Raw genomic sequence first — 72,089 nt, 5'->3', positions numbered from 1 at the left:
GTGATTATAGCAACCTACCTTGCTGGGAAGTTTCTGGTATAAAAATGAAACTTTCTCTCCCATTATTCTTTGCGCAAATTAACAGTCACTTTACATCAAGAAGGGCAGAAAGCCACTTAAACACTTCTCTTCAAAGGTAGGGAATTTCTTTTTGAAATGAGTATTAGAGAAAGAAGGAAAAATCAGGGATAGCTCACTCAAAGAGGTCCTGAAACACGCGTTGTCCCATTGCTATGTATGCTTCCTTTTCCTCTGGTGTCATCTGGGCCACCAGCTCTGGCCGTTGGCTCACTTCACTGTAGGAGAAGGAACGGCCAGCCACCATGACAATAGGGTCATCTGCTACTTCTTCAAATTCATCATCCTCCTCATCTTCTTCCCGATGGTGCACAGCCACAGCTGCTGGTCGGGGTGGTGTGTCATCATCTGACTCACTGGTCTCACTTTCCGAGTCACTGCCATTAGCAGCAGTCACAGGAGCTGCCGCCCCCACTGAGCCTGCTGTGGCAGAGGGGGTCTTCTTCTCATGAATGAGCAGTGCTCGCATGACCTCCTCATTATCATCCGGCCCTGCACGGCCTTCCTCACGCTCCTGAAATGAATCTATATCTAGGCCACCTGGAAGGGAAAAACCAGTAAGTCAATAACCTCAAATATAAAAGGCATTCCTGATAACTAATAAAACTTATTTTTAACATATTTAGATATAAATTAAGATAATATAAGAAACACTTCACTGGTTCCATTTTTGCACTACTGTCCATAGCCTATTCCAAATGAACCTTACAAACTGGAATTTAAGTAACATAGTGGTTGGGTAGTTACGTTTTAAGAGTCATATAGCCTGGATTTGAATCCTGGTTCTTCACATGGAAAGTATACCAATTTGGGAAATTAACTTAGTCTCTAAACTTCGGTAGCTTTTTCTGTAAAAGGGAGTGATAAAACCACGTATTTTCTAGGGCTCTGGATAAGGACCTATGAAATAATATCTATGAAGGACCAAATATAGTAGGTGGTATAAAAGGAAATCAAAACATGGCTTCTCTTGACTCAGACTAAATATCAAAGGCCCTACAATGACCTCTAGGTATCCACACAGCTAAGTCCCTTTTGTCTTTCATATGTCTTTTCCCAAACGTCACCTTCTTTTAATTCACCATCACTCTTACATTCCCAATGCTTTTTTTTTTTTGCCATTGAACTTATTTTCGAATGTAATAACTGATTCATACTAAAGTACTGAAATATCCAAAGGGGGAAAGGGTTGGTGAAGGAGTAAGAACCAAGAAGGAAGGAAGCACAATGGACTATGGTGATAAGACTATGGGGAATTTGTGGTGGGTACCCTATATTGGTGATGAAGGTTATCCTAATATTACCACAATTTAAAAATAAACAAATGACTTATGCCTATTGCCTTTTTGTCACCCCTTTCCCAGGAAGTAGAGTCTCCACAATAGATATTTATCTTTTATTCTGTGATCTTTGCCATGCACCCAGAATAGTACTAATTACTTGCTAGGCATTGAAAAAACATTCGCTGAATGATTGAATATATGACAGTTTTGTTTTCCTGGAGCAAACCAAGAAACTTTTTATAAAAGGAAACAGAGTATCAGAAATGAAATTTTTCTTACTACATACCTCCTATCATTTTTTAAAAAAAGGATTTATTTATGCATACAAGAGCTGGGGTACAGGCCAGAGATGCAGGGGTAAGAGGACTCACCAGAGACAGAGTGGGGAACAGAACAAGCAGATCTACTGAAATACACTGCTGAGGGGAGAAGCAGGAGAGAGAGGAGAGGTCTGCTGAGCCACGTGGGTAGCTCCCTAGCTGGCCAGGGATCGAACTCGTGCTGCAGAGGCTGCAAATAGCTTCACAGTGCTGTGCTTAACCCCTTGAGCCACCAGGGAGGTCCCCTCCTATCATTTTTTGTACACATCTTGCCTGATACGTAACAGATGAAAAACTTAAGAAAAACATTTGTAATCTATATTCTGAAAGTAATACCAAACACACTACCATTTAAAATCTGTAACAGGGGCCTCCCCGGTGGCGCTGCGGTTGAGCGCTGGGTTGCGAAGCTGCCCACGGCCTCTGCGGTGCCGGTTCGATCCCCGGCTGCTACCCGGCCACCGGAGGAGGGTCCCGCATGGCGCGCAGACCTCTCCTGCCGCCCGCTGCTCCCCTCAGCAGTGTACTTCGCTCCTTCTGCCTGCTCTGCTCCCCGCTCTGGCTCTGGTGAATTCTCTCACCCTCCCGCGCTTCTGGCTGTACCCAGTGCATGTATAAACCAAACAAACAAACAAATAATAAATAAATAAATAAATAAATAAATAAATAAGACATGCCTCTAGAAAATTAAAAATAAATAAATAAAAATAAAAATAAAATCTGTAACAGGATTAAAAGTGTTGACTTCTTGATTCAAAGCCCAACAACTAAAATTCATTAGCTGTATGATATGACCAATGATATTGGTCAAATAAATGATATTGGATTATTGTGGGGCTATGGAGAATATCTATAAAATGCTTAGAATAGCCCTGGCACTTAGTGTTGTCTATAATTATTATCAAGGAAAGGCCTAATACTGACCAATTCTGACCACAGATGAAGCGAAAGAAACTTCTTGTTAACTCATTCAAATGGATTAACTGTAATCCTGGACATTTTTAGAGAACACAGAAATTCTGAGGTAAGATATTGGCAGAGAAGAGAAAGGGAAGCTAGTATTGAGATGTCAAAAGCTTAGGTCAGATAAAACAGGTTTTTGATAATATGCATGTAAAAACGAGAAATAAAATCAAACTTAACTACTTTAAAACACAGCAAAGTCCGAACCTCCTCCCTACAGACCTTATTACGAATGCAGTATTTCATTAGGAAAAAGACAAAGAATGTGTATGTTACATGAGTCTCTAAGGCAATCACTACTTCTAAAAGAATATTCCCAATAGTTCAATACTACCAACACAACATTTTGATTAATGTTTAAAGCAAATATATAATTAGATGGAAAGTAATTTAGTTTTATAAACTAAATGAAATAGATTTATGTCTGGGAACTTGAGAAGTTTGGGGAAAAGAGGAATTGTTCTATTATAGCTAAAGACAAAAATGAAAAATAAGGATAAATGAACCAATCTCTAGATGGCAAAGTAGAAAAGTTCTAGGAATAGTCTTATTTAATAGAGTTATAAATTACAAATACATATACTGTGAAATTATCGAGTTTACTGGTAATGCTAAGCAATTCTGGATGGTTAAAAGGCCAAGCTGATAACAAAAAAAATAAAGAACTGAAGGTTGTATAAGTGGGCAGACCTACTTCTGTAGTGGTAAGTAGGAGAAAATCTGCCAACAGAAAATAATATACTGAAAAACATGGCCCAACCCATCAGGCATAAGGTAGAAGACAGTATTAAAAATCCCTGCAGATGTTTCTAAAGTTATCAGTCTTAATATGCTTTCAGAAACAAAGTAATAAACTGTCAGGTAAAAACCAGAAGGATATTGGAAATAAAACTCAAATCATAAAAAAAAAATTAGAATATAATGTTCTGGGGTCATTAGATCTCAAATAAAGTATATTACAACTGAAGATGGTCTAGAAAAAGACAAAATAAAAATAGAAGCTATAAATGGAGTTGGCTTGAGGAAAAGGACTTTTTAAGGAAAGTAGAACTAAGAGGAATTAGAATTTTCAGTATAGTAATGAGGACATGATTGAAGTCTATAAAATTCTGAAGCATGTTAAAATGACTGAAGTTTAAGGAAAAATAAATGTAGGACAAGTAACTAACTTCACATACTCAGTGGATAGATACTAGTCTATTATGAAACCGAACAAAGACAAATTTAAACAAGACAGCATACTATCCTATTGTATAAGAAAGATATGTTCACAAAACTGAATTGACTAGAACAGAAGACTTTATTTAAAGTCCCTATGAATAAAATTCTATCAATTTAGCAATTGTAAACATAGAATGTTAAGATTATGAGACTAACTGTATATAATATTAGCTAATAATAGTTTTATTTTATTCAACTTTGTTTCTAAATTCAAAGAAAAAATTGTACTATGTACAACTATGCACAGTAAAGAAATGCTAATCCTGAAGGAAAAAGGAGTTAGGAGAAAGGCCAAAAAAGACAAGTGGTTTTCAGTTACTATTTTTGATTCTTTAGCATTAAAGAACCATGATTAGTTGACATGGTTATAATATATAATCTGGGAATAGATATAGGTAGATTCTGATGCTCATGAAATCTAATAGAAGTACTAAAGACTCTCTTTCATGCCTGCTTCCCAATTTCTGCGTAATCTTTGTCCATCCTTAACCTCTCATTTACTACTTATTTGTAAAGTATCACTCAAAGTCTTTGATTCCAGTAATTTAAGACTAAAAATTAAAATCTTACAAAAGTTTTTAGACTTCTGATTATTATGCAACTTTTAACCCTTTAGAGTTCACAGAGATTTCTAAAAATCTTCTAATAAAAAATTCCACCAATCTGTTTGTATGGTGAGAATCCTTGACTATTCACTCACGTGGTAATCTTTTTCATAAACTCTTTGGTATTTATGAAAAGAAATATAAAAAGGTTTACACTATAGTTATGGCTTCCAATTCAGAGAAATAAAAATGCATTTAAGTTATGACAACAGAATAAAGAAGAGGTGAATTTGGATACCTTGTACACAACAACACTTTCCTAAAAAAGTAAGATAGGCCTCCCTGGTGGCACAAGGGGTTAAGCACAGCACTGTGAAGTTATCAATCCCTGGACAGTTTGATCCCAGGCCAGCCAGGGAGCAACCCACATGGCGCAGCATATCTCTCCTGTCTTGGCTGCTGCTTCCCTCAACAGTCTATTTCAGTAGCTCTGCCTGTTCTGCTCCCCCCTCTGTCTCTGGTAAATTTTCTCACCACCGGCACCTCTGGCCTGTACCCCAGTTCTTGCATGCATAAATAAATAATTCCTTAAAAAAAAAGAAAAAAAGATAAAGAGATGGTAAGTCCTTAAACCTGAAAAGACATTTAAAAGCGCCTATTTATTTCAACTAAGTTGAAGGATAGCATAGTGGCTGATTTGAAGAATTATTGCCCAATTTCTCACGTCCACTATAATGCAATGGTTTCATAAAACAGAAAATAGTGGGTTACCAATACAAATATAAATTGCCCAGGCAATTTCCCACTAAGTCAGGCTAGTTTCTACTGAACCCAAAACAGTCATTTTACTGACTTCTACTCTTACCTTCCTTCATCTCTTCAGATCCATATGCCCCTTGGACAGTGCTCTCTCTCAACCAAATGGGTCGCTCTTTGGCAGATTTCCCCTCCAGTGAGGTTCGATGATCTTCTTGGTCATCCATGTTAATGACAACATTCTGAGTATATAAGTCCTCATAGGAGGGACCTTTGGTGGTGGTCCACGCTTCCCGGTGGTGCCCACTCGCCAGGCCAGCAGCTCCGGCAGTAGTTGCTGTGTGATCCTTGCTACATTAAAAAAGCAGAGGACAGGAAGAAGAAACATTAAGTAGAAACATTAAGTCTTGGAGTTAGAAAAGGACAGCTGGAGAGGTGCTTATGGAAGTTTTACAAATAAACACTATTTAGCAAATATGGACACAATGCTTTAGCAATTCTGACAAAACCCTCTTATCTTCAGGGTGGAAGTTGCATGGGTTAGAAGAAGACATTCCTATTTATATCAAATTTCCTCAAATGCTATAGCCTCTGGTATATATAAGTGTCTGAGGTTTTATAGATCAAGATGTGTCAGTTAATCTATTTAGGGAGAGGGGGAAATGATATTGTGACAAAATCTACTTAAAGACATTATTAGTCCAGTGAAAAATTTTCCCAGTAATATATTTCATGAGTATTTTGTTTAAAAACAAAATTAAAAAACTCAAAACATTTTTTAAAGCATTCTCTCAGCTCAATCTAGAATGCAGTAATCCCCAGTGGAGTTTCTCTTTCTACTGTTTTAGTGACTATAGTCAACCACTGTCTGGAAACACCACTGACATTAAGATATTTTGAGGGGATTGAGGGTGTTCACTAACTTTTATTCCAGTATATCATTAAAACTGTTCAATTTTATTATTATTGCTGTTAACCTCTTATTGTGTTTTATCTGTAAACTCTAGGTATGTATGTATAGGAAAAATATAGCATATATAGGGTTTGGTGGTATCCATGGTTTCAGGCAGCCACCGGTGGTCTTAGAACCCATCTCTTATAGATATTGGGGAATTACTATATTTGAAAATGATTCTGTGTGCTTTTCCTTACTTTTGTGCACAGAAAAGCTTAATGAGTCTTCTATAAAGCCAGAACTCAACTCAGAATTAATGTTCCTCTGGTATTCATCAAATAAGGTATATCCCTATGCAAAGATTAGCCTTTTTTCTCCGGTTGTGTCTTTCGATCTCTGCACCAATGCTGATTCTTCTATGCACTCCTCCATTCCCCAACCATTATTTCTATCCCACAGTAACCGTGGTCTATTTTTCATCTATTTTGTTGTGCTTTTTACCAATACAACCAATGATCTTAGCCTGTTTCAGGCCAAACTATTCTTTACCTTTCCTAGTCACTAATGTTTTCTCATCTCTAAGTCAAGTTTTCAATCTTCCTAGTGGTCACTATTCATTTCACTTTGTCCTACATTCTTTCTCATATACCTGATTCACTGTGTCCAAGTTCCTATTTCATCATTCTCTGCCTGCTGCTGCTGCTTTTTCTGCATCAACTTCTATGTCTCTTTCTCACTGTTTAGCTATTTTATTCCATAAACCATCTTCATGCTTTGCGTTGCCTGCTCACTTCATGCCTGCTTCAAGATTTCTTCATACCTTTTGCTGAATTCCTCTCAGTATCTACTGGTTGACTCGCTCTCTTTTTTTTTTTAAGGTTTTTTTTTTTTAATTTATCTACACGAGAACTGGGGTACAGGTCAGTGGCCCGGGAGGGTGAGAGAATTCACCAGAGACAGAGTGGGGAGCAGAACAGACGGACCGAAGACACTGCTGAGGGGTGCAGCGGGAGAGACAGGAAAGGTCTGCCGTGCTATGTGGGTCCCTGGCCGGCCAGAAATAGAAACCACGCTAAAGAGTCTGCGGACAGCTTCACAGCGCGGCACTGAACCCACTGAGCCACCAAGGAGGGCCCCCCTACTAGATGACTCTCTTGGCCCTGTATTTCTCCTTTTTTTCTCTTCCATTTTTCTCGAAATCTTTTCCATGGATCCTGGGCACTCTCCTGTTGAAGTCCTATTTCATTTTGAATTTAATTGATACTATTTCACCTGTATTTTTGTCTTGTACCACTTCTTTCTTTCAGAAACCATTAACTATTTCTTCCTTCTCTGTGTTCCTACTTCATTTTGCTTACTTCATTACTTTTATTTCTTCCAGAGTACACTTATATCTACTTGAGCTTTTGGTCTCATGCATAGTTGAGGTTTCTCCGATGTATATTTCTGCGCATTTATCTGTTCTCCCTTCCTAAAAACACTGTGTTTCTGACCATCCTCTGAAGATGATCTTGGGCTCACTCCTGTTCTGCCTCTGGATATCTATAGGTCCACTGCCACTTTTGCTATCAAGAAATGTATTCTTCCAGTAGTCCCCTCCATACAGATCCAGTCATTTAATCCATGCCTGCAAGCTACTGCCTCTATCTGTTTCCAGGGCTGCTATGTAAATCACTCTGCTCTGTACCAGTTATTTGTTCTTCCACTCTTCAGGCCTACTCGGCATCTCTCTGTAGCCAATCCATCTGTATCTTGCTGTATTTATAAGTACTATACTCTCATCACAAGTATGTGGATTCTCTCTACTTTCTATTTCTTTCTGCATTCATCTAATGTCACTTATGCTATATTTACTGTTTGTCTTAATTTAATTCATATCTGTCTCTAGTCATTCTCTTTCTATCTTCTACCTGTTCCATATTGTCTTTTAAAAGGCTGTTTTGGTGTTTTCACTATACTCTGACTCTGCTTACTTTTTCCTCTGATATAAACTGGCTGTTTAAAAGCTGGTCTGCTCGAGCATTCACTTTTCTTTATCTTCTCTTCTCTCTCAACCAGATCTATATTTATGTTTTTGTGCTTACTTTACACCCTGCATCTCTTCTCTCTTATCCAGTTGTCTCCTTGACTCCTTGTAATGTTTCTATCCTCAATGTACTGATCTTATATTGAATCTGCTCTACATAACTGTTTGTCCCCAAATATGTCTTCCTGAGCTAACCATGTACCTTTTTCTGTCTCCCTCTACCCACTGAATATTTCTCTAATCTGTCTCTTCTCCAGATTCTTAATAGATACACTCATTCTTTCTGAAGCTACTCTGTTTCTCTCTACATATAATTTTCAGCTATGTGCTATCTTTAGCATTGACTCTAAAGACTATCTCCAGAAGGTTAACAAGCACTCAATATTTTGAGTAGAGAAGAACAAAATGAAAAGCGGAAAAATAACAGGATAATTCAAATAAATGTTAGCATGAAAAATACTTATTAAGTCTTTTGTTTTCAGTACCCCATTATAGAAACGAGATTTTTTGTGAGCGATCTGATCACAAGTCAAATAAATTTTAAAATTTGATAAAATTTAGCATGGAGAGTTAAACTACATAGATTTCTACCTTCACAACAGACACAGACATATCTAAATAATCAGCAAATTTAATATTGAAGAAAATTTAGGTGAGAGGCACCAGAGTTCATTTTTACGTATTTAAACTTCTTTTTTTTTTTTTTTTTAAAGATTTATTTATTTATTTATTTATTTATTTAGACAAGCACTGGGTACAGTCAGAAGCGCGGGAGTGTGAGAGAATTCACCAGAGCCAGAGCGGGGAGCAGAACAGGCAAACTGACAAAACACACTGCTGAGGGGAGCACTGGGCTGCAGAAGTCTGCGCGCCATGTGAGACCCTCCTCCAGTGGCCGGGGAGCAGCCAGGGATCGAACCGGCGCTGCAGAGGCTGCAGGCAGCTTCGCAACCCAGCACTCAACCGCTGCGCCACAGGGGAGGCCCCGTATTTAAACTTCTATGGAGAGAATGCATAGATTTTACGTAAAGATGAAAAAAGCGGCAATTCATGACAAGGAATTTCATTCAAAAAAAGATAAGAAGACTTTAAATATCACCAATGGACTGACTTGCCTAAAGGGTGGAGCTGTCCATCAACACCTGAGTTAAGTCTACTGACAGCTCTGCAGAGGCAGCATCTGGTTCCTGATCTAGAGATAGGCTAGAATTTAACTGGTTTATACATTAGTCATCAAACTAAATTGTGCCATTTATTTTTTAAAAAATACAATAAATGGGGCCTGCCCGGTGGTGCAGAGGTTGAGCGCTGGCTTGTGAAGCTGCCCGCAGCCTCTGCAGTGCGGGTTCGATCCCCGGCTGCTCCCCGGCCACAGGAGGAGGGTCCCGCATGGCACGCAGACCTCTCCTGCCGCCCACTGCTCCCCTCAGCAGTGTACTTCGGTTCTTTTGCCTGCTCTGCTCCCCGCTCTGGCTCTGGTGAATTCTCTCACTCTCCCGCACTTGACTGTACCCAGTGCTTGTATAAATAAATAAATCTTTAAAAAATAAATAAATAAATAAATGAATGAATTAACATTGCTTCTGACTCCCATATCACTCTACTAATATTACTTTTCTTGTATTTGGGGCAGGATGGCTAATACAGAACTGTTATGCTCTGAAACAGATCCTATAGCAGAAAGGCCAAATCAACACTATCTCCAGGATGTTATATCCAGGCAGTTGAGCTTGTCAAATGCTCAGAAGCCATCTCAACCATGGTTCTTGTAACATGGCTCCAATGGTCTTTCCTCTGATCAGTGGAAGCAACTGTACTTTGTTCTAGATGGCAGCTCCAGCTACCCCATTCTATCTATCTTGCCTGTCTCCACTTCCCCTTTCTTCCTGAGTCTATACCATTGTATATTCTCTTATCAATTTATTTCCTCTATTTTTTAATTCTTTTTTTACTTCTGGAGTCACCGTCATTTCTGATAAGAAATAGGTGACTTGCCTATTTATAACAGATAAAACCTGGAAACAACCCAAATGCCCAAAAATAGATGACTGGATCAAGAAGATGTGATATATAACACACAATGTAATACTATTCAGCAATCAAAAAAGATAAACCAATGCCATTTTGCAGCAACATGGATGGAGCTAGAAGGAATTATGCTCAGTGAAATAAGTCAGAAGGAAAAAGAAAAATATCGGACAGTTTCACTTATAGGAGGAATATAGGAGAACCAAATAAGACATCAGGGGAAAAAAATAATAACAATACAAAACACAACAAAACAAAAACAAACAGACAATTATAAACCAGAGACATCTGCAGGGAAGGAGGAGGGAGAGGGATCAAAGGGATGGAGGGAGGAACACAGGGGACTGTGGTGATGGTGCATGGGTGAAATGGTGAAGGAAATTCTGTGGGCACTATACCTGGGGGGTGGGGAGCAAACATTATTTAAAAATGAGCAATGATGTAATATATATATATATATAAAAATAAAAAATATATGTAAAATATTTTTAAAGTGAAAATAAGAAATAGGTAACTTGGTACAGTCAGCTGCCATGAGCCTCTAGCATTACTGTACCATTCAGACTTGTGTTCAGCATGGAATAAGAGATACTGAAATAAAGACATTCAAATGAGAGGTAGACTGTGGAAATGGGGAACAATAGAGGCAGGATGACAATGATGGCAGTGAATAAATGCTATTTTAGTAGGGAAGAATCTTAACAAACAGGAAAATAGCTATAGTTAGAAGAGGAAACACAAGAATAATTCATACAGTATAATGTCATGTAGAAGCAATCAGAGTAAGGTGAAACATATTTTAATAAGAAATAACACAGGTGTAAAGAATTATTTTTATATAATCAATTTTTCTCATAGGCTTTTATTATATAAGTGGACAGAAAAAGATATTTAAAAAATAAATTTGTGATAACAGACCAAACGAATGGAAACAAAAAGCCACTCCTTTGCTTACTGATTTCAAATACTGATGGCTGTTTGTTCCAAAGGACTCTGAGGTCATCCCCAGGCCTAAGAGGTAAAACTTAACTAGTCAAAGCACCAATCATGTGACCTCACTTCCTTTGCCAGATACTGTTTAGAAATAAGCACATAAAACAATTCTGGGAAATGAAGGTGACCCTCTGGGTAAGCCTCAGTCTTATAATAGGACATAAGGAAAGGACAGCCCCTTTTTCTGCATTTGGACAATTTCATCTACACAATATACCTAAAGAGATATGGTCATCTTAGGTTAGCTCTGCTCATAAGGCCAAGAGGACAACCAACAGGCTGAATTCAGCAGAGTAGAAACATGGAACAAACCTAGAACCCTGAGGATATAATTGAGCTATGAAATTAATTTTCAACTATATTACCTCAGGACTTTTGGTCATGCCAGACAAATTTTTCTTACTCTTCAAGCTACTTCTAGTTGGGTATTCTGTTATTATGTAAGGCATCCTAACTGATACAGGGGGCAAGGTAAAAAAATTTACAATAACTCACACAGATACTAACTTTTTGTACAACTGGACTATTTTTAACTATCCAAAAGAAACTCAATTTGCTCAAAACTGCCCCAAACTATAACATCAGTACCAGAGGGTGTGAAATAACAGTGCTCCTAAAAACTACAGTTACAACTTTGTATAATGGGTTCAATGACAGCAGTGAATGGGTGGATACGCTACACCCTCAGCTTGACACGGGGAAGGAGAAAGAAAAAGGACAAAGTAGGAACATTCTCCCAGATCCAATTCTCATTTATGTTTTTCAAAAAAGAATACAAACTACTTTTTACGGCATAGCTTTTTATAGCATACTCTTTAGGTATATTAAGGTGCACTGACAAAAAAAAAAAGGAGTCACAGCAAGAAATATTTCCTGGAGAATACCTACTATACTTAACTGTCAAGGAAAATGCATTGAAAACTAAGGAAGAGAAGAAATGCATGGTTAAAATGCTTCAAAAATAATAAAACAAATGCTGTATTATAAAGAACTTCAGACTTCAGAACTTGGTTAGGAACATTCAAATATTCCCAAGAGGCGCAAACTATTGGCTGAATTGCAACAGACCTAAACTGAGTGAGGACTTGAAGTCAAACCTGACTATTTAAGGATTTTTGCCTAAGGCCCATACTGTTCTGCATTCAGCACAAATTTCATCACAGGCACAAGTTAATAAGACAAGTGAGGCAGAGCTCAGAATCTATTTGAACATCACAGTTTAACTCTCTTGATAAATTACTTACCCGCTCCTGCTGTCCAACTTAAAGAAGTTAAAACAACTGTGAGCTTACAGGTGTTTCTAACACTTACCTCTGTTTCAAGGCTGGTATTTCTGTGGGTTCTGGCTCAAGTATTTCATAGGCCAAGTTGACATCTTCTGTTTCCCGAAGCAATTTATATATGGGCTCAATTTGTTCATTAAACCTTGCCAAAAGTGTGCGTGCATCTTTTTTAGGCATTGCTGATTCATCTTCTTCTACCTCTGTATGGCAAAAAGTACAGTGGAAAGTTCCTACAGAGAAAACAAAAGTATTAGGTCGGGGAAGGGAAATCCTCAACAGCAAAGAATTTCTAGTTCTGTTCCTCCTCCAACATGCTGTTATTAAAACTTTCAAATATATGAAAAAGTCAAAAAGTTACAGTGAACATACATGTGCTTAACATCTAAATCCACAATTAACATTTTGCTACATTCGATATATCACATCTATCTATCTCTTCATCTATTCATTTTTTGATGTAATTCAAAGTAATACCACCACTAAATGCTGCAGAACAAACAGTATTTAATCACATTTCTAATATATTTACTTAGGTTAAAATCAAATTCTTTACAATTTACTATGGAAACTTCTACCCTCTGCCAACAGCTTTCTCTTTGTAATTACTTGGGTCTACATTATAAAGAAATCAAATAAATACCTAAAGCCAAAAGTGTCTGGTCATCCCCAAGATCGCCACAAGGCTATTTCATCAAACTTATTAAGCTTTTATATCTAAATAAATAGAATCAATCCATTTCCAAAGTTAAAGTTCAAGAAGTCTTTATTTTTCTTATTTCTATATCCTTCCCATTCAACTTGCAATTAAACTGCAAAAATTCCTTAGACACATCTCAGATTTTCCATCTCTGTCATTTCTTTAATCTAGGTTACCATTAATTGGGCTAAAGCAGTTTCCTAGATCTGATTTTTTTTTTTAAGGGGCTACAAATTCTCAATTTTTATTTATTTATTTGTTTGTTTATTTATTGTGTGTGTGTGTGTGTGTATAGAAGAATTGAGGTATAGGCCAGAGGTGTGGGGGTGAGAAGATTCAACAGAGATACAGTGGGGAGCAGAACAGGCAGATTTACTGAAATACACTGCTAAAGGGAGCAGTGGGCAAGACAGGAGAGGTCTGTTGTGCCATGTGTGGGTTAGTTCCCTGGCCAGGATCAAACTCAGGCCCTTGCAGTGATAGTGCTAATATTAACTCCTAGGACACTAGGGAGGCCCTTCTAGATCTTATCTTTGAGCCTCTAGCTTCTGCCTCTCCGATGCCAAGATTCTCATATCGCCATTTTTATTATTTCATCTGCCTGTTCTAAAGACCATCAGGTAGCTGAATTTCTAAAGTTCAAGACTTCAAATCTAAATTTCTCATGCTACAACCAAGACTCTACATAATCTGGCCCTCAAACATTAACCCATCCATAACCATTCACCCATCAAGTAAATTCAAATACTTCAGACAAAACATACTAGAATTCAATATTCATTGTATTTGTATTGTGCTTTCTGTTTTAAAATGCTCCTGAAAGGTTGATGCAGGGCACAGGAATGAGGAAGCCCACATATAAAAAATCAGACAGAAACATTTCCCTGCCCTGTAAGCCCTTCCCTACCCTGAAACCTTTCCCTGCCCTGGAAACCCAGTTTCCCACCTAACCTTTCCTCACCCTATAAAAGGACATCCCTCCCCCACAACAGGTGTGACTTCTCTGACTTAGGGGTCGGGCGAACCTCACCTGGAAGCACAATAAAGTTCCTGCCTGTGAGAAACTTAGCTTGGTTTTCCTTTTCTTTACCGCGCCAATCCTTTCAGCTCCCACATACACATTTTGAACCTTACATCAATCCTGTAAAATGGTGTCAGAACTGAGGTGCTGAATTTTGTGATCTGTCTAAATCACATAGCAGCTATTGTTTACTGAGTGCTTGCCAAGTACCAAATACTGCCAATCAACTGAAATTGTATTATTATTGCCCACTTAAATATGTAAAATTAACAGGATGTAAGGAGTTGAACAACTTGCTCAAGATAATACAACTACTAATTAAGGGGAGAAGCGGTGAGATTCAAACCCAAATTTTTACACTGAAACTCACGATCTATATCAAGCTTCACTTAGGTCTCCAGTTTGGTTCTTACCCTGAATGTCAAGGACATAGGTATTCTTCCCTTCTAATCCAATTGACCTGACTGATTAAGAGAGATCATACAAATACTGAATGTCCAACACATAGTTAAGTACTCAAACATTTAACTTTTTTTTAAAAAGATTTATTTACTGGGACTCCCCTGGTGGCGCAGCAGTTGGTTGCTGGGCTGCAAGGCTGCCTGCGGCCTCTGCAGCACCAGTTTGTTCCCCGGCCACGGGTGAGGGTCCCACCCAAAAAAAAAAAAAAAAAAAAGATTTATTTATTTATGCATATAAGAACTGGGGTACAGACCAGAGGTGTGGAGGGTGAGAGGATTCACCAGAGACAGAATGGGGAATAGAACAGGCAGACTGACTGAAATACACTGCTGAGAGGAGCAGCGGGCAAGTCAGGAGGGGTCTGCTGCACCATGTGGGTCACCTCCCTGGCCAGGGATCGACCCCTTGCTGCAGAGGCTACTGATAGCTTCATAGGTTGTGTCTTAACACCTTGCGCCATCAGGGAGGCCCCTAAAACGTTTAACTTTTTTAAAGCCCCACATGTACTTGATATCTAACCTTAATTCTAATTACTCTTCTCCAGCTAGGAATAAATAAACCAAGCATCTCTACTTTGACATAATACTACACCCTACTGATACATTTCAAGCAAAATAATTTTTTATTGCCACTCACACATAATCAAGTACATACAAATTCCTTTTCATATAAGATGTTTAAAACAATTACAAAGTTTTCCTGCTGTCCAAATGCTACCTAATCAAATGGCTGCTCTATTAACTTACCTAAGTTGTTTACTCAAATGCCACCTCAGTTAGGCCTTTCCTAACCAATTTTACCTAAATTTTTAAAACTGTACTGTCCTGCCTTTTTCCCCCTTAACATTTGTCACTATCTTACATGTTATGCTTTATTACTTGCATAGTTTTGTAGTTTATTTACCATTAAAATTGTCATGCTAAAGACAAGTTTCTTTTAAAGTCATCTCAAATATTACCTTTTCTGTTTTGAAGACAACATACATTCCAGACTTAAGCTTTAAGCAGAAAAAATATCAACATGTTTATCAGGGTAGCTCACCCATATAAAATAATACTGTTTTTATTTTGGGAAGAGAAAGAGATCACTGTTATCATCTCATATTAGGACGACATTAAAGTAACAGTCCTTTAAATTCCCTTGAATAAATTTAGTTTCACAGAATAGAGTGGTGAGAGCATAGTAAATAACCATACGGAACCTGAATTCTAGCCTCATCTAGGAGCTTTCCAGAGAACTATACTTAAGATTTAACGAGAGTTACTTGAAGTAGGCCTCCCTGGTGGCGCAAGGTGTTAAGACACAACCTATGAAGCTGTCCGTAGCCTCTACAGCATGAGTTTGATGCCTCGGCCAGCCAGGAAGCAACCCACATGGCGCAGCAGACCTCTCCTGGCTCGCCCACTGCTCCCCTCAGCAGTGTACTTTGATCAATCTGCCTGTTCTGTTCCCAGCTCTGTCTCTGGTGAATCCTCTCACCCCCCACACCTCTGGCCTGTACCCCAGCTCTTGTATGCATAAATAAGTAAATCTTTAAAAAAAAAAAATTTACTTGAAGAAAGGCCCATTTTGCGTTTCTGACAAGAGTGTTAGACAAGAGTGTTCTACTTTCAAGAACTGTTAGAGGTCTGAGATTTTACCCTACTTGTAGTTAGCAATTTATCCTGCCACAGTTTCATGGATGTTGAAAGATGCAAGACAAGCCTCCTAGGTCAGAGACAAAGAACTTTATTACTAATGGCAACATCAGTGGCCAGAGTCAGCTTGTCAGTTCCCTGAACCCCAAATCCCATAGGGTAACACAAAGAGGGCCAGGTGACAATTATACCTGCAGTGGGTTTTATTACAGGAGAGAAACCTTGAGGTTATGGAACCCAAACCTTTTATAATGTGAAACAAGACTGATACTTGTTCTGGAAGGTAATGTTATCATTACTATAAACTAAGTAGACATGTTCAAGATGGAAACATTGCTCTAATTACAGCGAACAGTAAGCATACCTGTCCTTTGCTCTGCAGAAATATAATAAGGCTGATCACTACATAAACATCCTTGAAAAAGTCAGTATTTGATTACAAAATACACACAACTCATCATATACTATGTACAAAGCACCTTTTTATTGAGTGAGTGGTGCTGGACACATAGACACAGAATCTGTCATCAAGAAGTACAGATGAATGGTAGTTGAACACACACATGATCTGGGATCAGTGGGAAAATAAAGCACAAACGTGTTCTGGAGTTCAAAGAAGGAACATGACTTCTAGCTGAGGGTACTAGTAGAATTTAGAAGAAAAGCAAATGTGACAAATCAAAGAAAGGTGGAAAGAGAACAGGTCATTGTAGATCATCATAAGGGCAGTAGGCAGTTAAAAATAATGTGAAACTATAATTTTAATATAGAAGGAATTTGTTTTCAAAAAGAATGGTAAAATAAATAATTAGAAAGGTAAATTAGGGTGGCCATAGATGGATCTTGAGTGTCAAGCTATATTTTGATGGTTTTGGAAATAAGTCACTGAAAATTTTTGGGAAATGACATGAGGTTATCAAAACAAATATTTATAAATATTGATCTGCCTCAGTGGCTTGAGATGATCTTCTAATTAGCCAGTTCTTAACTGAATATTTACATAAAAATCACTAGCGGAATTTTAAAACATCCAAGCCCCAACCTAGATATGTTGATTCAACAGGTCTTGAGTGGAGTCCAAGAATGTACATTTTAAAAGTTCCACAAGTAATTCTAATGCATACACCTAGTGGAGAGCTGCTGTTAGGTAATCAGCATGATAATATCCTAACTCTTGTTACTAAACCTCTCTGTACTAAGTAGTGTACACAGAATACACTACTCAAAGAATGTGAGAAGGAACCAGAATTGAAATTCACAGCTGTTACATCTTTTCCATCCTACACATTAAAACTAAAAAGGCAAAATTCAACAACAGTGAATCCAAGTGACAGAAGCAGAACATTCAAGCTTGAAGTGACATCAGGAAGAAAAATGAAGGCTACAAAGATTCTTTAGACTAAGCTTCTAATCCCATAAAATGGGATTAGAAGGGGAAAAAAAGAGTTCAATGATACAGCATTTGCTTATGTATTACTTACAAACCATCCATGAGAGAACTAAGACAGTTGCTTTACAAATATTCCCACATGTTCATCTTACCTATGTCTGTAACATAATATTATCCAAATCTAACATATAAGAAAATAAAGTCTCAGGTTAAACTTACCTAGTCATAACTTAAAAGCAGAAATCACTTAGCCTAGATTCAATTACACACTCTTTTGCCAACCTCTTATCACCCTGCCCAGCTAAATTTAGCAAACTTTCTCCATGTATATACACAGGCGCTAATTTTTTTTTTAATATGGAAAGGAAAAGAGGACTTATAACAAAGAATTTAATAAACATTGACTGCCTAGCACATGCTTAGCAGTTAACTAAGCTGTGTCTAAATGTATCAGGCTTGCTAAAAGGATCAAAACATATCCAGGTGTAGACAGACAGTCAAGTTGAAAATATAGAGAAAAAAAAAATCTTATATATAGATTTCAAAACTATTTTTGGGCTATCTAATCAGCAGCAATATGAATGTCCTGATTCTACACCTCAGGACCCTTCTAACAAAGGTAAGTTATCATTCCAGAATAAGACAAGAAACAGCGATCAAATTGTGAGGAAGAGAGAGGTGAAAGAGAGAAGGTAAAGCAAGAGGGGGAAAGTTCCACACAATTTTAACTTTCTCTCCAAATAAGAAATGTAAGAATAAAAGCTAATTGGGTAGCTAGGGAGAATGGTAACAAAAGAAAAAAGTAACTGTTCTAAGTATTTTTCCTTTTCTACACAGAAGAAAATTTAAGTGGTTTCTATTATGCTGGCCAAAATATTCCCCTTAACTGCTTCCAACATGTTACTCATTTATTCAACATGTTACTCATTTTAATTATGTGAGCATTCAGTCAAGGGAACAATAAACATAAATAAAACCAAAGCAGACAAAATGTTTATCCTCCTTAGTTTTTAAGAAGAAAACAAATTGGAAATTTATCATGATTGAGAAGGGCACAAGACATTATGAGTCAAATTTCCCAAACAACTCAACATTACTTAAGAATGCATCTTTTTTTTTTTTTTAAGATTTATTTATTTATTTATACAAGCACTGGGTACAGTCAGAAGCGCGGGAGGATGAGAGAATTCACCAGAACCAGACCAGGGAGCAGAACAGGCAGAAGGACCTAAGTACACTGCTGAGGGGAGCAGTGGGTGGCAGGAGAGGTCTGCGCGCCATGTGGGACCCTCGCCTGGAGGCCGGGGATTGAACTGGCGCTGCAGCGGCTGCAGGCAGCTTCGCAACCCAGCGCTCAACCACTGCGCCACCGGGGAGGCCCAAGAATGCATCTTTTTCCTCTTCACTCCAATATATACAATGAGTGGGCCATCAGTTAATATCCAGAAATACTGGATTATCTGTCAAAGGCATTAGCTGCAACTGAAAAACATTCAGCCATTTTCCTATCAAAAAAACAAAAACAAAACCCAAAACAAAACCTTTTTGCTGTGATAAACCCAATTGCTTTGATATGACAGATGCTGCAGTGCTGAAGTGGGAGTCATGTTGCACCCCACTCTTCAAGACTGGCCAAGTTACCAGGGAGATCAAATGTCAACTGCTGCAAAATCAGCACAGCACAGTTTCTCACATTCTGCTTTCCTAAATTTAGCCAATCTTCTGAACTACTTTTGTGGAGTTCACGTTCTAGTTGGGAAGAGTCAAGACAAAAAGTAGCATCAGATACTGATTACGATAATAAATAAAAACAACAGAATGGGCATAAGGAAAAAGAAGGTGAAGGGAAAGGAGTGTCACTCTCTTACTCAGGATACTCAGAGCAGGCCTCTCTGTACAGCAACAGTGAGCGGAGACTCAGATATAAGGAACAAGTCATACAGATATTTGGGCAAGAGGCAATAGCATGTAAAAAAGATTAGAAAAGTGAAGACATGCCTGGTGAGTGCAAGGCACAAATAAGATGGGCCAGCACAACGGCTGTGGAGTGCACATGGAAGAAAATGGTAGAAAAAAAATGCCCAAAAGGGGGGCATTTGGGAAGGAGGAGGAAAGAGAGTAGATAAAGAACCATGTAAGTTCTGTTAAGGACTGACTTTTCTGAGTAAGAAAGAAGCCTTTGCAAGATTAGGAAGAAGCTTCTGTAAGATTCTGAACAGAAAAGTGACATAATCTGATGTGTTTTTTAGAAGGGTCACAGCTGTTAGCTGTTGTTACATAAAGTCTATAGGGGCAGCAAGAGTGAATGTAAGGAGAATAGCTAAGAGCATAGTGCAAAATCAAACCAAGAGATAAGAGCTTAGATAACCTGGACAGTCCTATGAAAAACTTTAAATTAAAAATTTTTACTTCTGGGCCTTCCTGGTGGTGCAGGGCTTAAAGACAGCACTAGCAAGCTATCACCAGCACAAGTTTGATCCCCCCCACTAGCCAGCAGACCTCTCCTGCCTCACCCACTGCTCCCCTCAGCAGTGTATTTCAGTCAATCTGCCTGTTCTGTTCCCCACTGTCTCTGGTGAATCCTCTCACCCCCCACACCTCTGGCCTGCACCCCAGCTCTTGTATGTATAAATAATCTTTAATAAAAATTTTTTTACTTCCCGTCATTGAAACAACTTCCCGGAAAAACAGTAAGATAATTAAGTTGCATGTTAAAACCAATAACTAAGGAACAGAACTTCTAGAATTTTTGTGAGATGAATGGGATACTATAAAACTTCAAAATACATCACTGGAATTAATCTTATTATACTGTAAAAATTCATCTACCATGTATACCTTAGGAAGCATATTTGGACATTGTTTCCCCTTCCACTAAATATTTTACAAATTATGCATATTTGAGGAAAGGGAGTGTACTGGGGGACTTGGTAAAATAAGACTGCCTAAAAATTGTAAATATCATTCTCCATTATGCCACAGTGTGATTTTGAAGATGGCATAATTAAGCAGAGCATACTTTCTATATGGATACTACTGTAAACAGGAGTTTCAATTCCTAACCAAGGCTTTCAAATTAAGCAAAAATGATTAACATCATCCTTTAAAAGCAGTGCTAGAACAATCCCAAGTCTCTATACACTTTTAAAATGTCAACTACCCTCCAAATGAAAGGGTTCTTTGAAATTAAAGTTGATAAGAGCCAAACATATAACAGACTGAACCTGTGATTTTACATATGGTAAAAAAGGCCTATGGTGAGTATATGATTTGTCCAAGGGACTATTTATTACCATACCGCAATATTAGAAGTTAGGGATCTGGAGTCCAAATACATTGTTGCTTTACTTATACACACACACACACACACACACACACACACACACACACACTCTCTCTCTCTCTCTGTGTTTTTTGTTTGTCCTTTGGGAGCACACTGATAACGCAAAGGACGCTATGCAGTAAATGCTCCAAAACCCTTACCAGAAGTTGACCAAGAATTAAAACCATCAGCTGTAACAATAAAATATTTAAGAATCATTTTATTATATTTCAAAAGACCTTATGGGGTGGGGAGAGGTTGGAAATGTAAGATAAAAGAACTTAAAGAATAACCACAGAACTTAATAGCTGCTAATACACAGAAAATAAGAATTGGGGGCTGGGTTGAGTGGGAGAACAGAGGAAAAATCAGGTTTCCATTTTAATCTACATATTTTTCTAGTTGAGTCTTCAACAATTTTATATTCATATACTATTCATGTATTTTTAAAAGAAAATATTTTATTTGAATACTCCAAAAGCATGTAACACCCTCTTAACTAATATGTAGTAATCATGTCACTATTGTTGGGCTATTCTTTGAAAGCATTATCAAGGCTTCTGTTATTACCATCATAAAATAGTAACAGGCTTGACAGAAAAACAGTTATATATTTCATGTAATACTCTATAATAAAAAGAAATTTGATAAATCATCCTTTCACAATTCATTGCAAAACATATGACACTGTAAAATATTCATTTGCATGCAAAAGGAAAAACCAAAAGCAGCTTAGTGTATTTTTAAATTCAGAAAAACCCAAAATGTATTAATGATCTATACAATATGCCAAAACTCACATATCAATGAGATTGACATCTCCCTCCTTAAATGGATACATTAGATGTAGTCTAATCATATATTATTCTTATGTTCTAGAACTCATTATAAAGGGGAGCTTGCATAGGAGGAAAAAAGAAGCTGAAGTATGATATTTAGGTGATTACTAAAGCAGTCAATAAATTTTCCAAATTAGGTCTCAAATCAAATTTATCTCATGAGCAAGCAAAAAGTCAGTCACTTTGATATACTATTTTAAATCAAAAGGATAAAAAGCAGCAACTCTCCACAAACAATTTTGCTCCTATGTAACCAAAATCAAAAAATATAAGGCAAAAATACGAAATACAAAATAGATAAGGCACAAAATAATTTTTAAAATAAAGCTCTAAATCCTTAAGACCAAAAGCAGCAAAATATTTTTTTAAAAATCAAGCCAAAGATTTTGGGACAGAGGAAAGGTAGAAAAGTAATGCCACTTGTTTCTTATTATTTTTCCATTACTTGTTTTTATTTATTTATTTATTTATTTTAAAAGATACATCCATTTATGCATACAAGAGCCGGGGCACAGGCCAGAATTGTGAGGGGTGAGAGGATCCACCAGAGACAGATTGGGGCACAGAACAGGCAGACTGAGTGAAACACAATGCTGAGGGGAGCAGAGGGCAAGGCAGGAGAGGTCTGCCTCGCCATGTGGGCTTCTCCCTGGCCGGCCAGGGATGGAACTCGTGCTGCAGAGGCTGAGGACTATTTCATAGTGCTGTGCTTAATTCCTTGCGCCACCAGGGAGGCCCACTTGTTTTTATTTTTAACTTACTCATTTAATACACCTCCCTCAACCCTTCCAAAATATACACACCTCAGAGCTTTCCAAAATAATCTTCAAATAAATCCATCCTGGGCAATATTATAAGTCAATCCCTGAGCAAAGTAATCCTAGAAATATTTCTAAACAGGAAAAGGTAGCCTGCTCTATGAAGGAAAACAAAGAATCTCACAAAGACAGTAACAGTATGAAATATTAAGTTCAAGGGAATTGAAGAATTTCAGTGATACTGAGATCAGAAAACTGATCTGTCTCAACCAAAAAAAAAAATTTAACCTGCAGTCATAAGGCAACAAGGGAATCATGATTTAACCTTAAACTTTACATATAAATGGCCCATATTTAAATCCAATCTACTTAAATATTTTAAGTGATGTAAACTAACCACTGGAAGTGGCCTATTCCCATTGCATACATGCTTTTAAGTTGATCTTAAAATCTGTATTTTCCAAGGAACCTCATAAAACAAGTTAGATTTTGACAAAATCTATCATATTCCTCCCTAACAGTCAACCTAAAATATTCCAGAAATCAATATAGCCCTAGTTATATTTATTATTTTCTAAGATCTTCCACACCATTAAGGACAATACAGGTATGTTTATATGCACCTGCATGCACACCATTTGATAAGCTGAACTAATAATTTCTAAATTCATATTTCTAAGATTGAATATACACATAAAATTCCTTCTTAAAATTTTAACTTATTTCAAAGCTTATTAAAAATGGTGTTCCCAGGTCTTCAGGTGAATTCACTGATAATCACAAACTGTCTCTAATTCAAAAACCTAGCAATTTTAGACCACTCACAATAAAACTAGGGTGTGCACAAATATGCTTTTACCCAACAGTCCCACTGCTGACAATTCTTAAACAAAAACTTAAACAGAATAAAATGAGAACTTACTTTTGTACAAAAGTAAGTACTGCTTCTATATTGGCAATAGCAACAAGAACAGAAACTAGATATTCACCAAAAGCAGTACAAGAAAAATGGAGAGGTTTAGGGATAGGGCCACACTTAAATATATTTTGAACATCAGATAGAAACAGAAAAGTTTGGTACATTAAGAAACTAAGAGATCACTATTTGTGACTGTGGTAATTACAGGTATATGTAAAAGGTTGGTGGTCTTGTAATTTTTTTCTCTTCAAAATCTTTTCTGGAATTATGGCCACATTGTTTTTAAATTAAAAATGGAAAAAATATAAACTAGAAACTTAAACAATGTTAAAAGCCAATGTTAACTCAATAAAAAAAAGTTCCCATTATGTAACTTTTTTTTTTTTTCTCCAAAGATTTATTTATTTATTTATACAAGCACTGGGTACAGTCAGAAGCACGGGAGGGTGAGAGAATTCATCAGAGCCAGAGCAGGGAGCAGAGCAGGCAGAAGGACCGAGGTACACTGCTGAGGCGCGCAGCGGCGGCAGGAGAGGTCTGCGTGCCATGTGGGACCCTCCTCCGGTGACCGGGGAGCAGCCGGGGATCCAACCGGCACTGCACAGGCTGCGGGCAGCTTCGCAACCCAGCGCTCAACCGCTGCACTACTGGGGAGGCCCCCCCATTATGTAATTTCTTAACAAGGGAAAATATAAAGCTAATTCCATATCATCTAACCTTAACATCCAAAAAAAGAATAAAGCCTCTCCTTCCCTTCGGGGAAGTATATTGCTGAACTTAACTTAGAAGTAGCATTAACCAAATAACCCATGAGAGAGATTGCTAGACTAGAAATACTAAGTCTATTTACATGATCAAAAAGCTTGCTAAACTAAAACATGCATTTATGAAACACAGGCTATTCTGCTTTTTTGAGGGATTTTAAGTTATACTATCTTTGTTATGAATATGATTATATAAAACCCCATATTTCAGGAAGTAAGACAGTTAGTTTTGGATGATTAAGTTTCTGAAATTAGGGACCAGAGCACAAATACTAGGCTAATTCACTTTAATAAAATAAAGTATGTATATATACCAAGTGACAAATATTTGGAAAATTCAACCGAAGAACATCCAAGACAAAAACTACAGGAAAGCAGGGGAAAAAATCTACAATCTTTAGAAAAAAGAGAGATGTGGTAGAGAAAAGTTATAAACTGTAAGGAGGAAAATCACTAGCTACGTGTGAATTAACAATGGTGAAACAATTAAGGTTGGATTCAGTTTTCAGAGAGCTGAATTTCCAGGTGTTCTTCAGAAGTTCATCCAGTAGTCACTACCCCTTTGTCCAATGGCAAAAAGCTACCCATTTAGTTAAGAACTTTTTACTAGGCAAGGTGGAAAGTCTAGAAAGTCTTAAATTTTCATTCCTGAATTAACTCCCTAATTGCTAATTCAACCTAAGAACTGCTGAGATGAGAACAGAGATAGCAGTCTGTCAGTTATCGCCATTTTGTCAAAAATATCATCAATTTCCAATAGCAGCTAGGACACAGAACAGCTTTGTAAAGGACAGGGCTTAGAATGAAAATTGTAATCATTCTATCTAAACAGAGCAGAAATATTATAGGAAAAAAACTTCCCTCTTCCTTCTTTGATATACACACCAAATGTTTTATTTCCATCTTCTTAAAAAAAAAAAAGGGGGGGGGCTGTGTATGTGAATACTGAGCAAAACAGGAAGAGAGAGGAAAATGACCACGATTTCTAAAGGTAATGTACATACCAAAGTAGGCTGTAGGGATTTTTAATAGCGAAAAAAACATTACAACAGAAGTGAAAAATATACTGGGGCCTAATGTCAATCATGTCAGCACATTCTCTCCTTAAAAAAAATCCAAATGGAAAGTCAAATTATAACCAAAAGCCATGTGTATTCTCAGAAAGAAGATTCTCAGAGACTAAAGAGTCTCAATCATGATACTATCAGGCTACACTGTAGGGATATACATGCCAATTAAGTTGACTATTAGTTAATCAGACTATTAGTACTGTAAGGGATACCAAGATAAAGTGACCTCTTGCTCTTCTGGACTACTTTCTACTTTCAGGCTTTCTACCTTCACGCTAACCATAACCCTCATATTAAAAACAGAGTTCTTGCTCAAAGAAGTCACAAACAACTTTCTGTTTTGGCTTCCATTCATAAAATGCTGTTATTTGGCCCACCCTATCTCAACTCTCTAATTCAAACAGCCTTGACTACATTGGAAGTTAGACCACCTGTTAGTTAGAATTAGTTTCATTCAGACACTGATGCTAGGAGAAACTCAAAGAACATCATAGGTCAACCTAAATAGTGATATATAAGGTATGGGGTAATTTCCTTTTAGAAAGTTTCATGTAATTACTTAAGAATCAAAGGATGCATAAATGTAGTAGAAGCATGTTATTTTAGATCACCCTCTCTGAGGGACTGGATAACACCTTCCTCTGCAGTCAAGAGCGATGAAGATGACCACTGCAACATCAACATCTGCAGAGAATCACCAAACCAAAACCCGGAGCAACTTTACGTAATCTGTTAGAGCAAATGGCAAAAATGACAATAATTTTCTAGTCTATTTGGAAGACTTTCAGATATACTCTACAACCTCTCCTTGTTACATACTGAAGCAATTCTTATGCTCAGGATGGTTAAGATTTTCTTATAACCAAGATCTCTTAGTTAAGCCCTTTCCAGTTAAATAGGTTAGCACAAACTAAAACATTTAACACAAATGTGAAATCTTTAAATGACTTTGTCCAAAGTGAATGTTTCACAGCAAATAAAGGAAAAAATATGTAAGCTCTAGGTTTTTTGGTCAATAATGTTAATTGGATAAATGCTTTAAAATGTACCCAAAAAATCCACAAAAACTGAAATTAACCATATATACAAATCTGTAATTTTTTTACAACAAAAATTTCATGTATGAAAGTTTAGTTACATTTTCAGATAGTTTAAGACAGATTTATAGACTAAAAAGTAACCTACATTCCTGAATTCAGTCATGATAAAGAGACAACCTAGGGCCTCCCCGGTGGCGCAGCGGTTGAGCGCTGGGTTGCGAAACTGCGCGCGGCCTCTGCGGCGCCGGTTCGATCCCCGGCTGCTCCCCGGCCACCAGAGGAGGGTCCCACATGGCGTGCAGACCTCTCCTGCGGCCCGCTGCTCCCCTCAGCAGTGTACTTCGGTCCTTCTGCCTGCTCTGCTCCCCGCTCTGGCTCTGGTGAATTCTCTCACCCTCCCGCGCTTCTGACTGTGCCCAGTGCATGTATAAACAAAACAAACAAACAAACAAGCAAACAAATAAATAAAGCATGCCTCTATAAAAAAAAAAATATAAAAAAAAAAAAATAAAATAAAGAGACAACCTAACTTAATAGCATTAGTCAATGCTATAGATTTTAACCTCTAGAAAATACAAAATTGAACTGCTTAATTAGCAAAACTAAAGTCCCTTGTTGAAAATAACAAGATAAAATAACCATATAACCTAGTATTTTAAAGTTTCTCATATTAATGCTAGACATACTGCATTTTTAGAAAATGCATGTTTTGTATTTTTTTGTGTTGATAATATCTTTTAAACTAAAGAATTTAATTAAATGAAACATTAGCTTATGATAATTCTCTTCTATTAATGTATGGCTAAAAGATGCAAAATAACTATCCATTTACTTAGAAAGGGTATCCCTCTATTTCACCCAGTTAACTCTTACTCATCTTTTAGGTCTTAGCTGTTACTTAGTTTTTTCCAAACACCTTGCACAAATCCTGATTAAGTACTTTTGATAGCACTTTGTACTTTCATTACCAAAGCATTCTTCAAATACATTACAATTATCTGGCAGTGACTGGTACAAAAAGATGTTTAAATATTTTCAGAACAGCCTCAAAGTGGTTGAGAAATCAACCCTTCAGATCAAGCTGTAGCTGTAAATAAGGGGTGGAGGTTTGGGCAGAGGTAGGAGGGCTACTATGGTAGGACAACAGGCAAAGGATACTTAACGTATTTCCCCAAGAAGAAAGACTGCAAAAGCTTCTAAAAGTGCTATGATGGTAGAAGAACTATGGGAACTGTACCTGAGGGGAAAATCAAGTACCGTACAAAAATGAACACCAATATAAGAAAATAAATTACTTTAATTATAAATTATAAAGTAAAAATACATCAATCCATCACTTTTATAATGATATACACGTGGGCCTCCTTTGTGCTGCAGGGGTTAAAGACTCAGTGCTATCAAGCTATTTGCAGCCACTGTGACAACAGGAGTTCCATCCCCAGCCAGGGAGCTAAACCACATGGCACAGCAGCTCTCTCCTGTCTCACCTGCTGTACCCCTCAGCTATGTATTCAGTAGATCTGCCTATTCTATTCCCTACTCTCTCTCTCTGGTGAATCCTCTCACCCCCACCCCTACACCTCTGGTCTACACCCCAGTTCTTGTATGCATAAATAAAAAACCCCAAAACTTTATAATGACATACATGACTGGCTTAAAAATCAGATGAATCAATTTAAGAAAGAAGGTATTTTATTTTTGAGTTGCTTAAAAGATTCATAAACTGGAAAAATCTCACCTGTCATGGGATCAAAGAGCTGATTAGCTTCCAAGTCTGTAAAAGTATTACTACAACAAGGACATTTGAAGGAAGCCCGATTGGTGGAATCTCTCTCATCAGTTTCAATTCTCCTCCTCATGTGGTCCAGTTTATATTTTACCACATTAACAAGAGTACGATAATTAATAAAGTAGTAGTTATGACGAGTGGTTTTTCCATCTGCAGCAGTCTCTACCCTCATTCTGCATTTGATGAACTTGTCTCCCTTTAAATTATTTAAAACTGATCTAAGTTGCTTCCGATCAAATTTGAGAAGCTCCAGCATATCCTCTTCTTTCACACAGGGGTTCCGGATCAAGATGTCCAAAGCCAAGGCGTGCTCAATGCCATAAAACCCCCGGATCACATACTTGGCTAACCTCTTCAATGCTGCTGGAACCTCAGTGAGGACATCTGGGTCAGCCATCTTTTTGCAGCAAATTTCAACTTTTACTGAATCCAGAAAAAAAAAAAAAAAGTTAGATGGACATAGCAATAATTTTAAATCTAGTGGCTAGCTGGCAGCTACCACTATTCTTGGAATATCACAAAGGTACTCAAAACATTTTTTTTTAAAGACTTGTAATGCCTAAGTCTTTAAACTCTTATGTTCTAGTTAAAGAACAAAATTCTCCTTTAGAATGTAGAGAAGATTACACCTACAAAGCTTGATATATTTCTTAGATGGCTACTTTCAGATCTATAGTGTGCCTGATTCTATGAAGTAACTATTACACAAAAAAGCTAAATGAAGTCTCACTAGTTTTAATGATACAGATCATTGAAAATGCTAGGAACCCCCTAAGAAATCTAACAGTTGACATTAGGTTCATAATGTGTTTATTTCTTTTCATGGGTAAAATTTTTCTACCAAGATAGATTCTAGGGCATTTCACATAGTCATGCTCTCACAATAAAGACACAAAAACCCAATAAACACAATCTCCAGTTGGGGTATATGACAATACTACTAACTGTTACAAATCTGAAAGAAATTAATACTTGGATTCAGACAGAGTACAATTCTAAAGAAAAGAAAAATCCCAGGATATCCTGAAATATCAGATTTCTTGCAGAACAAAGCAGAAGCGAATTGTATCTAGTTCTCAAGCCATGACCTGGAAAGCTCTTGCCCAAACTGGCATGAACTAGCTGTTAAAAAGCCTGGATTTTGGAATTCAGAGTTAGACAGCCTGTGGGTTTTTTGTTTGTTTGTTTGTTTGTTTGTTTGTTTTGTGGGACCCTCGCTGATGGCCGGAGATCTAACTGGCGCTGCAGAGGCTGCGGGCAGCCTCGCAACCCAGCGCTCAACCACTGCGCCACCAGGGGAGGCCCAGACAGCCTGTGTTTTAGTAGCCGTGTAATTTTGAGTAAATCCCTTCAACAACTTCAAGTCATTTCAAGTTACACTTTACTCTGAGAAATAAGGATAGTATCAGCTACCTCAATGAGGTTGTTGTGAGTTAATGAGAATGTATGTAATGTGCTTAGGAAGCACTTGTTAATAAGGAGAGAGCTTCCATCTCAATTTATTATGTCCCAAAATAAAAACAAGCAGGCTATACACATAGACCACGTCAAATGAAATTTCCCAACACTGAGAGGAAATTTTTAACAGGCATAGCACTTTGAACTATTTCAATGGGAGAACCAGAGAATTTATGCTAACACCATGTTCAAAATCTCTACATTTAAAAACTCTCCTTCCTGACCTCTGCCCTTTCTCCTCCACCACTTCTACTCCCTATATAAGCTAGACAAGTTTATACTGAACCTTTAAAAAATATCAATCAGTGGTTATCAACATTATCAGATTGAATACCCCCACAGTAATATATATACTAAAAAAAAAATTCCTAAATAACCAATCGTTATGCATGGGGGGAGGGAGGCATAAAGGAAAGTTATAATAAAAGTTATAATAAAGTATATATTTCTAAAAGTTATAATAAAGTATATATTTGAGATAGTAAAAGCACAGGCATGACTATAGATAAGAGACAACAAAGTAGCACCTAGATGGCAATCTGGTTTAGGGCCTTTCTGTCATCTTAAAACTTAAGGCCGCCAAGTAAGTATCACAGCAGTATCACAGCATATTAGCAGGTGCACTTTGGTCTCCTTTCCAATTTGGTCTATATGTTTATATTTGAAACCAGTTTTAGTTTCCTGTTTTAATCTTCAACAGGCTGCAGAACATAACACTTCAACAGACTGCAGAACATAACAGAACAGAAAATGCATGCAACAGAGCAATAAATGACAACTATCAAAATTACCTACCTTTCCAACTCATTTCCGACTATTATGTTCCCTCCCTGACCTTGCACCCATACACTCTATTTTCCAAACCAAGGGTTCTCAACCCTGGCTATAAACTAGAATCAGCTAAGGAGCATTTTAAAATACCCACCCTGAACCCCCATTCCCAGAAATTCTGTTTCAGCTGGTGGAGGGGGAGGACAGGGCAGGGAGGTACATTAGGCGTCATCTTAATTTAGAAGTTCTTTAGATGACTCCAACATACAGAAAAAGTCCTTGATCACGGCTTGAGACAAACTGGATGCCTAGCTATGATATATCCTGCCAATGCACAAGCTGCATGGGACAGCCTTATCACTCAACCTGTTTCCTTTACCTGAAACACCTTAGGGACCCTAAAGATTTAACGGAGTGACAGGAAGACAGCAATTCTAGTTTTAGATTTTGAATCCCTGTTCCACCATTTCTTAGTGGGTGACCCTGGAAAATTCTCAGCCTCAGCTTCCTCATATATAAAAAGTGATGAATAGTGCTTTCCTCATACAGTTCATGTATGGATGAAATAATTGATACAAAGTGCTCTCCTTTCAGAACTGGCATCATAAGAATTGCTTTAAGTATTGACACTCATAATTAGACTTCCTATTTAGAAGTGTTTGAGGAATGAGGACTAAAGTAAGTGCATATAGAGGCAAGAAGGAAGTAATAGAAGCTATAGAAATCAAACCTAACCTAAGGAAGAGAATAGGATGAATCAAACTTATTACAGAAACAAAATCAAAAGGACCCAATAATCTATTGGAAAATGGAATAGGAAAAATTTTAAATAGCTTTTTGTGTTTTCCCAATTTTTTAAATTCTGGTAAAGTACACAAAATTTACCAATTAACCATTTTTACCTATAGAGTTCAGTGGCATTAAGTATACTCATAATGTTATGCAACTATCAGCACTACTCTCCAGAATTCTTCGCCTTTTAAAACTGAAATGCTATACCTATTAAACAATGACATAGTTTAATGCTATTAACAATAACATATAGTTATTTGTTATGAGCCAATGTAAGTAGGGAAGAATGAGGCATTTACTTTTAGTTTCTTGTCTTTGAGAAAATACCACAGAATATTCCTGTGAAGATGTCCAGTAAGTAGCTGGACAAAATGAAAATGGAGTTCAGAAATGAAGTCATGCTAAGCCACCATGTTGAAAATCTATACATTTAAAAACTCTGCATACATTGAGCAAAAATGAAGAGTGATGTAAAAAATATATAAAGTCAAAAAAACCCAAAAAATTCTGCTTTCTCCTCCACCACTTCTACTCCCTGTATATGCTAACTTTCCAAACTTTGGATTTCTAGCACCACTTAGGCCAGATGTCTCAAATTGGCAGCCTCTGCCACATCGTTTAACACAAATGATGCTACGAAAATTTTCTCAATTGTCAACATTTTAAAATCCTAATGTTTCACGTAAACTTCAATTAACAGCTCTTGAAATTTGGGATTATCTGAGGAAAAAAGTAAGTCCATGTTCCCACATGGTAACAAGTTGGAACTGAGGAACAGTTGTTAAGAAGGGAAGGAAAGAATGGGGCACAGGCTGTATATTGTTAAATGCTGGCTTCTAAAGACTTTTGAGTGTGTGACCTCTTAGAGTCAGCCCTTGTTTCTTTGCTGTAGTCTCACTGTCTAACATTAGTCACCTCCTAGGCTTAACTCCCTACCCCACGCAGCATCCCCACTGCCAAGTTGGTTTTGTTTTTGAACCATATGAGTCTAATCATACAAATATAGAAGAATTACTGGGCACTAGACACAGAGTTGAAGAAACAAAGTGGAAATGAATGCTCTTGCTACACTCTGTCTACCTTTGTCAACCTCATATCCAGCCACACTGGCTCTCAATCCTTAAAGCCATTCATGCTGGACTCCTCGCACTCACTTCTAGTCCTTTGCACATGCTGTTTCCTTTGCCACAAAAAATAAAGCCCAAACTGCCTTCTCCAAATCATCCTTCATATCTCAAATGACACTGCCTCAGAGAAATCTTCCCAGATTCCCGGTAAGAGTTTAGAATGATCCCCTTTCAAATCTACCCATAACTCTTTCTCTTTCCCCTTCTTTTGTTGCAGTGAATATACTAATACTTTCTTCATGTCTACCTCTGAGATCAAGGACTTAATCTTATTCACCATTGTCCTTTCAGCATCCAGCACAGCTAGCTAATCAAGTATTTTTATAAAACTTTCAATACATCGCCTAACCACGTGGTCTTCCAACAGGCCCATCCTGCCTGCTTCCCCCAATTCACTACTTCCATTGCTGCTTCCGGAACAGAAAAAGACAGGCTACAGAATATCTTCTTACATTTCAAAAAGCTTTAAGAAAGAGGAAATGGGATCAAATTCTCGATTTTAAAAGATTCGCCTGAATGCGGGGTGCAAAATAAAAGGGGAAAAGAGTGGATGCTAAGAGTCCAGTTAGAGTATCTCAGTCCGACAGCACTATTCCAGTCGTAGAAGTACTTGGGTTCTATAACTGTAGTTTTTCCCTTTGCCATATTTCAAAGTACTCTCCACGCCTTCATACTTAAAACAGTGTATCACCATGAAACCTCCAAACTAGCTGCCCTTCAAGAGCCTTCTTCAGTCATGTTCACTCCTCCCCACTGCGAGACCCCGAGCCCCTAATTCGCTTAAGACTCTGCCTCCTGAGTCCAGCGGCCACACTCCATGCGGCCAAGCCCGTCCTACCCGAGGTCGCACAAGAGCCGCTCCGGGGTCAATGGTCCCTTGGAGGACCCACTCGAGGGAGTCAGAGTAGGGGACCTAAAGATGGAGGAACAAAGATAGGGGAGACACCCTGAAAATGCGATGCCCAGCCAGGGAACCAAGAAGAAGTAACAGGGAATAAGGTTTACCAAAGCGAATCCTCGAACACTCCCACTACAGCGTCTCTGAGCGCCTCAACTACCGGCTCCAATGAGCCACGCACGCCACTCCTGCGACCAAGCCGACGTCGTAGGCCTGCGACTCGTTTGCGGCCCACTCGCCACATTTAAACGGGCCGGCCAATCAGTCTTCAATCAAGAAGGTCACTTTCCGATTGGCCAATGAAATGGAAGGTTCTGTCCCCATCCCCAGCGCTCATTTGGCGAACAATTCCGGAACAGGCGTTAACCCCGGGCCGGCGGTGGCGAGATGGCGTCCCTGGATCGGGTGAAGGTGCTGGTGTTGGGAGACTCAGGTGAGCGGCTTCACCCACTTCCGGGGCTCCCGACAAGTTAGAGTTCTCCGAGGACCCTCCCCTTTCACTAGTTTACGTCCTCAGTGAGGCGGCTCTTCGGCCTGTGGCTGGAAGCCCCCTTAAGGGCTAAAGACTACACTTCCCAGAGGACTTTGCTCTAGTTCACGAAGCTGGCGGCGTCGCGCGGGCGGGGGGCGCGGGGCCCTGGTCCCTCTCCGCCTTCGCCGCTTTCCGGCTCGGTTTCCCCGACTACCGCGACCGTAGTGTATTGTCAATTCCTTTGTTTTAAAAGAGGTGCAGACATTATGTATTGTAGGGGCGCCGCGCGAAGGCTACGGAAGTTAGGATCGTGCCTTCAAAAGAGTTTGTTCAGGGCTTCCCCCCGTGGCGCAACGGGTTGAGCGCAGCGCTGCGAAGCGGTCCGCAGCCTCTGCAGCGCCGGTTCGAGCCCCGCCTGCCTGGGAGATACCCACATGGCGCGGCAGACCTCTCTTGTCTAGTCCGCTGTTCCCCTGAGCAGTGTATTTCTGTCGGTCTGCCTGTTCTGCTCCCTGCTCTGTCTGGTGAATCCTCTCACCCTCCCGCACATCTGACCTGTACCCTGATTTTTGAATGCATGATAAAGCTTAAAAAAAAAAAAGAGTTTGTTCGTTAGGGAAGTCAAACGTACACTAAGAATGAAGCTGACCCAAGTCCTCTGCACATACTAATATGAGATTTAGCCCAGTTGCTTCATTTTACACGTGAGAAAAATGAGGCGGAGAGACTTAAGGGACAGACCCAGTTGATTATGGGTTGAACCCATAATGTATGCACTTAAACGCTGAACTGTGTTGTGAAATGAAATATTGGGTGGTAGTCTTCTTTCTCTCAGTGGTCTTCTTGATTTCTTTAATCTTAATTGAAAACCTGTTATGTGTTACCTTGTAAACAAAGAAATTAAGTGAGGGCAATATTATGAACCAGGTAGAATTTAATACTGAGCCCAATTTAATCTGGAAGTTAAAATTCTTTTCGTTCCTTGGACGTTGAGAACTAAAATTGAAATCTGCATTTCCCTTCTGCCTCCTCACCAGCCTTTCCTTTCTCAACAAAATCTTCACTCTGTTTCTTAAGAATACGGAATAAATGCTAGCCTTGCATTTCAAAGATAAGCTCTTCTGGAGTTGACCTTTGAATGTGTGCTGGAAGTAAAGACATGTGGTGGCGAGGACATACCCCAGAGAACTTGAAAACTGGCCTTACAGAAGTGTTTAGGTTGGCTGGGGAGAGTTAGACGTTGAGAATGTTTTCATATTGCCTGAAGATGTATTGCATTACAAAATATTTTAGGAGAGAATTGTTTAATATACTCTTCAAAGAGATACATTATGAAACTCTATGAATATAATCCAATTTATGTCAACTCCAATTCTTTAGTTTGAAAGTGGTACTGAAATTAATTTAATAAAATCACTCAGTTTTATAGAAGAAAATAATGTGGAGTAAAGAGATTTGGCAAGAGTATCCCCAAGTATAATTTAGGACTGAAATCCAGAGCTAACTCAATTCTTATTGAATAAGGGAATTGTATGTTCTTGTCTATAATTCCCTCTTCTATTGCATCTAACAATCTCTTCATGTTACATATTGTTGAAACTAGTGAACCACCCCACCCCCCCATAGGTACTTAAATACCGATGACATAGCAGGTGCTGTATTAAGTGTGGGGTAATAAATGTGGAATCAATGCATTACATAACAGCGTCGATTTAGCTGGTGCATTAAATGTAAAAAGTGATTTGGAAATTAATAAACTTTTTTCCACTATAGTTTAGTTGTAAAACAAAAGACACCCATTAAGGAAGTGACTGATCTTGTCACACATTCACTGATGTTAGGTTACATGTATAAAGTCAGTTATTGCCTTTTTATCAATTTCCTTTTAACAGTGATTTGCTATCTGGCCATTTAAAATCTACTTTTTATACATCATCTCTCCTTGTATTCAATATTTAAAGTTTACTTTTGAAGAAAGGCTTATTTCCCATGTGAAACTTTGAGGCTTTCACAAATATATAAAGGAATGACTTGGGATTTAGAGATTACTTTTGTATTCCATGGAGATATTAGGTAATTTATTAAGGAATCCTGAAAGTCTCTCTAACTTGCACTTCGCTGAACCAAACACATTACCAACAACTGTATTTGAAACTGGCCCTTATTTGATTTTATCGTGCCTTTCCTCTGGCCTCCAGCAAGTGTATTCTTTTAGTCTACTTTAGTTCTATTGATAAAAACTCAGATCCAGAACCTTCACAGTTCAATTATTCTTTCTGTTGAGAGTTCATCCAGTATTAGCTAATTCCCCAAAGCAGTTAATTCATGGAGAACTATACATTGTTACTGCTGTAGAGACTCTGACATAGTTGAGCTTAATTAGAAACTCAGGCCTTCCATCATGCTGATAACTAATATGTGCCTCTAATATAAGCAAACAGACATGCAGTCACAAGAAAATCTGCAGTTGCCTAAAGGTCATAGATATTAAATGCAATGCAATAAATACAAACAAAGCTAAGTTTGCAAAAATTTTAAATATTAGTATGTACAAAAATAAAAAGAATAAAAGGGGAACCAAGGGAAACTGATTCAGTTATATGAGATGACAAATTGAAAACTGAAACCCAGTAGAAAAATGGACAAAGTATGTCAGTAGATAATTCATGATAGGAAAGGCAACTGACTAGCTAAATGTCTTTTTTTTTTTTTTTTTTTTGGTCTTAACAAATTAACAGATGAAAAAGCAACTACATATATTTGAGAGACAATAAGTCCTGTAGGTGTATGTGTTTGCATAAGACTGGATAAGCCTGCTCTGCTCTGCTGGTGGCAGAGCAACCTGATGCAAATTGTCAGTATATATCAGAACTTTAAATGTTCATTTCCTTCTACGTATTAATTTCACTTCTAAGAAAGAAATGAAATTTAATTTTAAAGAAAGTTTAGGTAAATTTTTCCCCTTATTGTAGAGAATAGTTCAAAACACCCTAAATATCTAATAATGGGGGAATGGTTACATAAGTTATGTCTACTCCCTGATAACCACAGAGGCACTAAAATATTTGTGAACATAAATTTTTGTCATTAAGTGAATACTAATTATGGCCCTGTTCTGAGATTTTAAAAAGATGAGTAAAACACAGCCCTCAAAGAACTTAAATAGGGCCAATAAAACCTATACTGATGTATTTTTAAGTGCTCTGTAGGAAAGTGTCCAGGGTATAGTGAAGACCCAGAATCTGGTGGATGGTGTGCTTAGTTCTACCTGCATGGAGTCATTCTTTATAACTAGAGTAATGCCAAGTCTTGAAAGATTGAGCCTTAAAGACTGAATCTTTAAAGGCCAATTGGGGATGGGGAGGGAGTAGAGGGAGACCAAGGATAGGATATTACAGTGAACCAACTGTGGAAGAAAAGGTTTATGTTTCATTGTTTTAAGTACACGTGTGTGTGTGTGTATTATATATATACATATACATATATAATACATATATTCACAATAACAGCCTGCTTATAGAAAACCACTCTGTGGAATTAAATAAACCTACATCTTGACAATAGTGCTCTTTTTTATACTTTCTAGATTGTCTATAAATAAATAGGTTCATATGCAATAATGCATACAAAGAGATGGTCTGAATTTTTTTTAAAGATTTATTCACTCATGCATACAAGAACTGGGGTACAGGCCAGAGGCATCGGGGGGTGAGAAGATTCACCAGAGACAGAGTAGGGAACAAAACAGGCAGACTGGCTTTAATACACTGCCAAAAGTCGCAGCGGACGAGTCAGGAGATACCTGCTATGCCATGAGGGCATCTCCCTGGCTGGGGATCGAACCCGTGCTGCAGTGGCTGTGGACAGCCTCATAGGCTGCATCTCAACCCCTTGCGCCATCTCAACCCCTTGCGCCTCTATCTAAATTTTTTATAGAATTTAGTGATGTTGTATGCTTCATCAAGTTGATGGTACATAGATATCCACCAACTATGCTGATCATAAGGGCATCCCAAAATGCTGTTAATTAAATGAGTGCATAGGAAAAGCTCTTTCCCTTTCTTTTTCATACATATCTCCAAATGATAATCCTGGTACTAATAGCTACATTACTGTGAACCCAAAAGAAAATGGCCTTTTAAAGGGCCATGATGTTGAAGAGGGAAGAGAGTTCTCTTTTTTTGGAGTGTAAGTCTGGGCCAAGTGGTTTGCTGCCTTTTAAAAATCACTGGGGGCTTCCCTAGTGGCCTAGTTAAGTCATAACCTTATCACCACTAGGGCCTGAGTTTGATCCCCAGCCAGGGAGCTAACCCACAAGGCACAGCAGACCTCTCCTATCTTACCCGCTGCTCCCCTCAGCAACTTTTTCAGTAAATCTGCCTGTTCTGCTCCCCACTGTACACTCTGTCTCTGGTGAATCCTGTCACCCCCATGTACCACTGGCCTACACCCCAGTTTTTCTATGCAAAAAAAAGAACCTCTAAAAATCACTGGACAACTGGAGTATCTAAGTGTCAAAGTGGGAAATGTAAGTCCCTGTCACTGTCAGTGTTCAAGCACAATCGGAAGAACATCTAACATGGTGCTGAGTAACAGACTCTGTATTGAAAGTCAGAATAAAGGAGATTGCCTCTGAGATCTAGTAAGATTCTAAAGTTCTAAAATAAGCCAAATAGATGAAATCATACAAAAAGAAAGGGATTAGTTCACATGAAATTGCCCTAGGACCAGTAGTTCTCATAGTAAGCCCTCAGACCATTAGCAGCAGCATTTGTTGGGAATTTGTTAGAAGTGCAAAATCTGGGCTCCTCCACAGACCTCTAAATAGAAAACCCTAGAAGCAGGACCCAGCATTTTGTGTTGTATGAGCCTTCCAGGTGATTCTGAAGCTAAATTTGAGAGAACTATTGCCCTTGACTGTCTTCTTTCCATCATTAAAGCACACATTAAAATGGTTGGCATGGTATGAACACCCTTTAAACCATTCATGTATACATTCATATATATATTTATATTTAAATATAAATAAATATATATCATTTTTATATATATCATTATTAAGCATATCCTCAGTATTAACTCTGGCCATGGTAGATTTTCAGCATGCCTCTTACATGATAGAATTCTTGCATCTTTTACAGGTGTTGGAAAGTCTTCACTAGTTCATCTTTTGTGCCAAAATCAAGTGCTTGGAAATCCATCATGGACCGTGGGCTGCTCAGTAGATGTCAGAGTATGTGTTGCTTATATTTTAGTCTTTCAGTAGTCATATTAAAGATAATTCCTTCAAACTATATAGTCAAATTACAGTACTTTATTCAAGACTAAGTAATAATAATAGCTGTGCTTATTAAGCATCTACTGTGTGCCAGATACTATGATAAATGCCTTACATGTCTTTGTTTATTTAAACTGTGAGCTATAGCTGTATAAACTAAGGCATAGAGAAGTAAAGTAACTTGACCAAATTGACTCAGTTCAAGAAGCAGAGTCAGGATTTGATCCCAATTAGTCTGATTCGAGAAATTTCAGTTATAATTACTATGCTACCTAGCGTTTAGTTAACATGCTTCATAAGTATTTCTGCCTAAGCTTTTGCCACTAAGTCAACTTTTGACTAGAAATACAGTGTAAAGGCAAAGACTTTATATCTAGGTCATCTGTTCTACCTCACCTTTAGAAAACAGGTTTAGTTTTTACTGAATTAAGTATCTTCCCAGATATTGTTAGTCTTTGCTAATTCCATATAATTCTGTTCAACTTTCATTTCTGCTGGCTTACTTCTGTCTGTTGAGTTAGAAGTAAGAGAAGGATGGTAGTTAGTTAGATTGATGGTTACTGTGTAGTTCTTAGAAGCTATTATTCCATAGTCTGTTAATGTTGCTGCTAATTAGAAATCTTCTGTCAGTCTAGTTCTTATTGTTCTTTAAAGTAATGTGTTATTTCTAGCTGCTTTTAAAGAATTTTAATGTTTGATATTTTGTATTTTTGCTCATGCACATCTAGGTGTAGATTAGGTTTTAATCATCCTGTTCAGCATTCCTCTATCCCTTCCTTTTGTACCTGTATTAGATTTTTATCCTCCATATCATTTAATTACACTTTCATGTTTTCTATTCTTTGTTTCTCCTTGGTTGCATTCTGGATAAGATATTCATATTTGCCTTCTAGGTAGCCGAGAATCTCTTCAACTATATCTAATCTGCTTTTTAATATATCCTCTCATCTCTATTACTAATTTTTAATATCTAGATGTTCTTTTTAGTTCTTTGTCAAATGTCAAAATTTATCAAAATATCCTGATCTTTCATTAAGATTTTACTTTCTAATCATTTTCAACATACTTTCTATGCTTTCTTTTCGATTGCTCTATTTTTTTTTTTCTCAGTAGGTGATAGGTATTCTACTTGCTGAATATGAGACTCTACTTCATAGAAATGTATTTCCTTGTGGTTTGTATTTCTTTGAAGATGGTCACAGCTTCAACAGGATTTCTTTTCTTCTTCCCCTTGGAAGTCCTGTATGCTGTGTTGTGAAAGTACAGTGCTTTTCATTTCAATTGCTGTCAGAGCCCTAGGGATTTCAATAGTCTTTATCATTCCTCAGCTCAGAGTTCCCTTGCCATCTAGATAATGTCAGTTCCCCTAATGTCCTATTATAACATGGACTGGTGGTTTCCATTTCTCACATACTTTTTATCTGCTCTCTACCACCCTTAGCCATTGTCCCTGACAGAAAGTGTTTCCTGCTTTCCTGAACCAGGGAACAATGTTTTTCCTACTCTGTCTTTCACTATTGCTCATCAAAGGTCCGATATCATGAAGGGAACTACATTTTAGTCTTTGCACTCACCCACATATACTCTTGCCTTAACAGCTAGAAAACAGACCTCTATTTCTGAATGGGCACTAAAACTCCAGGGACCAGCTACTGAAGCTATATTTGAATCTGGATCACTTCCCAGTTCTCACTGTGATTTTAAGTTCTGTTTTTCAATTCTAGCATCTGGGGATAATCCTTTCTCTTGATCTTGTCTTCTGTATATTTTAGAAGTATTTTTATGGCATTACTATGAATTGAAGTCAAAGGGAACCCAACAAGGTATTTCAGTGTGCCTTGTTCCCTAAATTCTTATCAATAGAATAAAAACTAATTTAACATTATGAGTTCAGTGACAACTTTATTTAAGTTTGGGATAATAACCTTGAACAAAATCCCCTTGGACTTTCTAGCTTTTTCTTTCCTTCAGATTTTTATTTATTTTAGTATAGATGAGCTGGGGTATAAGCCAGAGGTGCAGTGGGTGAGAGGATTCACCAGGACAGAATGGGGAGCAGAGCAGGCAGATTTGCTGAAATACACTGCTGAGGGGAGCAGCAAGTGAGACAGGAGAGGTCTGCTGCACTCTCTAGCTCCTTTTTTAGGAGAGAGCATGACATATTGAAAAGAAACTGTTATTAAAACTTGCAACGTAGAAAGACAGAGAGCAAAGAGGGGAAAGGAAACAAAGGGCTATGGTGGAGGAATATTAGTGCCTTGGTGCTAGGTGTGATGTAGTAACATATATCTGAGGAGGTATGAACCTGTACCTCTGAATCACATACAGTATTATAAACCATCATTACCTCAATTTAGAAAATGCTGACTGTAAAAAAAAAACTTTAATTAAATTCCCATTTGGGAGTGAATCCCCATATTACCTTTTGCTGTTTTTTAAAAGATTTATCTATTTATTTATTTGTTTGTTTGTTTGTTTGTTTGTTTATTTATTTATTTATTTATTTATACAAGAACTGGGGTACAGGCCAGAAGTGCGGGAGGATGAGAGGATTCACCAGAGACAGAGCGGGGAGTAGAACAGGCAGACAGACTGAAGACATTGCTGAGGGGAGCAGCGGGCAAGACAAGAGGGGTCTGCTGTGCCATATGGGCATCTCCCTGGCCGGCCAGGAGTTGAACCCACACTGCAGAGGCTGCAGGCAGCTTCACAGCTCTGTGCTCAATCTGCTGTGCCACTGGGGAGGCCCCTGCTTTTTCCTTCTTAAAGAATGAACTTAGACTAATCACTTTTGTCCTCAAATTCTTAGTATGTCACCAGCAAACTATTGGTAAATAATACCTGCTATATCTAGAGTACAGGTCTGCAGGAAGGACCAGAGAAGTTTAACAGACGTGAATTAAGGTCTAATGCTTTACAGTTTGAAGTTGAAATTGAAATTTAGTTCAATTTTAATGCCCCTCGCTTTTACCCCTGCTCTGCCCCTTATTCCTACCCAAAGCCCAAACTGCTCACATCATTTACCTTTTGCTTTGTTTTTCTTTATTCTCTTATCTTATTGAATTGACTAATTTTCTAGTACAATGTTGAATAGAAGTGGTGATAACAGGTATCCTTGTCTCACTATCCCAGGAAATTTTCAGTGAAATACCATTAAGTATAGTGTTTATTGTATGTTTTATACATATGCTTTATCAAATTAAAGACATTCCCTTCTGATCCTATTTTGATGAAAGTTTGTATCATGAACTTGGTGGTGTATTTTATCAGTTGCTTTTTTGTAATAATCATAATTTTCCTGCTTTACTTTGTTACTGTGGTGAATCACATTGATTTTTGTTTGTTTTAGAATGTAATTTTTTTAAGATTTGTTTTTATTTATGCACACAAGAACTGGGGTGTAGGCCAGAGGTATGGGGGTGGTGTGGGTGGAGGGAGGTTTGAGAGGATTCACCAGAGACAGAGTAGGGAACAGAACAGGTGGATCTACTGAAATACAGTAGACAGGAGTGAGACAGGAGAGGTCTGCTATGCCATTTGTGCCTTAGCTTCCTGACCCTGGCCAAGGATTAAACCCAGGCCATCGTGGTAATAAGGTAATAGCACTGTGACTTAACCCTTTCGTCACCAGGGAGACCCTGATTGGTTTTGTTTAATGTTAAAAGTATTTTGCATTCTTGGAATAAATCCAACTTCAGTTTGCTAATTTTCTTTCAAGTATTTTTAACTTCATGAGCAAGATTAGCCTATCATTTTTCTTTCTTTCTTTCTTTTTTTAAAGATTTATTTATACAAGCACTGGGTACAGTCAGAAGCACAGGAGGGTGAGAGAATTCACCAGAGCCAGAGCAGGGAGCAGAGCAGGCAGAAGGACCGAAGTACACTGCTGAGGGCAGCAGCGGGCGGCAGGAGAGGTCTGCACGCCATGTGGGACCCTCCTCTGGTGGCCGAGGAGCAGCTGGGGATTGAACCGGCACTACAGAGGCTGCGGGTAGCTTCTCAACCCAGCGCTCAACCTCCGCCACTGGGGAGGCCCTCATTTTTCTTTCTTATAATCTCCTTGTTGGGTTTTAGTTTTGGGTTGATTCTAACCTTAAACTAAGAAGGGGAGTATTATTAAGAAGGCTAGTATTATTTTTGTTTCTAGTCTCTGAAAGTATTTATATCAGATTGGTGTTATGTATTTGACAGAAAATCTAATAGCTAAGAATATGTTCACAGGTGAAACCATCTAGGACTAAAGTTTTCTTTGTAGAAGGTATTTTTTTCACTTTAATTTAAAATAATATTAAAATAAGAAAATTATGATATTCCATGTCAATTTTGATAACATGTTTTTGAAAGAATTTTTATATTTCTTGCATATATTATCAGAATTAGTTTGTAATATCTTTTATGTCTTTAAGTATCTATGGGATTTTCAGTGATATTTCTTTTCCAATTTCTGGTATGTGTAATTTATGACTGTTCTATTATTTTCTTGAACAGTCTTGTCAGAGGTTTATCAAAGACCAATTTTTGGCTTTGTTGATTTTTCTCTATTATATATAGTCTATTTCATTAATTCTGCTCTTTATTGTGCCTGTGCTTCCTTTGATTTAATTTGTCGTCTTTTTTTCTGACATCTCAAAATGAATAGTTCTTTCATTGATTTTTTTTCATCGTCCCCTTGAAGGTCCAAGTGTCTATAAATTTCTATCTAACAACATTTAGCTATACCTCTGAAAATTTGTTTATTATCATTTAATTCAAAATATTTTCTCATTTCCATTGTGATTTTTTTCCTTTATTTTATGAGTTGTTTAGAAATGTGCTACTTAATTTCTGAACATTTGAGAATATTCATTATCTTTAAATAATTGATTTCTAGCTTGCTTTCATTATGCTCACACATACATCATATGATTTCAACCCTTAGAATTAAGGGATTTACTGCATGTCCCATTTTATGGCCACCTTTGGTAAATATCTCATGTGGACTTGGAAAGAATACATATTCTGTAATTGTTGAGTGCAGTTTTTTTAATATCTCAGATTAATATTTTATTCAAGGCTTCTCATCTCTGTTTTTTTGGTCTGCTTGCTTCATCAGTTGCTAAGGAATGAGTGTTATCATCTCTAAGTATAAATGTGGATTTTTCTATCTTGCATTTTCATTCTGTCCATTTTTCATTTATGTATTTTGAGCTTGCTTTACTAACTATGTACTAATTTCAGATTGTGTAAACTTCCTGAAGGATTTAACTTTTTATCATTATGATATGGCCCTTTCTACATCTGGTAATACGTTGTGCCATGAAGTCTATTTTGCCTGATAATAAAATAGCAAAACCAAATTATTTTTTATAGTTTAATTGAAATATAATTGACATAATTTGGTATTAGTTTAAGTGTACAACCTAATGATTTGGTATGACTATAATGTGCAGTTATTGCCACAATAAGTTTAGTTAACATCTCATATAGTCACAAGAAAAGTATTTTTTTCTTGTGAAGAAAATTTTTAAGATCTAAGTATTTATCCACAGATGAATGGACAAAGAAAATTTACTATATGTAGACAATGAACTCTTTTCAGCCATAGAAAAGAAGCAAATCCTGCCATTTTCAACAGCATTGATGGATCTTGAGGGTGTTTTGCTAAGTGAAATAAATCAGAGTGATAAATACTGTGATCTCACAGTGATCTCACTTATATATGGAATCTACAAAAGCTGAGCTCACAGAAACAGAAAACAATTTGTAGTTGCCAGAGGCAGTGAGTATGGTTGGGGGAGGGAGGGAGATAAATGTGGTCAAAAGGTACAAACTTTCAGTTATAAGATAAATACATTCTGGGGATATAAAGTATACATGGTTGCTACAGTTAATAATACTGTATTATATAAACCAGCTTATTTTCAGTTCATGTTTCTGTGGTCTATCTTGCTTCTGTCTTTTAACTTTTATGCTTCTGTATATTTACATTTATGGTGTACCTAAGAAGGATATAGGTAAATTTTGCTTTTTAACCAATCTGACAGTCTTAGCTTTTTAATTTGGTTCTTGGACCTTACAAATATTCTGATTCAGCATTATACATGGTGCCCAGGACTCTTCATTTTAATTAGCACCTGAGATGATTTTAGAGTAGGTGAATAGAGTCTTGAAGAACACTGGGGGATTGGGTGTGGAATTAGTTTTCCCAGTGGCTATGGAAGTTGTTCATGACAGAACATAGACCAAAGGGGCAGACTATGACTCAGATACTGATAGGAAGCTAGTAAGTATGATTAGTAAGGCAAGGAAGGAGGTAGATGATCCAAAGCCTCTAAAGAGCACAGGTATTTATATATTTATATATGCATTTATATATTTATAAATATATCTATATTTATTTTTATATAGATATATATATTGATTGATTAATAAATAGATAGCTAGATAGAGGAATAATGTACTGGAAATGGCTTTGGGAAGAAGCAAGACATTTCCTGTTTTTTGAGTTCCAAGGAAATAAAATGTGAAAGAGTAAATAGCATCCATCTAAGAGGGCAGCAGGAAAATTTGTATCTACATGGTAAAGGCAGGCATCAGTTGATATAATGAGTTGAAGATGAAGATATAATGGAATTTTGTAATCGTGGAATAAGAAGAGTGGAAGAGTGGAAGAAGACTGGAAAGATTTGGAGGAAGACTGGAAACAATTGGAGGTTGAATGTGAAGAGTAGGGAAAGCAAAAGAAGATTGAGTATGAGAATACCAGAAGTCAGGTAGGGACCCAAATGTATGGTAATGTTAGGCGGAAAAGGATGTCTTAAAGCTAATTCCATACAGACTTTGTGGACTCCACCCCCCACTCCAGACCAAAGCCAAAAGACACTGAGAACTCCAAATCCCATCACCACCAAAGGGAAGGTGGCTGGGACCTGAGGGTGGGGTTAAGCAGCCAGGTTTGGTATAAAGCCAGACACGTGGGCTTTGGAGAAGATCCCCCATTTTGGCTCTCCGCCAGCTCACAGCAGTTCAGCCAGCTCTAAGAGTGCCTTTGGGTTTCCAGGTCAGTGGATCGGGTAGGACGCATTGAAGACTTTATTTCCCTATTTTCTCCCTGAGTTGTACATTTCCTTAATTCCCTTTCCCTTGTAAATAAACCTTTTATTAACCTTTTTTTTTTTTTAAAGATTTATTTATTTGTTTATACAAGCACTGGGTACAGTCAGAAGCACGGGAGGGTGAGAGAATTCACCAGAGCCAGAGCAGGGAGCAGAACAGGCAGAAGGACCGAAGTACACTGCTGAGGGGAGCAGCGGGCGACAGAGGAGGTCTGTGCGCCATGTGGGACCCTCCTCTGGTGGCCGGGGAGCAGCTGGGAATCGAACCAGCACTGCAGAGGCTGCGGGCAGCTTTGCAACCCAGCACTCAACCGCTGCGCCACGGGGGAGGCCCCCTTTATTAACCTTTTTGTGTGTGCCTGTAGTGGAGTATTAATAAGTCCCTTTTAAGCGCGCAGGTGAGGACCCACAGCCAGGCAACCCGTTTTATATCAGGGTTGCCCATAACAGTAATAGGGTGACAGGAATGTAAAATGCTTTAAGTGTAACTGGTGGCAAAATTTCCAAAAGAAACTTCGTGCTAGCAGTCTCCTATCATGAAGGCAGAGACTTGATTGGGTCTGTAAGGACTGCCTCTGTGTAAGTCCTCAAATGAGATAAGTTAGTTCTCAAGACTCTGACCAAATTTTAGAAGTAACAACCATAATTCCCTTTGGAAACCTCTGTTTTGGGGAACGTGAGGTTGGAATTCCCTGGAGTTAGCTTTTGCTAAAGTCCTCTGTATTTCCACAGAATATTGCCCAAAAGGAAGCTGTGATGAAAACTACAGTAGTCAAGACAAATGTCATATAATAGTGTAACTGATTTTACTGCAATGAGTTTGGTACTAATTAACTCTTAAAAGCCCGTCTGACCTGAATTGCTTTACTGTAAAAGAATGGCACTTGTGGTTGATTACTGTCTTGCATCTTAAAGAAGAGCGCATTTCTTGAGTGACAGCATAAGAATAGGGTGTTTTAAAACAATAATCTTAAGGAAAATTGTCATAGACATGTAAATCATTTTGACTATTGTTATAATAAATAAAGTGAACCACCGTTCTTCCCACTAGCAGGAATGATTAAATCTGATAAAGCTTTTACCTAAAGAGCTTAGAAGAATTCTTTCTTCTGTAGCAACTTTCATGTTGCAATTACATTGTCTGTGTTAGTGAAACCTATGAGAGATTGTTCCAGAGTCATGTAGACCATGAATACACACACTTTAAAACTCTTAGAAACAGTTGTCCCATTTAGCTCATTTCACATCTGTAAGAGCCAACTAAAAATAGAAATGATTAAGGTGATAATGCAATTATTTAATTTCAAGTACAGGGTGAAGCTAATGAACCTAATGTATGTGCTCAGTAATTATTATCATCTTGGATTTAGTATGCAGTACAGAGATGTTCCTGCCTGAACTAAAGGAAAAGGGGAGAAGTTGTATTACTGGTCTTCTGCATTCATTCCTGTCTTCTAACTTTGTTGCCAAAGTCTAATGGGACTAATATAAATGCATGGCTACTCTTAATTATGAAAAGACTTCCAGACAAATTATAAATAAGGACATTGATTTGTCATTTCTGGTTCACTGTAGTGGGATTTAAGTTCTCTAATTTGCACATTATATGCAATCAATATTAATTGAATTCCTCTTTGGGCAGCATAACAATATGCAAGCACTGAGGAGAAATGGGGTGGGGGAAGGCAGTCTGTCTTCACTAAGAATATATAAGGCAGGATGTTATAGATGGGACAAGGTTTATATATAATAAAATAACAATAGTGATAGTTAACATTTTTTAATATCTAGTTTGACTAGATACCTGTTTTACATACCAGTTCATTTGATTTTCAAGATAATCCTTTTAAGGTACTATTAGGGTTACCATTTAACACATGAAGCACTTGAGGGGCAGAGGTGTTAAATAATTTGTCCAGGGTCATATTGCTCTTACATAATGGAGTTAGGACTCAAACCCATGCAGTCTGGTTCAAGAGCCTGTGCTCTTGATCACACTCTCTACTACCTCTTACTCCAGAATGGTATTAAGAACAAAGTTTTATTCTGGTGTTGTTAAATACAGAAGCCATTACACTCATGTGGCATTTCAAATTCAAATCAACTAAAATTTATAGTTTAGTTTCTCAGTTGGATTAACCACATTTCAACAGTCCAATAATCACATGTTGCCAGTGGTGACTATATTGAACATTCCATCATCATTAGAAGTTCTCTAGGACAGTACTTAAGTAGAAAATAAGTTGTGATAGCAACTCGAGAGAGAAAGTGCAGTGTTTGTGAAGACTGGAAAATTAAATTGGGCTTTAAAGATTGAATGGAAGGTCTCAGCAATAGACAAATGGACTATTCCCCAAGAAGAGGAACATATATTATAGGTCACAATGAAGGAAATAATAATGAATTCAGTTCTGGAAATGATGAAAGGGGGTATCTGTGAGCTATCCAACTGAAAGTGTCCAGAAAGCATTTTAGAAGAGTTGATAATGATTTGTATAAAGATAATACTGAACAATGAAAGAAGATGAGGTTTTCAAAAAAGGAAACTTAGAAAGAGAAGAGCTAATTGGGAACCTTGGGGTGTTTTTAGAGAGTTGAAGGTAAAAAGAGGAATTCAAAAAAAAAACAAACATTCGGGCCGCCCCGGTGGCGCAGCGGTTGAGCGCTGGGTTGCGAGGCTGCCCGCGGCCTCTGCGGCACCGGTTCGATCCCCGGCTGCTCCCCGGCCACCAGAGGAGGGTCCCACATGGCGCGCAGACCTCTCCTGCCGCCCGCTGCTCTCCTCAGCAGTGTACTTCGGTCCTTCTGCCTGCTCTGCTCCCCGCTCTGGCTCTGGTGAATTCTCTCACCCTCCCGCGCTTCTGACTGTACCCAGTGCATGTATAAACAAAACAAACAAACAAGCAGACAAATAAATAAATGGAACATGCCTCTATTAAAAAAAAAACAAAAAAAAAAAACAAACATTCATCAAAGAGGTAGGAGGATATCCAAATTGATGAAATACCACAAGAGCAAAGAGAAATGAAAATTTCATGAAAAAGGGATTGATTTATTTTGTATAAAATACCGTAGAGATATATGGACTGAGAGAGGGGTAAATTGAATATGGTAATGCTAAAGTCAATGCGGACCTTTGATAGTATAAAGGAATTTTAGTAGCAGAAACCAAATAGAGACAGGTTTAAATCAATCCTTCACAAAGTGTAGAAGTTAAATAAAGGAGTGATAGGTATAGTTACAAGGGAAAAGTAAAGGTTTTGTTTGTTTAAAATAAAGGAAATTACTTCAGCTGAAGGCAAAATAGGATTGCTGCAAAGGGAGAGACAATTAACAGTAACCTTTATACTATTCATTCATTTCTTTGTTCATCCAGTATGTGTACTGCATACCTGCTGGATACTAGACACTGCAAGGAATTAGGAATTGGCGTATAGTAGTAATGACATGCAATTCCTGTTCTCTTGGCACACTTATCTTGTTGCTCCTTTCTACTCATCTCTCTTTTCTCCCGTCTCTGTCCTAAGATCTACCTTCCTGCTTCTCTTTAATAATAATTCTGCATACATACTAAACCAAACTTATTAAGAAATACCTTTAATATTACAGTGTTCTTCTTGATGATGTGTATTGTTTTCTTTACAGATTTGTTTCTGCTTTTTAAAGGTTAAAATGAATAAACTTTTTAAATGAGACAAAGTCTTTGGCATTTTGTCTTGATTTGGTTTCCTATAAAAAGTCAAGAGATGAGTAAATGAGAAGTACCAAAGTCACAGCAGTACTAAGAAGTATGGCTACATTTGATGATCAACACATATTGTTGCTGCCTGCTGAGAGAATCCTTCCCTGTATAGCTGTAAGGTCTTTAACAACTCTCAGTATCAGATCTTGATGACCTGATTTAAATATAAAACACATTTCTTACAGATTGGCATTACCCCCCATTATGAGGGACTCTTAGTATAAATCAAGGTACCACTTATTGTGTCAAGAGCACTACTTGTTATACTGTCAAGTTTTCCCTTAGAGCTCACTCACTCATGTGAAAGATAGTCATAGCTACAAGCCACTGGCTTAAAGTTCTTAGGACTCATTCCATTTGAGTTAAGTTAAATTTAGACAGTATTAATTGAGCAAGTTAGAAAAAAGGAGAACTTCTCTTCTAATTCTGGAAGTAAACATGAATAAAAATGATTAGGAAAGAGATTTTGAGGTGGCAGAGAGTCTAAATGCGTTGGTCAGTTTGACTTGGGCCAATCTTGGCTGTTTTAATTACCAAGCTCATTTTGTTCATTATTTCAAAGGCACATAAAGCATATGCTAAAAACTACTTCATTTTATAGGCAAGGAAACTAAGGCTCAAAGATATTAGGAATACTCGGTGGCAATTGTGTCATATAATCTAGGCCTCCTGATATCAAAATAGGGTTCCATTCTATAAAATCAATAGTTGTTTCTTGTTTGTTCCTAAGGGCAGGTCTTGCAACAGGAACTTTGTTGCCATTTTGCAGCAGGAACAGAATCTCTCCTGGAGCAGGTCTACAAGCCAAATTCTGCTACTTGAGCAGGCCTTCTTGTGCCATTTATTAAAAGAATACAGGCTAGTAAAAGCTGACCATGCCACAAATGGTATGAGGAATAAGGTCCAGAGGGTGGAGTAGGAATAAGGGACAAAGTTTTACCAGGGGCAGGGAAGGGGACATCATGACCATACGTCAAGAGACATTTGCGTCAGCAAAGTATGATGTTATCACAGGCAGAGTTATCCCAAGACCACGGGACCACCGTGGAAATAGTCACATAATCAGGTCCACAGCGGCCTAGGCATCTCTGCACCTGCCTCATGATATGGCTATACTCCCTAGGTAGTCAAGGAATGCTCTGCTGTGATTTGTAGATAGCAAATAGGTCACAGTTGCCCATGAGTGATCAGCTCATAGGAACCCATAGGCAGGTTTATTAGAAAAGAAGGAAAAAAGACGGTTGCATAGACACAAGTGGACAGAAAAAGCTGCCTAAAATCAATAGTTCTTAACTGTAGGTTACAGCAAAATCATTTGAAGACTTGTTCAATATGTATGCCTCAGGCTAAACCCCTAAAATCCTGATTCAGTAAGTCTGATGTGTATATTTGTGGTTTTTTAGGAATATCCTCTTTTTTTAAGCTATGTTGAGGCATAATTCACAAATTAAATTGTATGATATTTACAGTGTACTTTATGATGATTTGATATATGTACACATTGTGGAAGGATTCCTTCCAACCAGTTGACACATTCATCACCTTACATATTTATTTTTGTATTATTTTTATTTTTTTGGTGAGAACGTTTACATTCTGTTCCTTAGCTTAATTCAGTTATGCAATGCAGTTTTATAGTCTCCTTGTATGTTGTCACCAACCACAGTCACTGTGGTACAACAGATCCTGAGACCTTATTCACCTTGTAACTGGAGCTGACCCCTCATGGAAGTTTGTATCCTTTTACCAACCTCTCCCTATTTCTCTACCCCTCAGCCCCTGGCAACAACTTTTTACTCTTTGTTCTTAAGAGTTTAACTTTTTTACCCCATATAAATGATGCCATACAGTATTTATCTCTCTTTTGACTTATTTCACTTAGCATATTTCCTTCAGAGTCTTTCCAAGTTTGCTCAAATGGCAGGATTTTCTTTCTCATGACTAAATAATAGTGTTTCTTATATATTTTACTTATTTTTTTATTTATTTACCTCCAGTCATGCATTGATAGAATCTTAGGTTATTTCCATTTCTTGGCTGCTATGAATAATGCTACAGTTAATATGGGAGTGTAGATAATTTCTTCGATAGTCTGTTTTCATTTATTTTGAATACATACCCAGAAGTGGGATTGTTGGATCACATGGTAGTTTTGCTGGATCACATAGTAGTTCTATTTTTAATTTTTCCAGGACCCTCCATACGATTTTTCATTGTGTCTGTACTAATTTACAGTCCCACCTACAATACGTAAGGATTCCCTTTTCTCCATAACTTTTCTAACACTGTATTTCTTGTCTTTTTATAATAACCATTCTAATAGGTGTGATGTGGTGATGTGATGTCTCACTGTGGTTTTGATTTGCAGCTCCCTGATCATGATTGATGGTGAATACCTTTTTATGTACCTGCCACCATTACGTATCTTTTTTGGAAAAGTGCTTAGGTAGAACCTCTGCCCATTTTTTTTTATACCAGATTGATTGTTTTGTTTTGTTTTGCCATTGGGTTGTATGAAATCTTGATGTACTTTGAATTTTAACACCTTATCAGATATATGATTAGTAGATATTTTTCTCCCATTTGTCACGTTACCTTTTCATTTTGTTGATGGTTTCCTTTGCTGTGTAGAAGCTCTTTCATTTGATGTACTCCTGCATGTTTACTTTTCCTTTTGGTGGCATGCATGTGTCAAAAGAAATTCCTGCAAGATTCTAATGTATATTCCTCATTTTAGCTATATTGCAATAAATAAGATTGCCGTATACTAGAATTTGTTTCTGAATAATTCTATAGTACAGGAATCAGTGCCTTTAGAGGTTAGACTATGAGAAAAGGAGTTTATTCTAAGAAAGTCATTAGAAGGTTTTAAGTAGAAAGATGGTTTACTCTAATTTGCATTTTAGAGGGATCACTCTAGCTACTAAAGGGAAAACAAGTGGTGGAGTGTGGAGGTGTGAGCAAGGCAAGATTCTAATAGGCAGATCAGTTGGGAGACAGTAACATTAATTCAGGCACAGAGATAATTAGAGGCCTTGACCTAGGTGGTAATTGTGGAGATGGTGAGAAATAGACAATATTAGAGGCAAAATGCAATAATATGATTTGCTGACATACATGTGTCATGAATTAATAAGGATCAGTCTTGAGTTTTGTATCCTCCAAGTAACTAAAAGGACATAATTGTCTTTTACTGAGACAGAGAAAGTTGAGAGAACAGGTTTGGGAAGAAGAACAGGAAATTATTTTTAGATATATTAAATTTGCGGTACCTCTTAGATATTCAAATTGTAGTCTGGTAGATATGTTAGTTGGAAATTCAAGGGGCTGGTTCAGGATGGATATAAATTTGGAATTCATCATCATAATGATGACATTTAAAATCTTAAGATGAGATACAGTTGCCAAAAGAGCAAGTATTGATAGAGAAGAAAAGAGGTGAAGAACTTAAGCCTTACGACAGACACTCCAACAATTAGAGGTCAGAGAGATAAGGACAATGCAAATGGAAACTGAAAAGGTTAGCCAGTAAATTGGGGGAAAAGGTAGGAGTGTGATATCCTGAGAGCTAAGTGAAAAAGTTGTTGCGAGATGAAAGAATAACTATTATATCAAATGGTGAGAATATGATAAAAATTGTTTAGTGATGATTGCCATTAGCAATGTGGACATTATTGGTGATTTTGATAAGGAATAGCTGGGTGAGGTAACTGGGTAAAAGCTTGACAGGTATAAATACAAAAGTGTATTCTTTTTTGACTATAGATTTGAGCCATAGAGCAGGGAAGGAGGAGGCCAAAGGGTCAAAACAGGGGAGGGAAGAGCATAAGGGATTATAGTGATGGTTCATGGGTGCTGTGGTGGTGGGAGATTTATGGGCACTACACCTGAGAGGAGAAATCAAATACTGTACCAAAATGAGGAACACTGTAAGAAAATTTTAAAAAGCTTAATCAATTTAAAAAAGAGAGAGGGAGAATGTTAGAAAAGGAATTAGAGACAGCTAAGAACAGATAACTCTTTAGGGGTCTTTTGCTATGAAAAGGAAGAGAGTAGTGGCATGGTGACTGGAGGAGGACCTGAGGTCAAGAGAAGATAATTTTTAAGAGAGGAAAAATTGTGCATGTTTGTATACTAGTGGGAATTAACCAACAGAGAGGAAAATTCAATGATATAAGGGAGAGAGGGGAACGGTAGAGCTACATCTTTGATAAGAAAGAGACCAGGTCTCACACACGAGAGGAGGATTTGGCCTTAAGAACACAGACCAGCCTTTCTGTTACAGCTGGTAAGAAGGCAGATTATATAGACACAGTTGCAGGGAGGTGGATAGATATGGGAAGAACTGGTTGTAGATGTTCTCTTCGGAGTCCTTTCTTCTGTCTCATGAAGCAAAGCTATTCGCTGTATCTAAGGTAAGGGAAAAGATAACTGGAAATTTGAACAAGAGTAGTAAGTATGAAATAGTTGTCTATGAGAGGAAAATAGAAAATGGAACTGTAGAACTGATTGAAGGACAAATCCAAAGGTACATTTGAATTTAAAATGAATCAGCCACTTTGATGTGTATATTTCTGAGCTTCATTATTCAGCTAGGTGAGTTGCAGGCATGAAGTTGGGGGAAAGGTGAATGTGATTAGGGTGAGAACTTGGTTAGATGGACACAGTAGATAGAGGGGCAAAGGAGTGACTAAAATGACAAATTATAGAATTTATACTTAGTTAAGAAGGAAGTGAGGATTTGGAAGTAGAATGGGGAGCAATGAAAGGGGTTAGCATCAGTTAACTTCAGAGTCTGTCAGGTCAAAGATTAATATTAGCATTTGAGTGTTAAAGGAAGGAAGCTTGAAAGATTGATTGGAGGTGATCAGAGAATTAGAGGGCAAGGCTGATTTGGAATGATGGAATGTCCAGTATTCTAAACTGGAATGAGGATGTTTGCCCATTTTCTTACTGGTATAGTAATTTTTTTTGATGGATTGGTTTGTTAGGTTCATGACTACAAAGAAGGAACTCCAGAAGAAAAGGCCTACTATATAGAATTATGGGATGTTGGAGGCTCTGTGGGCAGTGCCAGCAGTGTGAAAAGCACAAGAGCAGTATTCTACAACTCTGTAAATGGTAATTCTGTATTTTTCTTAAATTTCTACCACATGTTAATAGTATAGGAGTATAGATTATCTAATATGGAGTACTGTGGGACGCCAGACTCAATTTAAGTAAGAGCTAATATACTCACAATTACTATGTCAAATCTACATTGTACATTATGGTTTGTGTGGCTAGATTCTAACCATGTAATTCATAACATTAGATATCTATTTTGCCTGCATATTCCTATTTACATTATTGTCATAGTCCTGTTTACATTATAAATATTCATATTCCTATTTACATAATAAAGAGCTGTCTATGGATGCAGAAATTTCATCCAATTGTAGATCTTCAAATACTTGGAACAGACATCCAAATGGAGGTGTGTAATAGAGGATATATTGTGACTCAGATTGCCTAAGGATATATGTATCTCCTAGAGGATATATTGTAATTCAGATTGTATTCAGGGACTAAACCATTGACACCTGTATCTAAATGAGAAAAACTATAAGGTAGGATGGACATAGTGTTCAGTGACTTCTTAGAGACTAATAAAGAAATGAAGCCTGGCTTATACCTAGAATCAAATGATACTGTTGGATTATATCAACAAGACAATTTGTCAAAATTAATACCAACCCAATCTGACAAAGAAAAGATTGGAGATATTATACTTACAATTTAGATATTGTTGAGAAAGAGCTGAAAAATTATAAATAAATAATAGAGGTAAATACCATTGAAATCCTAGAAACTTCATGGAATTCTGAGTTGCAAACTTAGGTGTTAAAGAAGAAATCCATCTAAAGTCATATTTATCTTTTTTATAGTTAGTATTCTTTAGTAATTTGTCTCTTTCTTGAACATTAATGAAATAATTATATAGATGTTATGTTAGTTGTACAGATAAAACTGAAATACATTCCTATTTCTTAAAAAAAAATACCATAAGAAAAATCAAATTTCTAGTTCTTTCACCCTACCTCTGGTAGAAGCACTCAGGTTCTTTACGTCATCAACCACTTAGTTTCAGACAAAAACAAAGCATAAGGCTTACTCTACTCAAATTCATAGTCTTTATTCTTAGTAATCACTTTCTTCCCTGAATACTCTACCTTCCTCCAAGTTGATGAGTAATTCCCAGTCAGTAAAGTGTTTTTTTACCCCTCTCTTTTAAGATTAGAACATAGTCTGATCAGCCATCACCTTTGACTACTTTCCTCTGGACCCTGTGGTGGCCCTTCTTGTTCATAGACTACAAAGCAAAAACTCTCAGACCAAATGAAAGAGGGAGAATAAGGAAAAGAGGTGCTTAAATGCCCTTAAAAGTTTTAAAGCTTTTAGTCTCAAAAAATAAACTTCTCCCTGTCTATCTGGTAGCTCATCTTGGTCTTTTATAATCTCAAATGTCTTACCCATAGTTTTATGATAATTATACCTGGGAAATAAGGAGAGGAGAAATATCTCCTCCTTTCCCCTAAAGTGAGGCTTTAGATTGCTTTCTTCTAGACTTTCACAGTTAGATTAACTGAGTTCAAATTCTGGCTACCCCACTTACTATGTATTAGGGCAAATTACTCAGCCTCTCTGAACCTCAATTTCCACATGTATAATGGAGACAATTCTTACCTCACAGGGGCGTTCTGAAAATCAAATTAGTTGATACATGTAAAGCTCAGTGTGTAGCACTTAAGTGCTGTATAAATGTCAGCTATATTCTTTAATGGCAGCTCTTTATTCCTTTTTAAAATCTGTCCTCTCTCTTGTGTTCTGGATGTCTAATAGAACCCTTCACTGAGGGAGTGGAGTATGTATGATTGGATGTGGGGATGAGTGTCAGATCTCTGTTCTAGATACCAAGAGAGATGCAGATTTATCTGAACTAGCTGGAACAAGTCAACTATAACTTGCCCAAGCACCTTAGTTGTACAAATGTCTGTAAAAACTAGAGAAGCCAAATAATTCTAACTCTTCTGTTCTTCTTTTTCAAATTGACATTCCTTACATCTTGAAGATGGAAGAATCATTAGTTTCACATCCTTTCTTCAGTAGAATATGGGTAATACAGGGAAAGGTTGAGGATTTGAAACCTGTAGGTGTTACCCTAAGCTCTGCTAGCATTCAAATCTTTCTTCTTTGCCTATATCTTGCGGTAATAATGACCTGCTCTGTCTTTCTATCTTGGCTATCGAGTTTATTTAATTGTATTTCTGAGCCTCATTGCATTTTGTTATTTATCTCAGTCTCTCGAAGTCCATCTATTTTCTACTATTCATATGTCTTGATATATTCCTACTGCTTTCTAAAGTGGCACTTTTTTTTTGCTCTATAACTAACTCTCTTAATAGGTAGCAAGCTTACATAGCTAACCAATAATCAAAGATTTAAAAAATTAGCCTTTTGAGTTGATTAGGCCCAGGTGATTTAAAACATTTTGTACATTAAAAACAAACAATTGCATCCAAATAAAATAATACCCTTTTAATAAGTTTTATTTAATATTTCAATGAGTGTTAAGTAATGTGTAAATCTGTCATGTTTAGAACAAAGTTCAGAAACAATGAACTTTTTAAATGAATATAATTTCTCCTATATTTGAAGTAGTTCTGGTTCTTATTATTGATGAGGTAGTTCTGCAACTAATACTAAACAGAGTAGGCACTTCTGAGGTGTTGAAGAAAGAAAAAAGACAAAGATATTCTGAAAGTTTAAGGACATTTTGTCATCCCTTGTAGAATCTCAAAAAGTTATATGTGTCAAAGAAAATTTCGTAATTTTTTGTATGAATATGTAGAGGAAATTTTGAAACAATTGTATTTTAGTTAGTAATACTAGAATGCTAGGTTCACTGAGAAAACATAATGCTTGTATTTACTAAGCCTCTTTTTGCCAATTGTAAAATGAAAACTTGTTACAGTATTGACATAATTTTCTCTGATTATTTTAGGTATTATTTTAGTACATGACTTAACAAATAAGAAGTCATCCCAAAACTTGTATCGTTGGTCATTAGAAGCTCTCAACAGGGATTTGGTACCAACTGGAGTCCTGGTAACAAATGGGTAAGGCCAGATTACATCACAATTGGTTTGAAATGTTATAGCAATCACAATAATGTACCCACCAAAATAACATTTTATACGATGTTTAATTTGCAAATATTTCCTCCCATTCTGTAGATTGACTTTTCATTTTCATAAAAGTATCTTTCACAAAAGCAATAGTTTTTCATTTTGATAAAGTTTAACTTATCAATTTTTTTATGTATTATGCTTTTGTTATCATGTGTTAGAATTTTGCCTAATCCCAGGTGATACAGGTTTTCTCCTAGGTTTCTTCTTGAAGTGTTTAGCTTTAGGCTTATTTTTTTTATCTAATCCATTTTGAGTTAGTTATAATGTGTGATGTTTTGATTGAGGTTGACTTTTGTATATGACGTCCAATTGTTCTGATACCATTTGTTGAAAAAATATTCTTACTCCCTTGAACTACTTTTACTCTTTTGCCAAAATTCATTTGACCATGTTTATTTGGGTCTGTTTCTAGACTCCATTTCTGTTCCATTGATCTGTGTGTGTCTTCACCAGGACTACTACACTGTCTTGATTATTATAGCATTATATTGTCTTAAAATTAGGCAGTGTGATTCCTTCCACTTTAGTCATCTTCAGAATTGTTTAGCTGTATTTGCTTTTCCATATAAATCTTAAAATAGTTTGTCTAGCTTGACAAAAAATCTGCTTGAATTTTGACTGGAATTGGGTTAAACTTATAGACCAAATTTGGAAGCGTTTTTGTTGCATCTTCCAATCCATGAACACAAAATGTCTACTTAAATGTGTAACTTTAAAGTATAAGGTCTTTTTCAGCATAACCAAAATGTAATTCATACTTAGAATTTAATAATAGGTCTATAATACCAACAATTATTTTGATTTATCTAAATATCTCATGATTATTGGTTTATTCAAAAAAGTGCAGTAAGATCCACTCATTGTATTGACTTAAGCTTCTCTTAATCTTAAGTTCCCCTTCATTTTTTTTACTTTCCAATGGTTTATTTGTGAAACAAAATAGACTGTCCTGTAGAGTTTCCAATAGTCTGTATGTTGCTGACTATATTCCTGTAGTGTCTATTAAATCTTCTCTTAAAATGGTAGTTTTGGAAAGACACAGATGGTTTTGGTCCCCGAAGTGATATTTTGTATGTAATTTAATACCTGATTGTCTGTCTCTTTATAACATTAAATTGTTGTTATCCATACTCATCCATGATAAAAACCCCCATCTGTTTTTCTACCTAATGGTTAAAAATAAACTTCATCATCATATTTCATATTGGATGTAAGACTTAATCAAAGTTAGAAAAAAGGAAAATTTGAAAGAATTAAGAGGACAAATTATATATGACAACATATATATGGCAACATATATATGTTATATTACATATATACTATATATATAAAAAATATGCATGAGCCTATATGGGATATAAGTGGCAGAGATATGTGTATAGCAAAGATGATGTTTGGTGAAATAGCCTACAGAAAAATTTTATATGGACCAGAGTTAGTGAATATAGGAGGAAAAAACAGTCCCAAAAGAGGACGCTCTCAAAACTCTATTGTCTAATAAAGTAAATTTTAATTTTGGACCAGGGTTGATACTGGTAAAAAAAAAAAAAAATGAAGACCTTGAACTCAAGCTGTTTTTGGCTTTGGTGTAATAAATATAATGATATATTTTTATTAAATGGGCGATTAACTCAAAACAGCTGTGTTCCAAGGCTGAACAGTTAATTGGATCTCTGAAAGGCAAAAATATTTTGTAATTTTACATACATACACCCCCAACTTAAATTATTCAAAGAGAAAGAAAAATAATGCCAAAGGAAGAAAAAAGCTATACTCAACTGGGCTGTATTGACTGAATTATGCACTATTGATTTGCTGTCATAGCTATTCGCAACCAAATTTTGCTGATACTTGCAAATTGAGCTTATAACATGTCAGAAATCCAAATCTGTTTTATTTCTCAGTGTGACTAAGAATTTAAATTGAGTTAACAACGTTGGACTCTATTTTATTTTCGGTAATAGAAGGAATACCATTCTATTTTGGGGGTAAAAATAGAAACAAAAAGGATTGTAATAGTTAATGACCCAAGGCCACTAACCCTTGCCTGTCCTCTGTTCCCATGACTCTCATTTCAAGACAAGCAACTATTCAGCACCTAATTCTTCCCTTTTAGTATTCATTTTGGCAATTTAGCTGTTTCCTTCCCTTTCCATTTTTAGAATCCATCTAGGCTATAATATCACCTAGGACCAATTTCCTGGCCTTCAATGTCCTTATTTCTCATTTCCCTAAAATGATCTACCCTTTACTCTTCACAGACAGAAATGTGTGTGGTAGATATGGAACTTATGTATACCTTAGAAGGAATCCACAAACTTACCATTTCCCCATCTGACACAAGGCTTGCGTGCCATAGATACCTGGGTTTTTTCTCCACTGATATTTGAATCTACTAATTAGATTACAGAATCTATACAGAAAAATGTCTTAGCTGTTAGGCTTAGAAGATGGAGCTTTGGAAAAAGTCAAGTCAGCCTGTTCTGTGTTTGCCTCGTAGGCACTTAGTTATTCAAGTGATCTATATAGCCTCACTCGAGCATATTTTGAATAGTTTAGATGAATAATTAGGACTCGATAGATCCTGAGGATGACTTGATAACTGAACAAGTAGATGGAAGAAAGTAGGTTTATAGGAGATGGATAAGCAAAAGCCAGTGAAATATCAGCAAAATAGTGTAAGCTAATGATATTTAAATATACAGCTACATCAGAATAGTAAATTCTACTCTTCATTGTTTGTTCACAGGGATTATGACCAGGAACAGTTTGCTGATAACCAAATCCCATTGTTGGTAATAGGGACTAAACTGGACCAGATTCATGAAACCAAGCGCCATGAAGTTTTAACTAGGACTGCTTTCCTGGCAGAGGATTTCAATGCAGAAGAGATTAATTTGGTGTGTATTTTTACTAATGCATGCTTGTATTATCAGGTAAAGGCAAAACCAAAGATTTCACAAGTTCTATACTCTCACAAAAAAAAATCTTTATACTTGAAATCACACTATTTGTGTTCTAATCCAAAATATAATGAAAATTGGACTCAACATAAACTGCCAGATTGGCAGTCACTTCAGCCTCCTTGGAATGTTCAAACTTTGTTCTATGAAAATGTAAATCATGGACTATTTCTTTTATTTTTTACTTTTTAAAAAATATTTTATTTCTTTTTTTAAAATTTTAGATATATTTTACATTTTCACTTGTGTACAATGCATGCTTTTTCCTGTCATGTGTAGCCCCCATGAAATTCCCATCACCAATTCACCCGTGTACCATCACCATCGTCACTTATGCTCTCCCCACCCCAATTTTGATCCTTCTCCCATCTCCTCCCCTGCAGAGTGTCTCTTATTTATAGTTGCCTGTTGATTTTGATTTTTAACTTATTATAATTACTTTTTCCCCCCTTGACCCTTATTTGATTCCTCTACATTCCTCCTATAAGTGAAATAGATGGATATTTTTCTTTTTCTTTCTGGCTTATTTCACTGAGCATAATCCCTTCCAGCTCCATCCATATTGCTGTGAATGGCATGAGTTTATCTTTTTTGATTGCTGAGTAATATTCCATTGTGTATATATACCACATCTTCTTGATCCAGTCATCTATTTTTGGGCATTTGGGTTGTTTCCAATAGCTAGCTTCTTATTGTAAATAGTGCTACAATAAACATAGGGGTGTAAGTGTCCTTCTGAATTAATGTTTTTGTGTCCTTTGGGTAGATTCCTAGGAGTGGAATTGCTGGTTCATATGGAAGCTCCATTTTTAGTAGTTTGAAAAACCTCCACACAGCTTTCCATAGTGGTTGGACCAGTTTGCACTCCCACCAGCAGTGCAGGAGATTTCCTTTTTCTCCTCATCCTCGCTAACATTTGTTGTTGCTAGTTTTTTTAATATGTGCCATTCTCAATGGTGTAAAGTGATATCTCATTGTGGTTTTGATTTTCATTTCCCTGATTACAAGTGATGTTGAACATTTTTTCATATGCCTGTTGGCATGGGCTTTTTCTTGAGAAGATTTTTGAAAATCACACCAAAATCAAAATTGCTAAGAATGGTCACTAATACTGTACCTTGATTAGTCTTGCTTTAGAAAAGCCTCTTTGCTTTTTCAACTAAAGAATTTACCTTAAAGATAGATAAATGGGAAAATTACAAACTGTAAACTCGGAATGCTTTATAAGCATAGTTATAATAAACTTAGGTAGATACAGAAGATTGCATCCCTTCCTAAGATATTTAGCTCAGTTAGAACTGGGTGCTTAAAAGGGTCAGAAAAATTCTTCATATAAGCCAGTTAGTGTTGCCCAGAGAAGTATTCTGGCCAACACAAGTAGAATTTCTGCAACATATTCAGTGCATTGGCATTCTACATGTGTGTTGGTAGTGGTGTCTTAATACTAATGGCTAGCATTTATTAAGTACTTATTACATGCCAAGCTTTATCCTACATACACTATCTCACATACATTGTCTTCACATCAACCTTATGTGGTCAAACAGACACCCCAACTCCAGAGCCTGTGCTCTACCTTTAAGCCTATTTTCCACTTAATTACCCTTCAGCTAATATTTAGAATCTTTGAACTGAAAGAACACTTAGAAATCATCTAGATCGACAGTTACCTGTATTTATATTTCCAACAGTACCTGTGAAAATTTTTGAATAACCGCCTCACAGCTGGAGCTTTTTATTCACAAGGTCTTCACAGGAAGACCCAACTCTATAATTTTAACAAATGACTCAGGTGGTTCTGATGCCCTAACTCTGTGAATCACCATTTGTAAACACCACTAATTTCATCCCTACCTCTACCCCCAACTTCTGCTTGTTATTATTTCTTACATTCTATTTTGCAGTGGAGGTATCTAATTTTTCTCAGTGCCACCTCAGAAAATTCAATGTAAATGCCCCAGATGTGCATACTAGACCATGATATTCCAGAGGATTCTTGCTGCATAGACTACATTTTACCCTTGTTGAATGTTCATTTGAACATTATTTCCAATGGGGAATTTACCATTGAATATACTTAATTTATTTCAGTGATTAATGTATTTTATAATGTATCTGTTTAATGCCTGTGGATTTCTGAGACAGTCACCTAAATACATATTTTTCCTACTTTACTTGCAAAGACAGAGCCATCTTTTAATTCTTAAGAAGATGTAAAGGTACTCTATTGGTAGTACATTGGCACACACCATCTCCATTTTTGTCCTTTTATCAGTGTATAACTTCAGGAACATAGCAGAACCACCAAGAGAGTCATGATTATGTGGAGAAGAAAAAATTGAGGAGGAAAAATGGATAAGAGTTTCAAAAAGAACTAGTACTCAAAAAGGGTCAACAAGTAAATATAAAGCCTCAAATAAAAAAAAAAAAGTAACAGTATTAGTGCTAGTATTCTTTTTTTTTTTCATTTTATTTTTATATTCCCCAAACAATTGCAACCCCTTTATTTTGACCCCAATCCCTCCCCCCCGCCCCCCTCCCCTCATAAAGTGTCTCTGGTTCATAGTTGTTTGTTGATTATGATTTTCACTTTCTTATAGATATTCATTTTCCTGGTCCCTTATTTAAGTTTTCTAGATTCCTGCTATGAGTGAGACCATCCGGTATTTTTCTTTTTCTTTCTGGCTTATTTCGCTGAGCATGATCCCTTCCAGCGCCATCCATGTTGCTGCAAATGGCATGTGTTTATCTTTTTTGAATGCTGAGTAATATTCCATGGTGTATATGTACCACATCTTCTTGATCCAGTCATCTATTTTTGGGCATTTGGGTTGATTCCAAAACTTAGCTATTGTAAACAGTGCTGCTATAAACATAGGGGTGCAGGTGCTCTTTGGAGTTGATGTTTCTGTGTCATTTGAGTAAATACCTAGGAGTGGAATTGCTGGATCATATTCTTGATTACTGTATGAATTTACTTAGAAAAGTAAGAATTAACAAATACATCAAAGATGGAATCAAAATTGCCATCTTGTGCCTGAATAAAGGGCAAATTATGTAAGTCATAAATAAGATTATTTATTGTTTTAATCCTGTTAGACTTATTGCATTGTAGCACAAATTTTCCTGTTATGTGTTTAGTTCGAAGTGATCATTTTGAAGCATCTTCCCTGGTTTATTTCTTTCTCAACCTTGACAAGCTATTTAGAGATACATATTTTCAGGGTTTGTTCTCAGCCAGGATCAATAGAAAAGGACTCTTTCACCTTCAAAATTCTCATCCCAAAATTCTCATCTCTATGATTTTATAGAGATTCTAATCTGGTCAACCTGAAGTTGTAGAGCCTTAGAATTAGGTTTGGAGAAGATTTTCTTTCTTTGCTGTCTGATTTATTTTTTGTATTTAGCACTTGAGTGCTATTAGAAATCATCTTTAAAGTCTTTCAACATTCTGATATTTTATGTAATCAATATCAGTTTCATAAAACATAACTAACACAGGTTTGTGTAAAATTTGTCTCTTATATACCCCAACTGCTATATGAATGTGTTCAAACATTATTTCAAGTACAACAGTTTGTGGAATGGTGTTTCAACCAATCCAATACCTATATAATCTTTTATTATATTAGTGCTTTTGTGTCTAGTAGCATTTCTTTAGAATGAAGAGAGCACGAGCTAATATTTCAGTATCTGTTTTATACCAGACATGTATTACCTCATTTTTTACAAAAACCCTATGAGCTAAGCCTTATTATTCCTATTTCTTAAATGAGTAAACTTCAAAGGTTTAGCAACCTAATCCAATGTCACACTCTCTAAAAGTGTTGAGACCAATATTTGGAGTCAAAGCTTGCTGGTTTTGAAGATCTTTGATTTTTCTAGTTACCCTGTGATCATTAAAACGTTTGTTGTAGACTTTTTTGGTGTGTGGTTTTGGAAAATATAGTTAGTTCCCAACCAGAATTTAAAATGTGAGCCTAGAAACGTTGTATATGGATAAAATAAGTGGTTACAAAATTCACTGGAAAGCAATCATGTGGACTTAGAGATTACAAAACAGAATAAATAAAAATATTTGCACATCATGCATCAGAAGGCTGATATCCAAAGTATATAAAGAACTCATGCAATTCAACAAAGGAAAAAAATTAACCCAATCAAAAAAATGGCAGTAGAGCTAAATAGACACTTCTCCAAAGAAGATATACAGATGGCCAACAGGCACATGAAAAAAATGCTACTCATTACTTATCATCAGGGAAATACAAATCAAAACCACAATGAGATACTACCTCACACCTCATGCCCATATCAAAAACACCAGAAACAAACATTGATGAGGATATAGTGGAAAAGCAACCCTTATACATTGTCAGTGGGAACATAAGACTGGTCCAGCCCCTATGAAAATAGTACAGAGGTTTCTCAAAATATTACATCCAGACCTATCATATGATCCTCTAATTCTGCTCCTACGTATCTACTTGAAGAACACAAAAGCATTTAATTTGAAGAGATGTAGACACTTCTGTGTTTATTTCAGTATTATTTACAAAAGCCAAGCTATAGAAACAGCCCAAGTGCCCCTCCAAAACAGATGAGTGGGTTAGGAAGATGGAGTATATCTACACAATAGAATACTACTCAGTTATAAAAAAAAAAAAAAGTGAATTCTTGACTTTTTCAACAACATGGATAGAACTGGAGGGGATTATGCTAAGCAAAGTAAGTCAGAGGGAGAAAGGCAAATAGCAGATAGTGTCCCTTACATGTAGAGTATAGAGAAACAAAACAAAAGGTCAGATAAAACCAAAACAATAACAAACCCTTGACATCTGACTGCAAAACCGAGGCAACCAGAAGAGGAGGAAGAGGATGTGGGAATAAGGGAGCCGGGGGGGGGGGGGGGGGGCGGGGGGCAAAAGGGGAAGGAGTACAGTGGAGCATGGTGGAGTATTATTGGAAATATGGTGGTCGGCCTGGTGTGAAAGCTTACATATGTAGATGTTTGAACCTGTACTCCTAAAACAAAATGATGTAAACCAACTTCACTGCAGTTAATATAATTGGGGGGGGGCCTCCCCGGTGGCACAGCTTTTGAGCGCTGGGTTGCTAAGCTGCCGGCGGCCTCTGCGGCGCCGGTTCAATCCCCGGCTGCTCCCCGGCCACTGGAGGAGGGTCCCACATGGCAAGCAGACCTCTCCTGCCGCCCGCTGCTCCCCTCAGCAGTGTACTTCGGTCCTTCTGCCTGCTCTGCTCCCCTCTCTGGCTCTGGTGAATTCTCTCACCCTCCCGCGCTTCTGACTGTGCCCAGTGCAGGTATAAACAAAACAAACAAACAAATAAATAAAACATGCCTCTATTAAAAAAAAATAAAAAAGATTTATTTATTTATAAGAAAAATATATATATATAATTGGGGGGAGGGAAGGGGAAAATGCACCAACAATATAACTAGTAATATCCTAAGACACATAGACATCTACAACTGACAAATATCCTTGCAAAGGAGCCTTTATAATATCCTCATAGTTTGTTCTCAGGTGGCATTTGAGGTAAAAATGTGGTCTATCTCAGGCCCCCCCAGTGGCGCAGGCGGTTGAGCACAGTGCTGTGAAGCTGTCCGCAGCCTCTGCAGCGCCAGTTCGATCCCAGCCAGCCTGCTAGGGTCCCACATGGCGCAGCAGACCTCTCCTGTCTGACCTGCTGCTCCCCTCAGCAGTGTATTTCAGTCAGTCTGCCTGTTCTGTTCCCCTCTCTGTCACTGGTGAATCCTCTCACCCTCCCGCACATCTGGCCTGTACCCCGGTTCTTGTATAAATAAATAAATCTTTAAAAAAAAAAAACTGCTCTATCTCTTAACATGACAGGCAAGTCAGTGATGACAAGCAAAGGCAACACAACACTGGAATTCCAGGAAAAGGATAGGAAGATTTTGAACATCTTCACTAATTATTGTAATCTAGTCATTTAATTGTAATGTTACAGATTTTTTTTTTCTCCTCTGGACCCCATTTCTTCCCTATTTCTAAAAGTCCTATGTAAATAATATTTTTATTTTTTTATTTATTAAAAATAACAGTGTATGATATTTAGTAACAACATGCTATGGATATTTAGTAACAATAGAATAGATCTGTTGTTTTTTTATTATCTTTATGACCTGCCAACAGATGTAGTGCCTTACAGTCAATGAATAAAAAATCCCTGACAATTTTTTGAATTCCTTTTTGTTCTTCTAATTCCTTGTTTCCTATTTCTATAAATCACATTCTATTTTCTTCTTTATTTGCTCCTCAAATTCTTTATCTTCATGCTTCTTACTATTTATAAGGAAATGTGTAGTACTTAGTTGAGCACTAGTACTAAAAAGTGGTGTGTTTATTGTTTTTAATGACTCAGTTTCTGCTTTTCAAGGTAAATGTTGGTAGATTACCTGATTCTTGTCTTGGTCTTATTATTAGTAGGATATAGTACTATCTTCCTTTATGAGTCACTTGATGATATAATTGTTTCTATAATTGATGACATAATTGGTCACTGACTGGTTCATTATCTTTTAAAATTGCTCAAATAACAGTGTTGGTGATATTATCTTCCTTTAGCACAGTTCCTCTTTGTTGTATGCAAATCAGTTGAATGTTACATATTATGCCGATTATTTTACTATAGAAATGTGCAACAGGAACAGTAATACCTAACAAAGAGCTTATATTTCCTGACTTTTAATTGTGAATCTTAATGTTTTATCTTCTAGGATTGCACAAATTCACGCTACTTAGCTGCAGGTTCTTCCAATGCTGTCAAGCTCAGTAGGTTTTTTGATAAGGTAATGGCTTCAATTAAGTTATTTTTAAACCCAATTTATATATTATGAGATTTAAATTCTTTGTAGAATGCTTTGTCCTTTTCTTCCTTCATCCTGAACTTCACAGCCTGAATAATACTTGTTTTGATCTCTCTTATCTGTTGGCATAATTGCTCAAGGACTGCTGACGTATTGATTCTATCTCCAGTGTTCTCTAAGCAAAGGATGAAAGCTACTGGATTTCAATGGGGTTTTTTTAAAGATGCCTGATTCCCCTCCTTCAAACAATTTATGTTTCCCTATTTTCTAGGTCTTTTGTACTTACTCAGCCCCCGCTATCCCCACAAAAGTACTAAACTGAGGAGATTCTGCTGAGTTAAAGCTCTGAGTTCTTTTGCTGTCCTAGCTATTAATATTCTTCCCATAAGCATTGCTATTACTTTTAAGGTTATATCATCTTCTTGATTCCTTAATGTTTCCAAATCAGAAAACTTTATATTCCAATTATTGACTCTTTGCTAGTATCTTATTCTCCTGAACTGCTGTGAAAATGTAGAATGACTCAGCATACTGGGAAATTAGAGGATTTGTTTGTCTTTCCTTCACAAGCCCTGACTTCAGTGACTGACTACATTGCACGTAGTATTGACCAAGTTTAAGTCATTTGCCCAATGGTCACATTGCGTAGTAAAGTAAAAGAGGAGGCATTATTAAAATAGCCTATATTATTGAAAAATACTAATCTCAGTATTATATTTCCCTTTAAGTTTTATCTCCCAATGAAAACATCTCCCTCCTCATAACTCTTGTTTTTGAATCACTTTTCTTTTAGTTATTTAAGGACCTAATATCTGACCTTTTGGTCCAATATGTCAATATTAGAAAAGCCCCACACCTGTCCCTATGTGGTGTGTAGCACCTGGGGTTTACCCTATGTGGTGTACCACGAGAGGCAGCTCCACAGGCTAGGCGACCAGCAGCCCCTTCCATTTGCCCCTGTGTACGGTTGCAAATTCTAGCATTTTCTTTGCCATGACCTAAAAAATGTTGAGAAGCACTGCAAAGAATCAGATTTTCTCTCTACATTGTTTTGACACTTAGAATGTAAGAACTTCAGTTTGCTTTAGAGCCTGTACAAAATTCCCACAATTAAGAACCACTTATTATAGGTCTATGTCTGACATGGAAAGATCCCATACTATGTTTTTTACATTTTTAATGATTTTTTGAATTTTTAAATTAAAAAATAGATGTAAGACGTTATATATACTAGAGAAAAAAATGAGTTATAGACCAGAATGACCCCAGTTATCAGGTACAGCTTTATTTTTTTAAAAAAATCCAGGAACTTTGGGCCTCCCCGGTGGCGCAGCGGTTGAGCGCTGGGTTTAGAAGCTGCCCGCGGCCTCTGCGGCGCCGGTTCAATCCCCGGCTGCTCCCCGTCCACTGGAGGAGGGTCCCGCATGGTGCGCAGACCTCTCCTGCCACCCGCTGCTCCCCTCAGCAGTGTACTTTGGTCCTTCTGCCTGCTCTGCTCCCCGCTCTGGCTCTGGTGAATTCTCTCACCCTCCCATGCTTCTGACTGTACCCAGTGCATGTATAAACAAAAACAAACAAACAAACAAATAAATAAAACATGCCTCAAAAAAAAATTAAAAAAAAAAAAATCCAGGAACTTTGGTAAGAGAAGGATATTGCAAATTGACTGAGCTGAGAGTACAGAATTATGAAAAAAAAAAAAACAAAAAAGGTAACTTCTCTCTTCATTGTCTAAATCACAATGAAAGGCAAGTGGAGTAGATTGTTGGCTAGACCTCCAGACTAAGAGGTTACCTGAAACCAAGGGAGCTGGCAGCTAAATTTCACCCAGTTTTCTATACCTCATATCTTAGAGAATTTAGTGTAAATATTTCTATCTTTGGGATCAGTGAACTTAACATTACCCTAAGTCATTTGTGGCTGAAAGTAACCTAGCAATTGTCTTGGAGATAGGAAGAATGTCAAAGACTTGTCTATCAGGCCAGTGAGAGCAAGCTGGCACAGGCCTGGAAAGAGATGCTTTGTTCTTATTCAGAGGCAATCTCAGCTATGTAACTCTAGATTACAGTGTTCTACAGAGTTTAATATCCAACTAATCTGTATTCATATCTGCTTGACTTTTCTTAATCACCACAATCCAATGTAAAAATTATACTGCCTTTGCAAATAGCATTTTTCAAGAGTTAGAACACAATTCATTATTTTTAAAAATATTTCTTATCATCTGAAAGCATGGTACTCTTAAATTCACTGTATTAGGACCTATATATTGAGGCTTCTTTTCAGTAGTAGTGATGGATTTATGCAGACACATCCATTGCTTCTCCTGCTGACCAAATGCAAACAGTTCTGAAACTACTGAATTAGGATACAGATGAAATCCATAAAATGAAGCTAGTTGACTGCTTTTGATTTTCTGTCATCTGTCTCCATTGAGGAACTAAGAATTTATTATTGTACTAGAGGAATGTGGAGGTTCACTGGATTACACAGACTACTCATAAGGAAAGCTGTACTATTGTAATAGTGAAATACCTATTGCAGTACCTTTTGAGACTGGCTGCTAAGAAACTTAGAGCCAAATTTGCTGCCCCACTAGGAAATGTATATTTCTTATGTCAGTCTCTTTATTTAGTTGTTTTGTTTATTTTTTGATCTATCATTAATAGTTTATAGAGTGAGGCAACCTTTTCTGGAAATACTCCTACAATCCTGATCTCACTAGCACCAGTTTTAATCATTGCATTAAATATCTATGGCTACTAAAAGACTTAACTTGAATATATGTCTTGTAATCCCATTGGTGATCTTTGCAGTTAGCCTTGTTTTACCAGTATATGTGCTAAGTCCTTAAAAATCTTTGTTTCTCACAGGTCATAGAGAAGAGATACTTTTTAAGAGAAGGTAACCAGGTCAGTATCCAGCTTTTCTTGATAAAATGAATTCTTAAATTTAGAAAGAGGTGATTTCCAAATTTATTTTCAGAAATAGCTTAAAAATAAGGTGGGGGAAATCTTTATAGGCATAAGCAACTGATTGTCTTCTGTACTACTAAGTAGAACAAAAAAAAAAAAATCAAATTAAGAAAAAAGTGATCCATGGCCTCCCCGGTGGCGCAGCGGTTGAGCGCTGGGTTGCGAAGCTGCCCGCGGCCTCTGCAGCGCCGGTTCGATCCCCGGCTGCTCCCCGTCCACTGGAGGAGGGTCCCACATGGCGCGCAGACCTCTCCTGCTGCCCGCTGCTCCCCTCATCAGTGTACTTCAGTCCTTCTGCCTGCTCTGCTCCCCACTCTGGCTCTGGTGAATTCTCTCACCCTCCCGTGCTTCTGACTGTACCCAGTGCATGTATAAACAAAAAACAAACAAATAAATAAATAAATAAAACTAAAACATGTGTCTATAAAAAAAAAAAAAAAGAAAAAAAGTGATCCAAGAATAAGGTTACATTAAAAAATAAAAGAAGAAAATAATTTGCTTGAAATGCCAAAGGCATATTTCCAGAGTCTACCACACTCAGATAATTCATATAAAGGTCCAATAGATGAATATTAAGAGATTTCACTGTCCTTTCTGGTTTAAATGACACTGTCACCAATTTGTGAAGGTTTTCCATTCAGTTGAGTTTATTTTTACTATTCAGTTTGCTCTGGTTTTCTGAGTAAAACCTCAGAATGGTGATTCTTTAAAGAACAACAAGCTGACATACAAAAACAGAAAATAAAGGAAAAAATATTAAGGCTATTAACATTGGAACTCTGCCTCCTTGAGATTTAACGTAATGATTATCTTTCTTGTCTACAGATTCCAGGCTTTTCTGATCGAAAAAGATTTGGAGGAGGAACATTAAAGAGCCTTCATTATGACTGAATTACACTCATCCTTTGGAAGAGTGAGCAAGCAGTGGCAGTTTTCACAGCTTTCATCTTGCTGTGTTGATTATTAATGTCGCAGTCCTAACGAAATCATCTTGAAATGCCACCCTTCAGCCTCACCCTTTAATGGAAAACTGAGAGGAGTGACAGCGTGGGAGGGCCAAACTTTGTCCCTATTCCCTCTGTTCCTCACCTTTCTGCCTCTGCTTGTAGGTTATATAAAAGCCTTGTGGAAATATGAGATGTTGTCAAAATGATGCAGTAAACGAGTAGTGACAGAGTGCTGCAGAGAAATTTTACTCTTGCTTAGAACTGGAGGGTTTTTATGGCTCTGTAATTTTCCCATACTTATTGCTGAAGGCTTAATTAAGTACTTTAAAAATGCATCTCTATTGTTTTACCTTCTTCAGGGGAAAGGTTATGTTAACCGGTCCTGAGTTGTC

At 37.1% G+C, this 72,089-nt stretch overlaps 2 protein-coding genes across 3 annotated transcripts; one reads left to right on the top strand and one right to left on the bottom strand.

The window, feature by feature from the left end:
• Positions 1 to 193: 193 nt before the first annotated feature.
• On the bottom strand, positions 194 to 28,496 carry GTF2E1 (general transcription factor IIE subunit 1; the record flags this gene model as incomplete). Its single annotated transcript, XM_084232338.1, has 4 exons — positions 194 to 618; positions 5,276 to 5,517; positions 12,420 to 12,621; positions 28,049 to 28,496. 4 exons carry the CDS (start codon positions 28,494 to 28,496, stop codon positions 194 to 196), a joined length of 1,317 nt encoding a protein of 438 aa, XP_084088464.1.
• A 5,002-nt stretch (positions 28,497 to 33,498) lies between these two features.
• On the top strand, positions 33,499 to 71,641 carry RABL3 (RAB, member of RAS oncogene family like 3; the record flags this gene model as incomplete). Of its 2 annotated transcripts, XM_084231647.1 has the most annotated exons (8): positions 33,499 to 33,578; positions 38,759 to 38,850; positions 54,723 to 54,852; positions 57,776 to 57,890; positions 60,712 to 60,862; positions 67,686 to 67,757; positions 70,649 to 70,687; positions 71,576 to 71,641. In XM_084231647.1, 8 exons carry the CDS (start codon positions 33,533 to 33,535, stop codon positions 71,639 to 71,641), a joined length of 711 nt encoding a protein of 236 aa, XP_084087773.1. The 2 variants fall into 2 exon arrangements, with proteins under 2 accessions (XP_084087773.1, XP_084087772.1); XM_084231646.1 differs by lacking the exon at positions 67,686 to 67,757 and having other exon boundaries at positions 33,533 to 33,578.
• Between the last annotated feature and the right edge of the window lie 448 nt (positions 71,642 to 72,089).

The sequence above is a fragment of the Talpa europaea genome (genome assembly GCF_964194135.1).
Source record: "Talpa europaea genome assembly, chromosome: 4".
Lineage (NCBI taxonomy): Eukaryota > Metazoa > Chordata > Mammalia > Eulipotyphla > Talpidae > Talpa > Talpa europaea.
Note: the sequence above shows the minus strand (reverse complement) of the source record. Positions and strands in the feature narration are given on the sequence as shown.